At 39.4% G+C, this 72,089-nt stretch overlaps 1 long non-coding RNA gene across 1 annotated transcript; it reads left to right on the top strand.

The window, feature by feature from the left end:
* The first annotated feature begins 24,743 nt into the window (after nucleotides 1–24,743).
* Nucleotides 24,744–65,816, top strand: LOC130453745 (uncharacterized). Its single transcript, XR_008911282.1, has 3 exons — nucleotides 24,744–24,863; nucleotides 31,302–31,407; nucleotides 58,431–65,816. It is a non-coding gene; the product is annotated as an uncharacterized LOC130453745 (long non-coding RNA).
* Nucleotides 65,817–72,089: the final 6,273 nt, after the last annotated feature.

Genomic DNA, 72,089 nt, shown 5'->3' with positions numbered 1-72,089 from the left:
CAAAAAGATTTAGACTTTAGGGTCTTCTTCTACGTACTTTGATGGGAAGTAAAATAAGATCCAGGAGCTGACATCCTACTTAAAATGTAAATGCTGAAGACCATTTTTTTAACCTCCTGCTTTTCATCTTGTGTTCTTGTCCTAACCATCTCTTTTGGGTTGGTTCCCCGATTTAATTGCTACAAATCAAGAAAAATCTATATGATATGAGGATATCTCCCTATTGATTTATGGCGAGCCTCAAAGGGGGCAATTTTCACCGTCTTCGTTCTGAAGGCTCAGTGCCCTCCCCTGTCCTTTCCACTCCTCTCCTTATGGGGCAAGTGGTGTGTGTATGTGTGTGTGTGTGTGTGTGTGTGTGTGTGTGTGTGTGTGTGTGGTGGTGGGCAGGGGAGAGGAAATGGGACTCTGAATCATGAATGAATGAATGAATGAAAAAGTATTTATTGTTATTATATGTCTAATATTGTGATAAAAATACCTAAAATGCAAGTACTGAAGATCATCCCTTTATTCAAGGATTTTAATATTTAACAGAAAGAGAAAACATAAATAGGGAAGTTGTGGCCAGGGAGGAATTGAGGAATTGTCTGGTTTGGCTGGTTCTAGGGATGGTGAATGGAGCGATATAAGGAAGTAGAGGAAAATTCTTTCTAGGAACAAAGAATTAATTTTATCATGGTTCCAGAATTAGAAAGGGGTAGAGGAGATGTAAGGGAGGAGGAAACACTCCTTGTTCCAACAAGCACTAATTTTCTTCATATCATTTGAGTTTCGAGCTCATTCTTAGCATCTCAGCTCTGAGTGACCTTGGTTAAGTCATTTAACTTCAATTTCTCAACCATTAAAAAACAACAACTGAGTGCTGGATTAGACCACCCCTAAAATTTGTTCTGTAATCTGGAGTGGATTCAAGAGACCCTCGGTGTAGCTGGGGCACAAAGGATGAGAGAGAAGAGTTCCTAACTCCTCCTCTGATGCTCTTTTGTGACTTGCGAGCAGCGGGCTTCATCCTGCACCGGCCGCTCTCTGTCGCTGGTAGGGAGTGGTTTCTTTCTGGTCCTCCTCCATCAAAGCACCCAAGCAACCGTTAGTTTCACTCCAAGATCTTTTGGAATTCCTGGCCTGGGCAGGCCATCCCAGGAGCTGGAGACCAGTCTTCCGGAGGAAGAGGAGGAGGAGACAACCTTCAAGGTCCGAGGCTAAAAGCCTGGCAGTCTTCTTGTTGTCCGGTCTCCCTACCCCATGGGGCAGAGTAAATACTTTCATTCCGTTTAGTATTTCAAAGGGGGAAGGAAGGAGCGGGTCATGAATATTAAATGGGAGAAAAGTCTGAGCACATTATTTGGATACACCGCCTGTCCCATGGCTCCGCACCGGCCTCGCCAGTCTCCCCAGCACCGAACCGTCCCTCTTTAATCCCCGTGTCTCTGTTTCTTTTGAGCCAGAAAACACGAAGGCTCCTGTCGCCCCGATCAAACCGCATCCCTAATTTAAACAGCTGTTAATAAGGGTTAAATCTGCAGGCTGGGATGGGCCTTCACTTGTTACTTGCCAAGGGAGGGAGGGGGGGAATCAATGGAGCAGGAAGCCAGAGGGGCGTCCATTTTGAAAAGCCGTAATGAATCACGTTTCCTTAGTAAAGCTGGCAACCTTCACTCCTGCTCCTGCGGCCTCCCTTTCACATGTCCAAGCCCTCTGTGACACATCAAATTTAATGAGACTGCACAGATCTCCAATAAGGAATGGTCTCGCGGCTGCTGGGCTACTTTATTAAAGAGGATCACAAAGAATGGACTTGATATTTTAAAGAACCCTTAAAGGCTTGGAAAGATTTTCGGGGAAATGGAGGGAGGTGCCTCCACTTCCTTGGTTCATATTATTTCTGACTCGGATTGAGCGTCCGTTTGACGGTGGGGCCCTGGCACTAGCAAATGCTTTTTGGCCTCTTCCAGACCCAAGTGCTTTCATGCTAAGTGATGGAGAGGATTTATTTGGACTGAAATCCTCTCCTTGTCATTGTAGGTTGAACTTACTGGAAAGAAACCTTTAACTCCAAAGCAGTTTTAGAACGGGAAAGAGGAAAATAACTTAAAACTGTCCATAAATTATAGGATTTTAGCCTAAGGATCTTGGGATTGAGAGCCTAACCTCTTTATCTTCCATGAAAGGAAACTGAGTCTCAGCATAAATTGTGTGACGAGGTGGTACTGGTAGTAATTATCAGCCCTGAAAGGGACCTCAGACATCCTTATGTTCCACATAAGGGAACTGGATCTTAAATAAGAGACCCGCCTGAAGTCACTCAGTGAGTTGGTGACAATCAGGGCTAGAACCCAGGTTTTTGGATTCTGTGCCATGTCTGATACATGGAAGACGAATGAACCCGGAAACAGGGTTAGCATGAAAGAACCCAGAACTCCATGAGCTCTACTATCAAAGATAAGAGAACCTCTCCCTCTGGTGAATTCTTCTTAAACTATCTCAGACAGAAGAGAAATCTACCATATTTTTTTAGGCACCGTGGAAGGGGAACCCTTAACTCCCCTCTCTCCAAATTGCTCTTGTTGGGAAATGTTTCCACATATCTAGTTCAAGTGTTTCACTCTGTACTTCTTGTCTCTTCTTATCTTATTCAGGTTTCCATGGAGGTAGAATCATGATAATACCTTTTCCTGTAATTAAATTTTCAATGAAGTTCCTTCTTTTTTTCTGGGTCAAATGATCCCATTTTCTTCAACTTTTCTTTAAAGTTTTATTTTATTACCAACTTTTTTTCCCCCATTTTATTCCTTCAAAAAAAATTCCATTCCTTAAAACAACAACAACAACACCCTTACCTTCTATTTTAGAATTGATACCAAGTATGCATTCCAAGACACAACTAGAAAGGTCTAGAGAATTGGGTGACTTATACAAGGTCACACAGCTAGGAAATATCTGAAGGTCACATTTGAACCCAGGACCTCTGATCTACAGGATTGACTACCTACTGAACCACCCAGCTGCCCCTTCATTATTTCTAGGATGATCTCTCTGTTGCAGTCCCTTAGGTCTACAATTTGGGTTATGGCTGGATTTTTTCCTTACCTGCTATTGACAGGATGGACACCAGAGAAAGGAATCAGGCCAGCTAGAAGGATGCTAGTCAGGGAATTGGGCCACCAGCTTTCCCTTAGCCATTGAGAGCAAATGCCAAGCTACCACCAACAAATATAGGACATAAAGATGGAGCGTAAAGGACAAGAGGGAAAAGGGATTTATCAAGCACCTACTATGTGCAAAGTGTGATAAGTATTTTACAAATTATTCTCCCACTTATTCTTCTTGTCCAGGCTCCTATACAACCTGCTTCCCTGAACAAGAAGGACCAGAAGGAATGGCAGCCAAAGTAGGGATGGGCAAAGAGTGGCACAGATGTTGAGAAAAACCCTCAGGCAGTGGGTAGGGGAGGGGGCAGCAGAATGTAGAGATTCAAAATTGTGACCTTATTAAGAAAGGCCCTGGGGAAAAGCAAAGAAATTACAATCTTAAGTCTTTGGGGTAATATTCTGTTCATTCCCTTTCCAGTGTAAAATCAATATGGCTTCTAACAAAGAAACCCAGAACAGTTCACTGAGTGGACGATTGAATTCTATGGCTGGAGCCAATCCCCCATCTGCTCTCATCCCTGATCTGGCTGTCTGATTCCATCTCTGAGCAGAGAACAGAGTTCCATCTACATGGATAGTTTAGACTATATTTATTTGCCTTTTTTTTCTTCTTTTCATGCCTTATGTCTCTCTCCTATGGCTGTGTAACCCGTCGTGCTCCCCCCGCCCCTCCCACACCTTTTCCCATTAGACTGAGAGTTCTTTGAAGGCTTATCCTTCTTCTGGTCTCTCTGTAATAGTCTTCAGACAGGGCTCCCTTCTTCCTGTCTCTCCCCTCTTTATTCCATGCTTCCTACAGTAAGTAAAATAATGTTCCTACTACACAGGCCTCACCATGTCATTCTCCCTGCTTCAAAATCTCCAGTTGCTCTCTTTGGTGGCTGTGGCCTCCAAACTTTTAACTTGTGCATCCCTAACAGTAAAAGAAATTTGAGTATATATGCTCCCCATATTGAACATTTATTTATATGAATATATTCTAAAATAAATTATAATATAAAATATATTTTATATTATTTTATATTGTATATTATTTTCAATAATTACACTATGTTATAAAACATAAAAAATAGAAATTTAAAAAGGTAAAGATACCTCAAATAATTCTTTATTTATGTTTATAAATTATATGTGTAATTTATAAATAAATGTTTTATTTATTTTAATTTATTTAATTATGGCACAAAGAACTTTTTCATGCTTCCATTAAAATTATTAAGACAATTTTTAATGTAAGCAATGTGATGGGCTACATTTTATTACTTAAAAAAAACTTGGTTTAGCACTTTGGGATATAGTGATTGCAAGGTCTGGTTCTAAGTTCTGTTTATTTTGATACTTGCTTTTAAAGACTGAAATAGCTGAAAAAGGGACTTCACAAAGCTTTGCTGATCTAATTGGAATCATTGCTTGGTTATGTTGTGATCCTTGTTTTTTCAGTTCTGTCCGTATTATGTAGAGCTTTTTGTTGCAGTCTGACTAGGGAGGCAACTGGGCAGCCGAGTGGATAGAGAGTCAGCGGATAGAGGTTCTAGGTTTGACTCTAGTCTCTGTCACTTCATAGTTGTGTGACCCTGGGCAGGTCACTTAATCCCCATTTCCTAGCCCTTACTGTTCTAATACTTAGTATTGATTCTAAAACAGAAAGTAAGCGTTTTTAAAAAAGAAAAAATAAATCTGCCTAGTAACTTTCCATCTTTCCTGACATCAGCCAGTAGTTCTTGTAAAATAAATCAAAAGGTATTATATGTGTTAAATTTTTAACACATGAGTTCAAAGCCCAGGAAAATTATTTGCAAGATTGTTTAAGCAGGTTTGAAAGTTCTGTTTCCAAGGTTTAAAAGTGTGAAAATACTAGAATTGTTACAGTCAATACACATATCATTTTTGGCAACAAAAGTTTTGTTTTTAAATGTCTTGTTTGATCATGATGACTTTGTGCTATCATTAAATCATTTTAAAGCAAAATATATGCTTCAGGTCAAGTTCAGCATTAACAATAGTGGATGTAAGTTCATATTTCAAGGAGTCTTGATTACTTCCATTGAGGGAGGTTTACCTTGTAATATGGAGAACAATGAGGTCATACTAGGAGCAGAAATGCCATTTTTGTCCTTTTCTTGCTTGCTTGTGCTCTTATTATTATAATTACTATTATCATCATCTTCAATCTGCTTTCACAAGGATAGATTTATCCATTTGGCAAGGATTAGTTTGGATGCATGTAAGCTGTAATATCTTATAATATGAAAGGGAACAAATAAGTGAAGGCATGATGGTCATCTCCTCCAAGAATACACACTCTTGCCTCAGAATACTCCTGGTACCTTACATGATACACAATCATCTGACATTCAGATCAAATGAGACCGCCAATGTTAATTTATATATTAAATATTAATGTAGATTAATTTTTTCTAGATAAATACAAATTATGGTATTTTTTTCTTGCATTTCTGTTGATTGTCTTGCCAAGCCCTTAAGGTATGTTTGTCCCCTCTTTGAAGATCATTGAACTAAAGGATAACAGAAAATCCTTAGCCTGGCATTTAAAACCTTCCATAATTCCTAGCTACTCTGTCTAATCTTATTTTCCATTAGTTCCATTCATGTGCCCTTGTTAGTATTCAGTTGAGTCCGATTCTTCATGATCTTCATGGAACATACTGTCCATAGGTTTTCTTGGCAAAGATACAAAAGTGGTTTTCCATTTCCCTTCTCTATCAGATTAAGGCAAAAGAGGATTAAGTGACTTTCCCAGGATCACACAGTTTGTAAGTATCTGAGGTTAGATTTAAACCCAGGTCTTCCTGACTTGAGGCCCTGAATCATGGGTCCAAGATGCTTCTAAAATTGATAAACAACAAGAATTTAATAACTTCTTAGTATGCTCCAGGTAAGGAAGCTAGGTGACACAGAAGCTTTACTTTATGGACTTTCACACTATTTGCCTCAGTTTCCTCTTCTGTCAAATGAGCTAGAGAAGGAAATGGCAAACCATTCCAGCCTCTTTGACAAGAAAACCTCAAATGGGATCACAAAGAATTAAGATACAACTGAAACAACTGAATGACCACGAAATGTGCCAGGTACTATGCTAGACTCTGGATATAATGACTAAGAATGAAGCCAATCCTACCCTCAAAGATTAGACTATTTAAACTGGTCCTGTCATCTCCTGTTTCTTAGTACTACAGTCTTCCATATTGTTCTTTAGGTCTATAATGTACTCTCTCATTATATTTACCTATTGAAATCCTTCTCATTCTTCCAATGTGGCTCAGATACCACCTTTTCCTCACTGAAAAGCTCCCTCATCATTACAGATTATAGTGATCCGTCCTCATTTAATTTTTATGAGTCCTTTGTCTATAATGATCTCTTCTTTGACCTTATTTTCTTCTACCTTGTGTTATATTTGTATCCATGTCTTAACATTCCTATTAGACTATAAACTCCTTGAGGACAGGAACTGAATTGTTTTTCACTTTTGTAGCCCTATTAATATTCTAATCTCTTTAATACACCAGGCAAATGAGCATTTAGTAAGCTGAATTAAAATGAATTCTTTTTTTTTAAGCCCTTATCTTCCATCTTATAATCAAGACTATATAATAGTGCCACAGCAGAAGGTAAGGACTAGACAATGGAGGTTAAATGACTTGCCCAGAGTTATACAACTAGGAAGTGTCTCAGGCCAGATCTGAACCTAGGATCTCCTGCCTCTAGGCCTGACTTTCAATCCACAGAGCCATCCAGATGCTCTGAATTGAATTGAATTCCCTATCTCTTCCTTTGTGCATAAGAACTCTTCTCCTGAGTGGAGATACCCTAATCTAGACTACCATTTCAAGGCAGATCCTAGGCTTGTTCACTTCCTTCCTGGCCTAACTTCTCTAGACTTTTCTGTCTCTGCCCCAGTTGTCATTCCATCCTGGAAAACTTCCATCCTGAGATCCATTTTTTCCAATTGATGTAACTCTAAGCTAGACCAGCATTTCACTAGGGGCCCATTTTCCTGATTGGTGAGTTCCTCTTCTGGACCAGTAATAATAGCTATTGTAACTTTAGGCAAATCATTAAATATCTCTGAGCTCATTTCCTCCTGTGTAAAATGAAAGGATCTCTTTCAGCTTCATATAGATCTTGATTTAGTCTTGTGCTCCTCTATGTATTTTGTTTGTTGATATTTCTATTTCCTTTATGAGAGGAGAGAGAGTGAGGAACCAGCCATGCTCACTTTCCAATTAACTCGACTCATTCTCTGTACTTCACCTCACAAGGCACCTTGTCCCCATAAATTTGTTCTTTCCTTCTCCTCCCTTTGTAAATTATATATGTTGTCTTCCCCATTAGAATGTAAGGTACTTAAGGTCAGGGACTATGTTATTTGCATTTATTTGAATGCCTGGATCAAAGTAAGTATTTAAGTATTTGATAAATACCCTCTGTCTCTGTCTGTCTGTCTCTGTCCCTCTCTTATCACCTCCCTCTTTCTCTCTACTCAGTGAACACTGAGTTATTGCTAACCAACTATTCAGAGAATCTTTTGTGGTGTCATTGGCTAGCTGATGAAGAAGGTGAGATTTCCTTTACCTTCGCATTTCCCATGCAGTCCTTTCTGTTCCTCTACACATTGTAGTTATCCAGGTTCAACTTGCAGGACAACAGACAATGCCTAGAATCAATTCAGAGCATTATTCTCACAAAGGGAATAGAAAAATCAACAAAAACATCACACAGAGGAGCACGAGACTTAATCAAGAACTATACGAAGATGAAAGAGACTCTTTCACTTTATATAGGAGGAAATGAGTTCAGGGATATTTAATAATTTACCTAAGATTACAGAGCCATTCTACTGGATTTCTAATCCAGGTTAGAACTATTCAGTATATGCTTATATTAGGTAATAGGTGATAGAGTTGATACAGTACTGAGCCTAGAGTCAGTAAGACCTGAGGTGTAATCCAGTCTCAGACACTAACTTTGTAACCCTGGATAAGTCACTTACTGTAGCTATCTGCCTCAGTTTCCTCATCTGTAAAACTGGGATTAAAATGGCACCTATCTCTCAAGGCTATTGTGAGGATCAAGTGAGATAATATTTATAAAGTGTTTAGCACAGTGCCTGGCACACAGTAGGTACTTAAATGATTGTTCCTTCTCTTCCTTCTTCCCACCCTTTGCTGTCTCATTCACTAGAATGTATGTTTTTTGAGAACAGAGATTGTTTCATGTGTTTGTATCATAGTATCTAGCCTAGTGCCTGGCACGAAGTAAGTAATTCATAAAATATTTAGTGTTAATTTGATTATTCTATCAAATGAGGGAATTACTACTGGATGCAAGTGCAAGAGATTCTCTTGGCCCTGAGTCCTTAGTTGGAGTCCATCATCTAAGTCAAATAACTCCCTGTGTTATGGTTGGCTTTGAAATGAGCCAGTCTCTTAAAACTGTCCTGATGAAGTTTGCCTCAATGACCTCCTGTGGTGGGAGACCCAAGCATTTGACTATACGTGGTGTGAAGACACTATTCCTTTCAATTGACTCTGATTTATTGCCCCATAACTTTTGCCAAGTGATCCTCTGTCCATGGGTGATGGAGCAGTGACAGTGGGAGGAACTGAATGCTTTTCATTATCCCCTAGAGGTGATGAGGCTCTCTTTCCTGATTGCCTCTCATTTTCAGTCAAAGGATTGTGCAATTGAATTTTTAAGGATCAACAAACAGAGGCACACTCCACAGAACACTCTGACTTGCTGAGAACTTAAGAACAAAAAAACCCCAACTCCAAACACTACATACAATCAACTCTTTTTGTCAATCACTACTATTGGTTCCATAAGAACCATAAGGGCTAGGCAATGGAACTAAGTGACTTGCCCAGGGTCACATAGTGAAGTATCTGAACTCAAGACTTCCTGTCTCTAGGCCTGTCTCCCACTACAGTCTACTTTTAACAGACCAGAATATTAGGAGGAAATAGGAATGCAAACTATTCAAATTATTTATATTTATTTTAATATTCAAATGCAGATCATCAGAATCCAAGAATCTTCCTATATAACCATATTACCTTGTGTCTTTATAACATGAGAGCAGAAAGTCAGTCAAACTTGGCTCTAGGTTCCCAAATGAATGAGCTCAATAAAATCCTTCAGCAATTCAGTTCATAGTCTGGGTGAGGCCTGATTAATATGTCTGAAAAAGATCTGGGTGTTTTAGTAAGCCTACAAGGGTATTATGAGTCTGCAGTTGCATGGGTGAGGTACCCATGCATGCCTACACAATCATAGGATCATGGATGACATTAAGAGAGGTATAGCTTCAAGGGCCTAGAAAGTTGATAGTATCCCTGCACTCTGCCCTGGGTAGCCTACAGATGGAGTATTAAGTTTAGTCCCAGGCATCCCAGTTTAGGAAGGATGTTGAATCCCTGAAAAATATCCAGAGGAGAGTAAACAGAATAACAAGAAGTGTGCGGTCTATGACATTTGGGTATCAGGTGAAGGAATTGGGGGTGTTTAAGCTGGAGGAGACTAGAGAGAAATGATAGCTGTATTCAAATATTTGGAGAGCTATCAAGGGGAAGAAGGCTTAGACTTGTTCTGTTTAGCTCCAGAATTCATAAGTTGGAGCCACAAATGGAAGTTGCCAATTTACATTTGATGTCAGGAGGAAATGTTTGCAAATAAATAGAGATATCATCAGGTAAGAATGAGAGAAAAAAGTATTGATTATCTACTCTGTACCTGGCATTGGGGATACAGATTTAAAAGTGAGATAGTCCTGCTCTCAAGGAGTTTATGTTGGTGGCCATGGAGGAAAGTTTTTGATTAGGGAGGCACAGGAAGACGAGTAGTCAATAGGATGAGAAATTGTCCCACCACTTCTAGAAGCAGTGGTAGAATCATCATCATCATAATTATCATCCTCATCCTCATCTTCTTCTTCTTCACTTCCTCCTTCATTTCCTTCTCATCCTCTTCCTTCTTTTTTCTCTTCAACTGAACTTCATTTCCAAATTTCCTGTCTTAAGCTAGTTCTTTCCTTCAGGATACCTTCTCTGATACACCCCCGCCCCAGGCAAAAGTACTTTCTCCTCTTTTCTTTCATAAACCTTTGCCTTGCATTATACGTATTTGATACACTTTATCTCCCTAATAAGATTATATTCCCCTTGAATGTCATGGTACTTTGGAAAGTGAGCTGGTTCTGAAATTAAAGAACTGGAGAGTTCAGATCCTACCTCTGATACCATTTGCCTTGAACTTGGGCAACTCACTTTTTTTTTTTATCAAATGGCTGATGGGAGAGATTGTATGTTTTATTTCGCTATCACCCAAAGTTTCTAGCTAGATACTGTAAAGATAACTTTAATGTTTTGATTTAAAATCTAAATGATTTGGTTGCCAGAGATGTTTCCCAAATAATAAAATACCCAAGTCAGCTGGGAATTATGGAAGTTTTAATTAATATAGAGAAAAAGAATTAAGAAAAGAGAGAGAGAGAGAGAGAGAGAGAGAGAGAGAGAGAGAGAGAGAGAGAGAGAGATAGATAGAGAGAGAGAGAGAGAGAGAGAGAGAGAGAGAGAGAGAGAGAGAGAGAGAGAGAGAGAGAGAATTAATTTAAACTGCTCTGACTCAGGCTGAGCCAGGCAGTAGTTAAAGGCCTTGGCCAAAGTGGCCTCCCTGAGCCTAAGGGTAAGGGAGTCAGTCTTATCACTCACCATGAGACAGTCTCCAAGCTGGGTTCCAGTCCTCCACTGAACTCAATCTCCTTAACTGAGTTCAGAATAATCCCTTGAATTGACTTTTAGCCTCCTTATAAGAGAATTTTCTCTTATGCCATCTCCCCTAAATTTTTATGTCTACCAATCACAGTAGACACTTTTTCCCAGGACTGCCCATTCTTAGTTCTCACCACTCTTTAGTTCTCACCTTCTCTGGTTAGATTATATCTTCTGAGGCACTCCACACTTCTTTGTTAAGCTTGCCTTTTGTGAGTTACTTGATCTTTTTGTTATTAATTTAACCTTTACAGGCACTTAACACCATTTTGTATTAGATCTAAAAATAGACTTAGCTTAAGGTTCTAGCTTCACTATAAGGTATTAGTTAAGTACCTTCATTGTTAAATCAGGAGTTTACAACTTTATCTTCCCCTAAAGTATGTCTAAGTATGGGTGGAGTAATGTAAAGTTCCCAAGACATTCCTGATTCTTGTTAGACCAAGTATCTCCATTGTTGCAATAAGGAAATAGCTAAATCAAATCTTCTAAAGTAGAGTCTGAGTGGTTTTTAAGATTCAAAATACACATAATGAGTTTAACAGATTAAAAAAAATAAATTAATGAGTAAATAGATGAGCTACCTACAGTCAATTCATGGAGCAGAGCATGATGACCAGGATAGAAACATTATCCGTGTCTGTAGAGAGAGTAAAATTATCAGTAGGCTGGTTCAATTACCATTTGGACCATAAAAATTTCTAACATATTGAAGCAATTAATAGATATGATAATGTTATTGCTCAAACTTATCTGGAGAGGTTGTCTATAATGGCATGATGTAATAGATAATTATGTTCATTTCTTTCTCACCTGATCCTTTCCCCCTTATACATACACATCTTGATTGTTTTGTTTTGATCCATAGAATATGGGCTCAAAAGAAATTCCTTCGGGGACAGCAAGGAAACATATTAGGCAGTGACTGCAGATACAGAGAAAGGACAGCCTATGCCCAGCTGGTGGCTGGCTGGCTCCTGCCTGGACTAAAATGAACATGGCTGCCTTGTCTATCTTGATGGTTTTCACCTGAACTTCACACACATGGGGACATCTTACATATTGCATGGAATGAAGAGATTTCGAATTGGAGCCATAAGAAACTCAACAACTTCCATTGACAGAAGATGGTGATTTCTTGTTTTCAAACTTTCATTGCTTGCTGTGGGATTACATTCCCTCCTTTTGGCACAGAGATCTGAACTGAGACAAGCAAACAGCTCTCTGCAAGTCTCATTGGAAATCACCACCTAGCCCTTAGTTGGGGTGTGGTTGGGAAAATGTTGTGGGACTCTATTGAAAGGACACTGAAAGGAAATGAGACACCTAGTGGTTGGAGTTTGTAACTGCAAAATGTGGGAATGCTGGACTTTAGGGCAGAATGTTCTGGTTGTAAAATGGGCAGTCATCACTTACTGATTGATCAACTCCTGTATGCAGAGCTCTACATTCTTGCTGTAAATTATTGTAAGGGGCAAAAGAAATGAGACAACAATGTGTGTGTGTGTGTGTGTGTGTGTGTGTGTGTGTGTAATGTTAAAACAAAGAAATAGGGTATAAAAAAATATAATAAGAAGGCAACTAGGTGGCCGAGTAGATTGAAAGCCAGGCTTAGAGATGGGAGGTCCTGGGTTCAAATTTGACCTCAGATACTTCCCAGCACTATGACCCTGGGCAAGTCACTTAACCCCTATTGCCCAATTCTTACTGCTCTTCTGCCTTGGAACCAGTATACAGTATTGATTCTAAGAGAGAAGGTGAAGGTTTGGGGAAAAAAAAGGAAGAAAATGCAAGAAATAAACATCAGCATGGGCTATATCACTCTAGGTGAAGAGGAAATTAGCAAAACTCTTGCTGTTGAAGAAATGGTGGGATTCAGGAGTTTCCTCCAACTTCATCAGAGGCATCTTGATGACAGAGCAGAGAATTCTGAATCCAGAAACATGATAACCTGAATTCAAACCCCACCTCAGACATTCACTAGTTGTGTGACTCTGAGTAAACCTCTCAACCTGACTCTTTTCCCATCTATAAAATAATGATAATATCAGTCAACATGCATTTATTAAGTGCTTACTGTCTGTACTACCTAATTGGAGGCCAAAATGAAATATAAGTGCTTGGCAAACTAGGCATTGCTGCATAAATTTGTTTGTATCAGTCTAATCAAATGTTAAATAACTTGAAGGTGAAGAAGGGACCAAAACTAAATTTTTTTATGTCATTGTTTCTCCCAGTGCTTAGCATTCTTCCTGGCACACAGCAAATATTTAATAAATGCTTGCTGAATAAATGAATTTAACATGCCAATTTAGTTCATTCAGTAAAAATGCATATTTCCTAGCATACGGAACAGTGCCTTGCTTTAGGTCCAAGAAGATATAACAGTTGCTGGGTTTTATCTGACCCCAGGACTTGACTCCAGAGATAGCAAAAAAAAAGGGGAGGGGGATTCTGGGGACTTGGGTTCAAATCCCAGCTCTGGAACTTACTATTTGGGTGACCAGGCAAATCAATTAATTTCTGTGCCTCAGTTTCCTCCTCTGTTAAATGAGAGGGTTGGAGTAGATGACCTCTGAGGCCCCTTCCGGCTCTGAATCTCTGGTCTTATGACTTGGGAGAGGGCAGAGAGGGGGAGGAAGAAGGAGTGAGGGAAAGGAAACAGAAAATGCATTAGAAAGGCTGTCCTTTGGAAGAGAGATTTGGCACCAGCGGGCAGAATGAGAAGCAATGGGCAGAATTTGCAGAGTCTGATTTTGGCTTACTAACAATTATCTATTCAAAAGTGGAATGGGCTGGTTCAGGAAGTAGTGGGTGCCCTCCCCACCCCCGACTCAACACTGGACATCTTTAAGTGGAAGCTAGATGACCTGATGTCATAGACATTGTTACAGAGAGAATTCTTGTTCAGGGTCGAAGACCAAGAGGCTATTGGCACAGTCCATAGAGCCCGAGGAGTCAGAAGACACTTTTGAGCTGTGATATCTTGGAGAAGTTGCTTCATCTCTCTTTGCCTCAGTTTTCTCACCTCTCAAATGGGGGTAGGGTGGCCTCTAAGGTCCTTTGCAGCTGTAAAGCTCTGATCCCACCCCCGCTGCGATCCTTCTCCACATCAGGATTTTAGAAGCTAAGCGAATGAACACTTCCCAAGCAATTTAGCCTGATAACGATAAAAATGACAATCCTGTCAAAATGTAGATTTGGTCTTCAAACCAGACCAGCGGAAAGCAGGGAGGAACAGGAATATATTCAGCAGAGAAAGAGAGTTGGGGGCTGCAGAGGAAACTGAGATCCGGAGAAGCGGGAGGAGGGTGAAAAGTCAAACAGAAAAGAATCTGGGGCTCCAGGGTGGAAGGATTTAGGGCAGATGGGAAGCCAGGGACGAGATGAGGGGCAGGGGCACCACATTCAGACTTTTCCATCCAGGAACTCGGGGAATAAACCAGTAAAAATACGGAGCAGCATTGTACGTGGGTCCCCCATTCCCCTCCCCCAAGCCCGCACCGGGCAGTGATGGAATGTAGGTGGAATCTCAGCGCTGGCTGGGGCGGGCGAAGGCTGGGACAAATGAAGACAAAGCAGGAGCAGGGGCTGCGCCAAGCGCCCGCAGAAACTCAAAGAAAGGTTCACCAGGAGGGGGAAATATTAACTACCTTGTTTCCGGGCTCTGTTCACTAAGCAGGCACCCTGAAACATCCGGGTTTCTTTTCCAGGGTCTTTAATCTTTCCCTATGTTAAATAGCCCTTTCTTTTCATTTGCTGGGCTCTAAGTTTCTACTCAAAGAAGAAGGGGGGGAGAAAATCAATAAAGCCGGAAGCAGCAAGTTGGCAATTGGTGCATTCAAATATATCCAGGTTTGAAAAGGCCTTTCATTCGACCCATTGTTGGGAGTGATTTCCCACTCCACCAGGCCTGTGGCTTTAGGAAACAAGGTCTTCTGTCCCCTCTGGCCCCTGGGCAGTGAGGGAAAGTGCATTTGGGAAGGTGTTTTGCTGAGGGAGTTGAAGGGTGCCTCCCCCCAATAGCTATTTAAATTGGCGAAAGTATGCCTGTGTGATGAGAAAGGGTTGGAGGGGGAAGAGAGAGACAGACAGACAGACAGACAGACAGACAGACAGACAGACAGAGACAGAGACAAAGACAGAGACACAGAGAGAGAATGAGAGGGGGCAAGAAATAGAGAGGAGAGGGGCTGAGAGAAACAGAAAGAGGAAAGAAGAGAAAAATAAAAGGGAGGGCAAGAAGGAAAAGAAAGAAGAAATAGAAAAAGGAAATAAAGAGAGTGGAGAAAAATATGTAGGAGGGAGAGACAGGGAGCAAGAGAAAGAGATGAATAGAGGGAAGTAGGGAGAGGGAAGAGAGAGGAGAAAGGGAGGAAGAGAGTAAGGGAGAGACTGTGATAGAGACAGAGAAGAGAAGAAATAAAAGAGAGAGGGAGGGAAGAAACAAAGGGAAAAAGGAGAGAAAGAAACAGAAAGAGAGAAAAGGACAGAGAAAAATAAAAGGGAGAGCAAGAAGTAAAAAGGAAAGGAGAAAGAAAAAGAAAAAGAAAAGAGAAAAAAGAAGTAAAGAGATGGGAGAAAAATGGGCAGGGGGGGCAGAGAGAGAGATACAGAAACAGAGACTGAGACAGAGACAGAGAGGCCAAACTTGAGATGCCAAATGAAGGATGAACAGAGGGGAGAAAGAGGGAGGAGAATGAATATAAATGCAGTTTTCAAAATCACCCACCACTTTGCATTAGAATTTATTGAGCTCTGAAAAATCAGCCTAGCCAAGACATGGACTTAACCTTCAGAAGGAGGCAGGTTGGAAGCTTCCAGCATTTAAAACATTGGGGGTTGGGGGTTGAAAAAGCCCTTCTTTATGCAGTGAGATTCCCCTGGGGGTGTGAGCTTCATACACAAGGCAACAAGAAGTCAATAGTTGAAATGTATGTCAATAAGAACAGATGAAAGCACCAGCCTCTGATTTAAATGAAAATGGGATACAGCCATGAACTATTGTTTGTGCCAGATCGGACTTACTTTTAATTCAGTTATTATCTTGAACCCAACCCAACTGGATCTACCTCAGAAAGGCTTGAAATTCAACTCCTAGTCTATTTTCAAGAGAGAAAATTCTAAACCCTTTCCTGTCCTGCAGTATTTTAAAAGGCAGAGCTTGGGTTCTCTATTTCTAGGAAAATAAGCATGTATAAATGCAGATAGAGACATAAGAGTACATAAACATTTATGCAGTGTGTATTATGTGCCCATATATGTAAATTTACAATACACTCCTGTGTTTATGGGCACACATGAACACATACATATTTTGCAACTCTCCCAACCCAACCCTCAGCATCCCTCACCCTCGAGGGACATTGGTGCCGCATTCTTTCCAGTAGCTCTCCACTTCAGCATGTATAAAAGGTTCAAAATGGACCATGCGAGGAAGAAACCCCTGCCTTTCTAACCATGTTTTTGCACATTGTGCATCTGAAGCTGTCTATTCTGGTGAACCGTTTCAGAGAAAGAGAGAGGCCATTTCTATTTGAAACGCCAGCTGTGGAGGTCTGGAAGGCATACAGCTGCAGACAGCTGGAGGGCTGGTACTGTAACAGAATCATTTGAGAAGTGAACTCTGGCAAATCGCCGGGAGGCCCAATCGGGGATGGCCTGTCAGTGGAGAACAGTTTGCTTCTGTGTTTGCTCCTCCGACTCCCTTCACCTTTCCCGGTCGCCAGAGAACCAAATTATCCACAGCTCCTCCTGGACATTCCCCCACCCCCCTTTTTTATAGAGTTCTCTTTGGATTCATAGAACTTTATCCTCCAGTGAACCCTTTGCCTTCTCCCTTGAAGACTCTCAGCATCACTCAAGAAAATTCATTGCTTCCACCAAGCATTAAACGCTGGTATATACATTTTAACTTGGGGAGAGGTGAGGCTTTCCCTCAGAAGACAAGGGAAGACTTAATTTAGGGAGCATACAGATTCAGAATTGGAATGTGTGCCCAGCGAGATATTAGAACCCTTTCCATTGCACCATGCTTCTGCTCCCACTAGACAGACTATCTCTTTCAGGTTTTATTTCAAATGTTTTAGCCTTTGGTGCTTTTAAGTCAATTGAAAAGGAAGGGAGGAAGGAAAGAAGGAAGAAAGGAAGGAAGGAAGGAAAGAAGGAAGGAAGGAAAGAAGAAAAACAGCTAAAAAAGAAAGAAAATCTGAATAATAAACTCATAGTCAGAGCATGGACTCGTGTTTTTTTTGTTCAGAAAATATAGCCTACAAACATAAAGCATGTTAGAGGACCTACTTTGCTCCCCATTTTTCTAGGATGGGGAAGGGCCAGCTCTCACTTGAGCTCCTGGGAACATTACTGAGGGATTTAACATCTTGGGAATGTGGCCAGACAATTTGGGGAAGGTTATTTTGTTCGGCCCAGATGTCTGATTCGTTCCCCATTATCCTTAACCCCCATAAAAACAGGAACTACAGAAAGTAAAAGTCTATTCCTAACACATGGCCTATCCCTAGAGATGGGGGACAGCCCATGTGCTGTCATCAAGCCTTACCCTTGGAGTCACTCATTTTGTTTCAAAACCTACTTTAAGCTTTGCCAATTCTACAGGAAAACTATCTTTTGCCCTTAATTTATTGATGACAAGACCACAGTACAAAGAAAGGTTTGTATCATCTAGTGGATGAAATCCTAATCAACTGATAAATATTTATTAAGCACCTACTATGTGCAAGGCAAGGGTTATTAGACGTCTTTGAGGCCAAGGAGTTACTCCAAGCCATCTTATTCAGTCTTGAACCAAGATTGCCTTAAAGGCTTAAAGAGGGAAAAAAATGGAATTAAAATGGCAAAGGAACTAGTTTCATTTCTGAAAGGGAACATGGTCCAGGGAAAAGGGCATTGAATTTGGAGCCAAAAAGATCTGCTTTGGAAACCTATCTGCTACTTATTAGCTGTGAGACCTTGGGCAAGGCATTTCACTTCATAATTCCTCATCTGTAAAATGAAGGAACTGAACTAGAGGACCTCTAAGTTCCCTTCCAGTTTTGAATCAATGGTTTTATGATTCCTTCTTGTCTGATCTTCATTTGAAACCCCCTCTCCCCCCATTAATTTATTTGGTTATTTTCATTCTGTATAATAGACATAATGCCTCATGGTTTTTTAGTGCATTGTGTCAAATTGTTTTTATTTTACTTTTTAAACTTTACCTTCTGTCTTAGCATTAGTCCTAAGATAGAGGAATGGCAAGGGCTACCCAATTAGGAATAAGTGACTTGCCCAGAATCACATAGCTAGGAAGTGTTTGAGCTCATATTTGAACCCAGATCTTCTTGACTCTAGGCTTAGAGCTCTCTTCACTGGGCTACCTAGCTGTTGCTCAAATTGCTTTCATTAGGACAACATAACATTAACAGTTATAGAAAGTCTGAGCTTCAGATTTCCATTTTCCTGGTGTGTGCCTCAGTCTCTCTCTTTTTCTGGGTATGTTTCCTTTGTATCCAGAATGAGAGGGGTACTGGAGCCAGTTCCCATCTGCAAATAAAAGTTAAGTCTTTGATGTGAATACTTGTGCCTACAAATTGGTCTTGACTCATTGTTTTGCTGAAAGTTCAGTCTCTAGACTTAAGACAGTGATGGAGAAAATGATAATATCGAAGATTAAACTTGAGTGTGTCGTGTGTACATTTTTTTCCTGATCTAGATTCATAATCTGGTTGTAGTAGAGTAAAATATAAGACTTCTCTCTATTGAATCTGACCAATAACTTCCTTGAAAGTTGCTTTGTCCATGTGTCAGAGAAATGATTTGAATCCAGTTCTTCTTTATACTTTATACAAGCAGGCTTCTGCTCATACTACTCCAATCTGCCTCCTATCCCTAAATGCAGAATTGTGGTTCCATTCAAGGCAAAATTGTTCAGGGTGGTGGTGGTGAAGGGAAAGATGGGGGAGCCATTATTTATTTATTTAAAGTGTGGGCAGAGAGACCACCATTTAAGTTTGCATTTTCCCACTGAAGTCTTCTGAGGCCTTTGCCCAAGGCATTTAGATTTGGCTTGCTAGTAAAAAATAATGTAATTTGGCAATTGCTGCAGCTTTGTGTGTGTCCGACGTTGTATGTTTAAGTGGAACCTCATGGAAGTTCTGGAAATTCAGGTCACAAAAGTAGTTTTATAACTGCCTCCCATTGTAAATGCCAGCTGAGACTCTGACCATGTAAGGAATGGGCTAGTAGAAAGATCACGGGATTCAGTCAAAGGACCTGGGCTCAGATCTTGGCTTTCTCCTACTTAATATTTCTGTGACTCAGAATAAGTTGAGTCCCTTCCTTGACCTGCCCTCCATGTTCTCATCTATATAATAAAAGGGTTGGAATGGATGATCTGGCAGAATTGTTCCACTAGGAGAATCTAAGCTTAAAAACAGAATCTACTTCTTTATAGATGTAATAGAAAAATTATTCTCCTGGAATAATGTATATATAGTTTAAATTTAGTCAGACTTTAAAGGATAAGAAACTAGGTGGCTCAGTGGATAGAGTGCCAGGCCTGGAGTCAGGAAAATTTGAGTTCAAATCTGACCTCAGACATTTATCAGCTCTCATTCTATATGCCCCAAAGGGATGTGTCATTATTATAATCACCCTTGACACAGATATCCATATATTCAAGTTACTGGTCTGTTTTAGAACTAGTCAGATATGGTCCCTTCCCTTTGGGATTACCAAGATGACCAATGGTATGGTCAAACAGCAGATGGACCATACACTGTGTCATAGAGACTAGGTGGCTCAGTGGACAGAGTGCCAGGCCTGGAGTTAGTTCAAATATGACTTTAGACAGTTACTAGGTGGGGGGCCCTGGGCAAGTCACTTAACCCTGTTTGCTCCAGTTTTATCATCTGTAAAATGAGCTGGTGAAGGAAATGGCAAACCACTCCAGTATCTCTGCCAAGAAAACCCCAAATGGTATCACAAAGAGTCAGAGACAACTAAACAACAACAAAGAAAATTAATAATTTATAAAGAAGAGAGAGGTCATTCTAGACATAGGAAAGTCTTAAATAGAGATACTGAGGCAGGAGAGCACAAGGATGTGTTCATGGTTCAGAACTATTCAGTCAGGCTAGAGTATGGAGTTTGTGGCAGAAAATAATAAGGTGCAGCTAGGTGATGCAGTGGATAAAAAGCCAATTCTGGGGTCAAGAAGACCTGAGTTTAAGTGTGAATATTTACCAGCTCTGTGACTCTGGGTAAATCACTTGACCTCTGTTTGCCTCAATTTCCCTCATCTGTAAAATGAGGATAATAGCAACTACCTCCCAGAGTTTTTGTGAGGATGAAATGAGGTAATAATTGTAAAGCACTTAGCATGATTCCTAGCACCTAGTAAGCATTATATAAATGTTAGCTATTATTAGCTTGACTGGGAAGATAGAATGGTAACAGATTGTGGAAGCTTTGAATGTCAGACAAAAGATTTTGTACCATTGGAGATATCTGAGTAAATCTAGAGATCCTGTTTTATCTTATGATGATGACAGAGAAGGAAATGGATCAACATCAAGTATATTGAAATAATAGAAACTTCTCAGATATCCTTGTCAGAGGGGGAAGCTCTGAAGGAGGAAGGAGGCCAGGAAAGGTCATTCCCAGAGGCATCACCCCACTCCTCAGTCCTCCCTACTGCTTCTTCATATTCCTGAATGAACTCCAAGTCAGTAGTTTCTGTTAATTGCATTTTCTTAATGCATTTTCTTAATGCATTTTCCCAATTGCCAGAAAAAAAATAATGGATCAAATTAAAGACACAAACGAATTCTCCTCCTGAATTTCACTTTGCTTTGCTTGTATCTCTGTTGTTGTATTTATATCATTCTCCTCCCACCCTTTCAGTTGAGGATTCTTCCTCATTCTTCACCTGGAAAATTGGGACCATCTGCGAAGAGCTCTCTCTTTTCTCCTACTTCTCCTCTCCTATCCCTCTGACATCATCTGTTTGTCATTAAAAGCTCTTCATAATCTGACTCTTCCCTATCTTTCCAGTGTTCTTCCAAATAACTTTCCTCCATGCACTCTACTGTTCAATCTTACTGATCTTCTAGCTGTTCCTCACACACCACACTCCATCTCCCAACTCTCCCCTCTTCCCTTTTGCCCTGGCTGTCTTCCATCCCTAGAATGCTCTCCTTCCTCATTTAGGACACTTAGATTTCCTTTAAGACCTAGCTCAGGGATAAACTTCTACAGGAGACCTTTCCTCGCCTCCCTCTTCCATCAGAGTTGCCTCCTCAGAGATTTTGTATCTTGTCTTCTTGTTGCTGTTGTTGTTATTGTTATTTGGGTATTTCAGTCATGTTCAATTCATTTGGCCTCTCTATTCTACCAGTCCCAATTACAATACAAGCCAAACTTAATAGTAATAGGGGAGTTCAAGAATGATAATTTCTTTTCAAACCAACTGACATTTGACCAATAATTTGCTATATCTAGTTGGACAAATCCTTAGAAATAAGTTTCTACATCTCTAAAATGACCACATGATGAGATGATCTCTTAGGTCCCCTTTCTCTAGTAGAATGTATGGTTCTTGACGGCAGGCATTGTTTTTATCATTGTGTCCCCAGTGCCTAGCATAGTCACTGATGCATGAGGTGTTTATAGCCTAGGTGACCACTTCTAACTTGAGATCCATGATCTTATGATCTCTTTGAGAATCAGTTTCCTCATCTATAAATTGACAAAATGATGGGGTTGGCCTAGATGATCTTACAAGTTCCTTTTATTCTCCAATTTCATGTCAAGAAAGATGAGGCTGTTACCCCATTGACAACTAGACACATTCACACTTGTTCTATTAGTTGGGGCCATCTGTCATACATTGGACCTACCTTGGTTGTACCAATTGTTGTTCTTGGTTGTTCTGAATCTCAGTGACCCAGTTTCTCTGAATGTGCAAATGTACTTTTTTTTTTAACATTATAGGTACAAGTTGTATGCTTGAACTACCTTATTTCTGAATCCTCATTCCTATTCCAGTCAACCCTACTTTTCCTCAAGTCCATGCCTACTCAGATTGCTCACCTCCTAGCCCTTTCCCCTATATCCTATGGAATCTGTGCTTTCTTCACAATAAACAAATGCTCAAAATTTTCTATCTATTTCTTTCTTTTCCCCACCTACTTTTCCAACCAATGCTCCATGCCTCAATCTCCTTTCCTTCCTGACCTACAAATCTTCATCCTCTTATTATCCCTAGCACTCACTTTCTCTTCTCTCTGTTCTTACTCCAGAGCCTCTTAATATCAATGAAGAAAATAACAAAACTAACCTGACTTCATGCACTAAATTTATGTTTTCAAACTTCAGTTAGGTCCCTGATACTACTAAATTGATCACATGATGGGGCTGGACTATCTAGATGATCTTTGGGCTCACTTCTGTTCTCTGACTACATGAAATTCTTTTGCTATATTCTTATGGAAGCCTAATCTCATTCCCTAAAGGGTCCATTCCAAAACTCCTCTTCTCAAGCTTCTCTTCCCTCACCATCCCTCAATCTCCTAATATGGAAATTTATAGCGAATGACTGACTCTCCTTCTTCACTAAGACTGAGATCATCTGCTATGACATTCTCTACCTGCCCCTTCTATTGCTCAAAACATCTCAGCATAATACATCTTTTTCTCCTTCCCCTAGATCACAGGATAAGAGATGCCCCTTTTCCATATCAAAGCTTACTTTTTAAAAAATCTGTATCACTGATCCCATTCCCTTCTACCTCCTCTAGCAGCCATTCCTCTCATACATCTTCAAGCTCTCCTTCTACACTGATTTTTTTTGTCTCATTTGTCCACAAACATGCTCAGGTATCAACAGTATTTCCCCTTCTATCCCATTCAATCACAGATGTAGTGTGAAGGCCGCTCAATAATGACACCTTACTAAATCCAATATTTTTATTTCAATCTTTGACTTCTTTGCCAAAAGAAGACTCTGGCTTTTGGCACAGTCAACCCTCCCTCTTACTGGAAACTCATTGAATCATAGAATTTGACAGCTGGAAGGGATCTCAATGGTAATCTAACCAAACCTTAATTTGAAAGAAATAACTCTGCTATAAAGTACCTGATGAACAGCCATCTAGTTTTTGTTGGATAAGAGAACTCACTATCTCTTAAAAAAAGCATATATATGTGTATATGTGTACATGTATATGTAATAATAAAATACATATGATTGGTCATATATATATATAATAAATTATAATAAATATGCTTATCCAAGAGAAACAAATTCTCACATTAGCTATGTCCCAAAATCCATGTTTCATTCTTTTTTTTCCCTTTCGCCTTCCCACCTCTGTCCCTCCCCCTCCCCCAAAGACAGGTTATATAGATTGTACATATATATCACAGATATACATACCATAAAATGCATATTTCCCTTTTTGCCATATTGTGAAACAAGAGATATATTACTTATACTAGAGAAAAATTCATAGAGGAAATAAAGTGAAAAATAGTATGCTTCAATCTGCATTCAGACTGTCTGTTCCTTTTACCCACTACCTCCTGAGGCAGCTCATTCCACTTTTAGGACAGCTTTAATTGTTAGGAAGCTTTTCCAGATAACAAACTGAAAATTGCTTTTTGTCCTCCCATATTTTTGTCTACTGTTCCTGGTTTTGCCCTCTGGAACCAAACTAAACAAGTTTAACTCTCTTTCACATGACAGCCCTCCTAATACCTCTTCACTTATTTCTTAAAGCTCTCTTCCTTGGTAATCACATTCATTCTCAGGGCCCCAACTACTACTTCTCTTCAACTCTATGTTAAATCAAGTTGAAGAGTTGACCATCAACCAGGGAATGGCTGAACAAGTTGTGGTATATTATTGTAATGGAATACTATTGTGCCATAAGATGACAAACAAGCTGATCATACCAAAAAAACAAAACAAAACTAGACTTACATGAACTGATGTAAAGCGAAGTGAGCAGAACCAGAACAACAGACACAGTTACAGCAATGTTGCTTAATGAACAGCTGTGAATGACCTCATTATTCTCAGTAGTACTGTGATCCAAGACAATCCCAGATACTCATGATAAGAAATGCCATCCATCTCCAGAGAAGGAATTGATGGAGCTAAGCATATTCTATTCCACTTCTTTTTTAATTTTTGTTTCAGATTTCTTCCTCAAAATGACTAATATGGTAAAATCTATATGAGATTGCTTACCATCTCGGGGGGAGGGGATGGGTGGGAGGGAAGGAAGAAGGGAAGCAGAGAATTTAGAATTCAAAATTTAAAAAGAATAAATGTTAAAATTATTTTTATGTGTAAATGAAAAAAAAATAGGTCTTAATCAATGACACATGTTAAACCCAGTGGAATTGTGCATCAGATACGGGAGGGGCTTGCGGAGAGGAGAGGGAAAGAACATGAGTCTTGTAACCATGGGAAAATATTCTAAATCATCTAATTAAATAAAATTTTCAAAAAAAATAAATGAAAAAAATAAAACATAATTTAAAAATAATTTCCAAATCTATGTTTCCAGTCCTGAGCTCTTTTTTGAGCTCCAAACTTGCATCTCTTACTATCTACAGGTTATTGTCACTTGAATATCCAACCAATACCTTAAGTTCAATGAGTCAAAAAACAGTTTATTATCTTTTGTATAAATCTATTCATACTTTTGAGTTTATTATTTTTGTTTATGATACAATGATTCAGCTGATCTACCATATTTATAACCTTGGTATTATTGTTTACTCTTCTTTTAGCTTTCATTTCCATGTGCTGATCATTTCTCTAAAATAGCAATCACATTGTGGCATAGTTGAGAGGGTCCTGGATTTGGAGTCATGAAGATTTAGGTTTGAATCTATCTTCGGTTCCTAAGTAAGTCATTTAACATTTTTAAGTATCGGTTTTCTCACATGTAAAATGAGGGAATCAGACTTGATGGTCCCTTTTAACTCTAAATCTATGATCCTGGGACCCTTTCTCTTCACTGTTATGTCCACTCATAATGACCCACTTGGACTCTTTTACCCATTGGACTAACCTTCTAAAAGCATTCATGTCTTCTTAATTTCCTCTCTGTTTTTTAATCTTACCAGAATAATAATTCTTTTATGTAGTTCTCATCATGTCACTTGTTTGACAATTACTTTTCAGTGATTCCTCCTTACCTTCAAGGAGCTTATATCAATATAGATAATATATATAGATGTAAGAAGCTACATATTCAAGGTTATTTTGAAGAGAAAATAGTTGCAGATGAAAAGATGGATGAATGAATGAAAAACTGTTTATTGGGCATTTACTATGTACTAGTTATTGTAATAAGTACTGGGGATACTAAGATTGAATAAAATAATTCCTGACCTCAGAGAGCTTACACTTTAACAGAAGAAGAAAATATATATGAAGAAAACATTATACTGTTATTGTTTCCCAGGGAAAGGATATGCAAGACAAGTAGGAATATAGGGCCAGCTAGGTGGCAAGTGGATAGAGCACTGGGGTTGGAATGAGGAGGACTCATCTTCCTGAGTTCAAATCTGACCTCAGACACTCCTTAGTTGTGTGATCTTGGGCAAGTCATAACTGTTTGCCTCAGTTTCCTCATCTGTAAAAAAACGGAAATGACAACCACTCCAGGATCTTTGCCAAGAAAATCCAAAATGGAGTCACGAAGAATCAGATGTGACTGGAAAATAACTGAACAACAACAAGAATATAGGACAAGAGCACTTACTTGTCCTCAATTAATTCAAGTCACTAGCCTTAGATAAGTAACATCCTTGGTACTCGAAAAGATAGACTGATGAAATTGCTGAGCCCATGGGAATGTTATTTGACAGATCATGGAGAACTGGAGAGATACCACAGGATTTCTGTCCAAGTCTTCTGACAGACTGAGGATATTCATCCTCCCCTAGCATTTTTAGAGCCAATCAGAAGTCACATCTCCTTATGCAGACTTGGTACTGCACAGTCAAAAGGCAGATTTTCAGAAAGATAATGTTATTTGTAGGATGTGGTATGTAAGATGGTTTTAATATGACATAGTAGATACATTAGGAGGCTTTTGTATTCCAGACTTGTGTTATATGGACCTTCATTGGGGTAGTGGCAAGAAAGGGGTAAAATATATGAATTGTTTTGAATTAACATGTCTCAGTGACAATATGCTTTAGTCATAATTTAGATATGCTTTTAGTCATTGATAAAAAATTATTTTAAAAGAATAAACAAAAAAGTCATCATAATTATATTCTCTCTTCCAAGGAATCCCAAGCAATATTATACGGAAATTCAAAGAAGCAAAAAAGGGTAGCTGAGAGCAAAGGGTTAATATTTTCTTCTTAGTTTAAATTATATTTATTCTTTGGTTAAAAATATATTTAATACAGAGCACAGACTATATGATTTATCACCTGTTTGGAAGTCCTTTTCATCACTGTATATTTTACCAGTAAATATTTAATCCTTGGCATCAAATGCCACCCTGTTTATTAACTTTCAAGTTCATATTTTATAGTAAAATAAATTCTAGAACATTGCCCAAAGAGATGGATACTTCATCTACACAGTCCAGGTGGGCTATGAAATTATGCCAAAGGGGACCTAAAATAGTAGGTCTGGGTCTGCCTGTCTGAACTAAGATGCAAAATGACTTTCCTCTTTAGCTGGGTCTACACAATACCGTCACTGGCAAGGGAATAATAAGCTTCAGATACAGACAGCTCTCCTCTACCCATAGACATAACGACAATTGAGTGGATTGAGTGGAGAAGATGGAATATTATGTGGGTGTTCCCATTTATACTGAATCCTGAGGGGCTGGTCATCCTGCTTCCCTCTAAGATACATTATACCCAAAGCAAACAGATTCAGAAAAGCCCAACCTAACTCCAGCTACTTCTGGAAAATCATACACAAGCAAGCCAAAGCAGTTTCCAGGCTTGCCGTTGGCTAGGTAGAAGGTAGGCTAGTTGAGCAAGGGATACTTCAGAGATAAGGGATTTCATTATTTGGGGAATTTTTTCCTGTCTATGATCAAAGGTAATCTTTGAGAGTTATGATGGTCAATACATTCATCCCACATCACCTAAATTGGCAATAAGCTTCTCTTGAATTTAGGCAGGCTAGTCCTTAGATGACAGATGTATTTACAATTCATTGCCAAGCTGATTATCAAAACTTTTCCAGGTTTCTAGGCTTCACCACAGTTTATGGTCCACTTGGATAGCCTTCTAGAACATAAGGCCATCTTCATACCACAATAAGCGATTTGACAAAGATTTTGGCAGAGAGAACAAAACTAGTTTAATTGATTTGCTTAACCTAATGGTCCAGGATGGACAAATAGGAAAAAAAAATATAATAGGTGACTCCATTACATTATTAAGATGTCCTATGGCCAACTGATTTGACTATTCTCTGTATATTATTACAGTTGTGTTTTGGCCTAAATTAGCTTTACAGTTATCCTATACACAAACATATAGAGTGATCAATTATTTTAAAAAATATAAATGATCAGCAACTACTCAAATGTTCAAAAATACTGTTTAGATTTGTGAATAGATGATTATTATCAGCCTTCTCCTTAGGACTTTTCCCTTTTTTCTCCTAAAAGCTCAGCATACCGAATTCAGAGTCATAAGACTGTGTTCAAATTCTGATGTTGTCTTTTATAATTTATGTGAATTTGGACAAGTTAGTCTTTGGTTTTTATTTTTTTTTTCGCCTGGAAAATGAAGGTGTTGGATTGAATACCTATTAAGATTCCTGCCAAGCCAATAGTAAAGTTTCTGCTTGAATCTGTTATGATCTTTGCTGTTCAATTGCTTCCATCATATTCAACTCTTCATGTCCCAATTTGAGGACCCAATTTCTTAGCAAAGATACTGGAATGCCATTTCCGTCTCCAGCTCATTTTACAGTTGAGGAACTAAGGCAAACAGGATTAAGTGACTTGCCCAGGGTCACAGAGCTCATAAGTGTCTGAGGCTGGATTTGCACTCCAGCAACATTAGCTGCCCCTGTCAGGATTACTCACCATGATAATCCAATAGCTCTGTAATCTCATCAGCTATTTCTTCCAACAGGAACTATATGCTAAAACCTGTTTAAGCCTTTTCATCCTGTGTAACTATTAGTCAAATTCTCCTCTTAATTCTCTGTAGAGGGTTCTTCCAATATGCTGAGGGTGTGATAGAGGCTGGCACTGTAGCTCTCACCACTCCTACATCGATCAAAGTAGTGGGAAAAGATTCTTGGATTCACACATCTCACATTAAACATCACTATGCCCATGATAAAACACCGAAAGACAACTTAATGGGAGTCCAAGAATCCATTCAAACACAGATGCCCCAAGAACAACCCTTGATAAGTAAACATAGAGCCCATGAATGCAACAAAATCATGTAAGAAGAAATAGAGACAATGAATAGAGACAGTGAAACTGAAATAGAATAATGTCCAAGACGGATAGTATAAATTTGGGTTAGTTAGATCAGGGAGGATTAGCGTAGCCTGTGAAACACAGGAGAAGTGGTTCCTTGTGGAATCTGGGAGTTTATTTGGGTGGATTTAGAATCCCTTAGAATTATTAAACCAATATATGAATTTCAATCTCAAGCCTATACTAAAATATCATTAACCTCTACAATCAACCACATAGGAATAGAATAATCACCTTACAATCACACATTATGAAAGTTACCTACTTTCATTACATAAAGAAAAAAATCTCACTTGCACACATGTGGATGGCACGAACATCCTATATAAAGTCTCACTCACAAGCATCAAACTATTCACTCTTACATGCACACATGTTAATCTTACACACACGCATGATCCTGTAGCAAGGTGAGATGACAGACAAGTATGTATCCTGTAAAGGAGAAGGCACCCCAGACCTGTGACAAACTTCAAGCGACACCAAAGGATGGAAGACACACAGACAAATGGAAAAGAACTTTGAATCAAAGACATTATGGGAAATGAACTTCAGGAAAATTGGTCATGTAAGATTAATCTCCAATCATATTAACTTCACATATAGGAAAGTATATTCACATATACATTGGAATAAATATGCCTCCACTACAACATATTTAGAACACGAACAAATTTCATATTGACATTAGGGGCTGTGCTGTAAATAAGGACAGCCCATAAATTGTATATTTGTAAATAGATCTCTAGTACCAGAAGATATATATGTATATATGAATATAAATAACATGTGAAATGTGTAAATGTGTAAAACTAGCAGATATATATATATATATATATAGCATAATAATGGTCACATCAACGAATATAGATAAAAAGGAAAGAGTTAAAATACTTACCGTGAATAGACAGAGACAGAGTAGTTTAGGGCAGAAAAGGGAATATTGTAACTAGAGAGGTAATATAGGGACAGAATGAATCAGATTTCATTTAGATATAAATTTATATATATATATATACATATATATGTACCTATAAATGTTATGAATTGCTACATTGGAATTAGCATTATATAAGGCATAGAATAGTTCAATTTTACTTCAGATTTAAATTTTATATTGATTGCAATAGGAATGATTTTTGAATTAAGAAATTGTTATATTGTAAAAATTTTGCTGGTACATAATCCTAACCCTTTTCCCACAACTCAATCTTAGCATAAGATAGGAATTTAGATTAGCAAATAGAAAGATTAGGATAAAATTTATTATTTTGGGAGGGGGGAGGTTAGATGGGAACAATAAGTAGCACAGATAGATTAGAATAGACATAGAAGATAAGTAACTGGCATGGGCCAAGGTGGCACCACACGAGCAACAGGAAATGGAGGATTTGTGATAGAGGCTGGCACTAAAGAAAAAGTGCCAGACTGAAGAGTATATGAAATTGATCACTTCAATGGGGGGAGGGGCCCCAGGAGTGAATTTCCGGAGGAGAGAAGACTTTGGTGAGGAGAGCAGTGAGGGTTTCTCCATCTTGAGACATCGAAGAGAGAAGGTGGATAAAGATTTTCTCCTGAGGGTTACCCATTTTTCCTGCTGGTGACTAGAAATCCTTCCCCCCAACACTTCCCAATTAAAGAGACTTTCTGAAGAGAAACCTGAGCATTCTTTACCTCAGCTCCTGTTGCCCAGGGGTGAGTCCACCTGACTTTCTCAGGGGGGCTCAGGCTGTTAAGGCCTGAGTTCCCCCCAAACTCGAGGAGGGAGGAAAAGGGTTTAGATAGAGACAGGGACCCCCTTTTCCCACTTTACTTTTCCCATTGTTTCCTACCCATTATTCCTTTTGTATTATCTGATTGAGTTAACATTAAAGTTAACTGTTCCCCAAGCTGAGTGTGAGTGAACGGATCAAGGGGAGACCTTTAGGTCTCGAGTAGTGGGGGGGGACAAGAGGGACAAGAGCAAATTGGGGAGAGCAGCTTAAGCTAAAGAGAGAAGGCAGAAGGGAGAAAATCTTCAAACCCCCTGTCCTCTCTCTGAACCAAATTGTTACATATGCTGTCTCCGCTGAACCCCGCTTTGTGGGAAATGGGGGGTTCTCCTTTCCTTCCCCCTCTTCATACCTTGGGGTACAAGCCTCTCCTCTAGGGTACATCCCTTTCTTCTTTTTAATTTTCTTTTAAAACAAGGACCTTCCTCTCTTAACATTTTATAAAGCATTGGGACACATGGGCAATTTATTGATTAATTCTTGCTCTCACTGCATGATTCTCTTTTTGTGGTCCTACTTCCCTCCTTTATGTCATTTCTTCATCATAATTTCTCTCCAGTCTGCACTCAGCACCTCCTTCATCATGGAACTCACTCTAGTCCTGGAATTCACACATTGGAAAGACCCTCCACCTCTAAACTTCTCGCTCTGATTGAATGACTCCTTTCAAAACTTCCAATAAAAGAGGGCACCCAAATCAGTCCCATTCCTCTCCAGGTTGTGCTCCAGGCCTGTCACTCCTCTCTCTTTTTTGTTATCTTCCCTCATTAGAATATAAGCTTCTTGAGGGTAGCAACTGATTCATTCCACTTGTAGTCCTAGTACTTAGCATTGTGTGTACCACATAGTAAATGCAGGTATTTATTGATTAACATGAATGTCTGTTGACCAATTGACTGACTGGCTCATTATACAATATGCTGACTTTACTTGGCCACATTGTACCAGTTCTTTATAGCTGTATCATGATTAGGGGGACTTGAATACAGACTTCCTTGTGGTCCTCTCTCTACTAACTCATCAATCAAACCACTGGTTCTCCTTTCTTTTCCTTTTTCATTTGCTCTTATTTCTTTTCATTTTGAGAAAACCCAAAACATTTATGGTCCTGGAGAAAGGAAAGATTTTCAAGAAACCAAAGAGACTGGGGTGCCTCAGACCTCATTGGAATGAAGGGAAAAGAGCATGACAGGTAAGCAAAAACACCTGGGCTGGTCTTGTCCTAGCATGTGGTACTTAGCAGATTTATAAAAAATCAAAAATCTCAAGGGAGAAGGGAAGTGCATATGTGTGCATTTATAATGTCTGCTATATGAACTTGAGGTTCTAGCTAACAGAAGTAATTAGTCTTGACCATACAACACATGTGCATGTGGGTGGGTGAGAACGTGCCCAAATTACTTCAAATTGGCAGTGTGTATATGTACATACATGCAAACATATGTACACATGCACCAATAGGTACTGTATATTACTCATGTCCATTTATCTCTGTTGGTTAGAGCCTGATGTTAATAGAGCCAGCCCCTAGCTGCTGCCCACTGACCCATGACTCCTTGGGCCCAGGAAAGACAGCATACTTGCTGGAGAGAGTTATGACTATTATTTGGCATCCCAGGATATTTAACACAAAAACAGCAAGAGGTAGAAGGGGACTTCCAGTCTTTCTGCTTCATATTTTCCCAGAGTCTGGCCTCTTGAGGGAGGGGGAGGCATCCATATTCATGGACATGGTCTCCAACCTGTATTCTCTAGTTTGCTTTCCCCATCCCCATGTCTTATGATAGAAGCTCCCTATTTCCTTATATCTCAAGTGATTTTGAGTCTTTGAATTTTCCACTCTTATGTTACACTGCTGTATGAAGCACCAGAGTTCCTTCTATCCTTCACCAAAGCCTGACTCTGATGCCTCATTAAAGACCTGCACTTGACTCTAAGTTTGCAAAAGCTATTCCAGTTGATCATGAGTTTTGATGGCAAGTCCTATCAAGCTGGATAGTCTTTAAATGTGGATCAAGTGACCAACTATGTGTCTGTTTTCCCAGGATCCAACTAAGTTTAGAATGAGCAAATCATTAAAAATATTTTTATTAAAGCTTACTGTTTGCTAGAAGTTAGCCCAATACTTGCTAAAAATAGCAAAGAGAACCCCTGCCTTCAAGAAACTTCTTTCTAATGTGAGAGACAAGATCTAAAGAGGTGTAGGGGCCAGGAAGAAGCAGTCTGTACCTAAAGTTATAGAGATGACAAGTCAGGCTAGAGGGAAGTAGATTGACATACAACTCCAAGAGCAATGACAGTTGTTTTGACTACAGTCTCAGAACTGTGGGATAGGAGCTGGGGTCGGCAAGGCAGATGGTAAGCTACATGGATAGGTAGAGACCCAGGCCTGAGAAAACCCGGTTTTAAATCTGACCTCAGACACACCCTAGCTGTGGGATCCCAGGCAAGTCACTTAATCCCAATTTCCTAGCCCTTGCCCCTCTTTTCTTAAAATTCACACCAAGACAAAAGGCTAAGGTTAAAGAAGATGCTGGGGATAAGGAGTGAAAATTGAGAGAGGCTTGTTGTTGGGCTGGTTAATAGGTGATGAGTATTTGTCCAGAGTAATTTTGGAAATCACCTGCTAAGTTCTAGAGGGGTTGCAATTTGTATCAATAAGGATTGATGTCATCCAAATGACAGATTCTTATATTTTGGAGTATTATTGGGTCATAGGTTTGGAGCTAGAAGGGACTAGAGGGGTCTTCTAGTACTATCACTTCATTTTACGGATACCTCCAAAATTAAATCACTTTCCCAAAGGTGATAAGGAGAAGAGCTGAGGTTTTAACCAAAATCCTGTGCCACCAAGAATAGTGTAGAAGACACAATCATAAATGGATTCTTGCTTCTGGAAACCCAACTCAAAACACATAGCTCTTGACTGTGGGCCCAAAGGAATATCTTTACAGATAAAGGCTAGCAGCCCACCTCTTCATGCTTAGTCTTTGTTTAATGCAATATGGGCTGAAATTGGGTTAGCTGGGCAACAGTGGACTTCAAGACTTCGAATAAATTGAGAACTTGGATTTGTTGAAAAATGTAGAAAGTAAGAAGAAAGTGAAGCATCCTTCAACTTGTCAGTAAGCAGAAACAGGCTGGAGCATAGCTCAATGATGTAATTGGAGTCAAACAGCAGATGGTGTGATAAAATCCTTGATCTGGACGAATAAGGGTTTAATCTGCAAACACTGACAACAGGCAAGGAAGCTGTCAAAAATCAATGAGAAGGAAAACCAAACTGGACCATCTTTGCTCACTTTTGTTCTCTCTGGTGCCTGGATCCTTTCATTGGATAGGACAAGCTGCTTGAAGCAGGTCAACCATAGTCTCATCTGATCTTTGACTGTCAGATAGCTTCTCAGGGCTTTGGCTATAGCTTTCCTTTTTCCAAGTGGAAAAGAGCAAAAAGTACAGTTGATCCTAGAGATCATAGGAAGCAGACCCTATTACCTTAGGGGAAAGTTTGGCTTGGTTTAGACCAAATCTCCACTGGAATGTCAGAACTTCCAAAGATTCTGTGTCAGAGTAAATAAGGAAGAGGATAGTGACAGTTTACATAAGTTCCAGAACCAATGAATGAAGAACAGACTTAGTAACTCATGAACATAGGATCTAAATCTTTCTTGTTGTAAATTATGTCTGTAAGTGTACATAAAAACAGATGGATGGAAGCAGCAGGATGAGGTGGCCCAATTATAAGGACAATGAGCAGGCCATTTCATCCTCTCTCCTCTCTTTATTGCCATAGTCAATTGCAAGGACTGGGAAATACTGGTGCCTGCTTATGGGACTATTTTAATAAGCTATGGGTCAACTGAATCTTTGGTTTTTATGGAATATGTCTAAGAAATGATATTAGAGAAGAGGGTGCACTTTTCCAGTGAATTTGTCTCTTTTCCCAATCAATGCAGACAACTGATTTTTGTGGCCCTCATTAGTCCTCATTTAGTGTAAAGAGCTATTAAAAGGTCTAGTTTTGTCCAGAAGTAACCTAAGCGGGGAAGGTAGGTGTGCAGCCACTGTATTCCATGCTCAGCAGATTCTATATTACCAAATGAAGGCACAAGACCTGGTTAAGAAAAACACAGGGCCATTCAGGACCTGGCCTGTCACTCCAAACTGAAGCTCTCACAGGATGCAGATTGGGATTCAATCATGGGGGCACTTCTTAATAATGTAATATTCTTTCTGGCTCATTCCCCTACCCAGAGATGCTATTATTTAATTTCCAATTTATTTTTGATTTGCCTCTCCATGTAGCCTTACTGACTATTATTTTTATTGCATTATGATCTGAAAAGGTTGAATTTATTATTTCTGCTTTTCTGCATTTGTTTGCCATGTTTTTAAGCCTAGTACATGGCCAATCTTTGTGAATGTGCCATGTGCTGCTGAAAAGAAGGTGTATTCCTTTTTGTCCCTATTTATTTTTCTCCATATATCTATTAACTCTAATTTTTCTAAGATTTCATTCATATCTCTTACCTCTTTCTTAGTTATTTTTTATTTGATTTATCTAAATTTGATAGTAGTAAGTTCAGGTCTCCCACTAGTATAGTTTTATTATTTATTTCCTCCTTCAACTCCACTAGTTTCTCCTTTAGAAATTTGTATGCTATAATATTTGGTGCATACATGTTGATTACTGATATTTCCTCATTGTCTATACTGCCTTTTATCAAGATCCCCTCCCTTAATAAGCTTCCCTTTCTGCCCCCTCCCTTTTTGTTCCCTTCTTATTTTTTTAGGGTCTGTTAAGTTCCCTCCCTCTTCTCTTTTCCTCCCTTTTTGTACTCCCTGCCCCCTTATGCCTCTTAGTTTTCCCTTCTTACTTTCCCTGTAGAGTAAGATAGAATTCAATATCCCAATGGATCTAGGTGCTCTTCCTTCTCAGAATTGGTTTCACTGAGAGTAAGGTTTAAGTATTATCTATTAGCACTCTCTTCCTCTCCTTCTTATAAGAGTATTCTTCCCTTCTCCTTCCCATGTGTATCTTTGTGTGATAAAGATTATCCTATTTATTTTATTTCTTCAAGTATCTCTTGGTGCCATTTTCAATCCCCCCTCCCTTTTTCTGTTTTTGCATATCATCTTATAGCACTTATTACCCCATCTCTTCCTGTGAATAATTCCTCTAATTAATAAAATAGTGAATATAATTTTTGAGAGTTACAAATAACATTTCCCTCATATACTAATATAAATAATTTGATCTTATTGAAGTCCTTAAAGAAGAACATTTGAATAAAAAATTTCCCTCTTTCCCCTCTCTTTCTTATTTACCTTTTCAAGTTTCTCTTGATCTTTGTATTTGGATATCATGCTTTCCACTTAGTTCTGCCTTTTCTTTACAAATACTTGGAAATCTTCTATTTTGTTGAATGCCCATACTTTCCCCGGAAGTATATAGTCAGTTTTGGTGGATAGGTGATCCTTGGTTGAAAATCCAATTCTCTTGCCTTTCTGAATATCATATTCCAAGCCTTGCGGTCCTCTTGTGTGGAAGCTATCGATCTTGTATAATCCTGATTGGTGCTCCTTGATATCTGAATTGTTTCTTTTGGGCTTCTTGTAAAAATTTCTCCTTAGCTTGGAAGCTCTTGAATTTGGCAATTGCATTCCTGGGAGTTGTCTTTTGAGAATTTAATGTAGAAGGTGTTCTATGAACTCTTTCCATGTCTATTTTGCCCCCTTGTTCAAGAACATCAGGGCAGTTTTCTTGGATAATTTCTTGTAGTATGATGTCAAGATTTCTGTTTATTTCTGGGTTTTAGGTAGACCAATGATTCTCAAATTGTCTCTCCTTCCTCTGTTTTCCTGATCTGTCACCCTGTCGGTGAGATATTTTATGTTTTCTTCTATTTTGTCAGTCTTTTGACTTTACTTCACTAATTCTTGCTGTTTTGCAAGATCATTGGCTTATAGTTGCCTAATTCTGGTCTTTAAGAACTGGTTTTCCTTTTCAGTTTGGTCTATCCTGCTTTTCATGGTTTCCAGTTGTTTCTCCAATTAGGAGTTCTTGTCCTTTAAACTGTTATTTTCGTTTTGAACTATTTCCCACTTTACTTGCCAGAAGGCTTCCATCTTTTTCATAAGCTCCAATTTAAGTTCTTCAAGAGCTTGTGGACAATTTCCATTTTTTGGAAGGGTTTGTTCCCTTTATTTGTATTTCCTCTTCTATTTCATCTGTAGCTTGGGTTTTTCCTCAGTAAAAGTTATCTAGGGTCAACCCCTTCTTCTTATTTTTCTTGGTGTTGGGAAGTTGTTGTTCCTGGGCACTGTTTGCAATTACTGTGGTGGTTTTTCCTTTCCATTCCAGTTAGAAATCTGAGTGAGATGGGCAGGTTCTCTGTGTATGGAGCTAAGGAGAAAGGATTTTGGCTGAGGCCAGCTCTCGAGTCTCTGCAGTTTCTGCTGTTTTCTGCCCCTCTAAGTGGTATCTCCCTGCTGGTGCACACGGTCTGCGCTCTTCAGCCTGCTGGGGCCTCAGGTCTAGCTACTCTCAGGGGTAGGTCCTTGGTGGTCTCAGTCAGCTGCCAAAGATCCAGAGGTGCCTCTCCCTCACTCCAGAGGTGCCCCTTACTCACTCACTGATTCTAGTGCATGCTGGCTCTGACTCTGGCTCTTTAGGTGGGGTAGGGGAGGGAGGATCAGTTCGCTTTTTGATGGAAGATTTTTCATCCCCTTATGGTGTGGAAATGCCCAAATCCCACATACCTTTAATGCTTCACCCTACTGTAGAATCCCTTCATTCATATGAATTTGGGTTTTTTGACTTTTTAAGGTAGTCTGTATTGGTAGGTGGTGAGGAGAGGAGGAGTCCTGTGTCTAGACTGCCGCCATGTTTACCCAGAAGTCCTACTCTTTGGGAATATCAGAACCTGCCTCATTTTAGTTCTTACCTAGAGATATTCAATTCCTCTCCTTCATCCAAAAGGGCTTTGAACATAGTCTTTAATTTGGACAATGATGGACAGAGAAAGCACGACTATCTAAATGTCTTTGGTGAGGGAATAACCATATAGTCCACCTCCAGAAAAGTGTCATTTCTTACCTTCCTTTTCATCCCAGAATTGTGTAGTCTCAGTCAATCAATTAAGCAACAAAAATTAATTATGTGCCAGGCACTGTGGTAGGTGCTAGAGAGATATGCAAAGAATAGTGAAATAATTCTTGCCGTCATGGAACTTATCAGGGCATGAGGGGAGAGCTGGGGAAGATAGTATATCTTTCCCATACATACATAGTGGTAGTCTCTCGGTGATCAAGAATGACTATTGTCTTTGTGCAGTTTCATCTATGGTGTACCCTCATGTGGCTTTGGAGTCCAAAGGTTGAGGCGCAAATTTTCTGGCACATGGGGCATGAGACTCCAGTTGTTATGGGAGGTGAGGTTGTGGCCTGGTGTCAGCGTTCATGTGCAGCGGCAAGACGTTGGCGTCTTTCATCTTCAAAGGTGGTGGCGGCATGGTTAATATGGGTTCGCCAGCTGCTTCTGTCAGAGGCATCGAGTTCTAGTTGCTTTGGTGTAATGCCAGCCCACTTCAAGTTTGACTTTAGCTGATCCTTGAATCTTTTCTTTGGTTGACCTTGTTTCCTGAGTCCAGCTGACAGTTCACTATAGAATACCTGTCTTGGTATTCGCTGTGGGTCCATGCGGATGACATGTCCAGACCATCGTAGCTGGGTTTTGAGGACCATGACTTCGATGCTGGTGGAGTTGGCTCTGTTGAGGACTTCCTGATTGGTGATTCGGTTCTGCCATCGGATCCTCATGATTGACCAGAGGGAGCGTTGGTGGAATTGTTCTAGCTGCTTTATGTGCTTCCAGTACAGTGTCCATGTTTCACAACCGTACAGGAGCGAGCTGAGGACCACTGCGTTGTACACTTTGAGCTTCGTCGCAGTGCTTACACCTCTGTGTTGGAGGTCTTTGCAGCGTAGCCGCCCAAGTGCCTGGCTGGCCTTTTGGATCCTGGCATTAATCTCGTAGTCTAGGAACCCATCATTGGCGATGGTGCTGCCCAGGTACTTGAAAGTGTTGACATTAGAAAGCTGCGTGCCTTCGATTGTAATGCACAGCTGGTTCTTTGGCCTCCCTGGTGCAGGTTGGAACAGCACCTCTGTTTTGCTGAGGCTGATAGTCAGGCCAAACAGTTTTGTTGCGGTGGAGAACTTGTCCACAATGGTTTGGAGATGATTTTCTTGGTGGGCCATGAGAGCACAGTCATCTGCAAAGAGAGCTTCCAGGATGAGTCTCTCTGTTGTCTTTGTTTTTGCAGTCAGGCGGCGAAGGTCAAACAGTGAGCCATCCAGTCAGTATTTGATGTAGACGCCCAGGTCTAGATCCATCACAGCATGTCATAATACTTGGGTGAAAAATAGGTTGAATAGACTTCCTCAGCTGCATTGGATGGCCATGTTGTCTTTTGTGCTCCAACACGCCCTAAGCATTCCACAGTGCTTTGCTGTGTTGCCCTCTCAGCCGTTGAAACTTCTTATTGGTTTCTTCCGTCTGTTCAGCCGAAGCAGTCTTTACATGCTGGGTGAGCAAAACCCTGGTTCACCATGGGTTGATGACCTGATGGCTACCCTCACAAGGTTTGGCCGGCCTGTCGAAGCCGTTGCCCGGGGTGTGGCCGCTGCCACATGCTAGCAGCTACTGGGAGCCACAAGTGAGAGCTGGGTGTCAGGTGGGGGTCAGAGGCTGGAGAGCTGCCCTAGGAGGGCACAACAAGCCCTCCATACCAGAGATACTACCCCTCCCTGAGCACCCCATACACATACTACCCCTCCCTGAGCACCCCATACACCCTAAGTGGTAAGGGCTAGGCAATGAGGGTCAAGTGACTTGCCCAGGGTCACATAGCTGGGAAGTGTCTGAGGCCAGATTTGAACCTAGGACCTCCCGTCTCTAGGCCTAGCTCTCAATCCACTGAGCTACCCAGCTGCCCCCATTCCCATACATACATACATACATACATATATATGAAAAAAATATATATATATACCTTATATATTTATGTATCCCAGATAGGGAAATTTATTCTACTTATGCAGGTAGGCACCTTCACTGTAACTTAAAGTCCTAAAAGAGTTGCCTAGAATACTGTTAAATTTTATTCATTTATGTCTATAGATATATACATATAGACAAATGTTGTTCCCTTGTTTTCAGTCATATCCAACTCCTTGTAACCCCATCTTGGCAAAGATACTGGAGTGGTTTGCCATTTCATTTTACAGATGAGGAAACTGAGGCAAAAAGGATTAAACCACTTTCTCAGTCACATAGCTACTAAGTCTCTGAGGAAGATCAGTCTTTCTAACTCTAAGCCCAACATTCTATCTATTGTGTCACCTAGCTGCTCATTTTATTCTGTCTTAATTCATACAAGTCTTCCAATGTTTCTCTGAGACATTGATTTCATCATTTCCTTTAGTGAAATATGTGAATTATGTTTTATTCATTGTAATCATATGTAATTATTTGTTTAATAATTCCCCAGTTGATGGGCACTCTGGTAGTTTTCAAGTGCTTCACCACTCGAAAAAGAGATGCTATAAATAATTTGGTGAATATGTCTTTCTTTTTTTTTTACTTTCTTCAATCTCTTGGGGTTAAGTTCTAGTAGTGCTATCTCTGGGTCACAGTTTAGTGCTTTTAGATCAATTCCAAGTTGCATTGCACAATGGCAAACCAATTCACAAGTCCAACAAGAGTAGTGTGCTTGTTTTCCTATAACCCTTCAAACAATTATCAGTTTCCAACTTTACCATCTTTGCCTATTTGAAGTGTTTCACATAGAAACAGAATTGCTTTCATTTGCATGCCTCTAATTATTGGTCATATGGAGCATTTTTTCAAATGTTTGTTGATAGGTTGCTTGGATTTCTTCTTCTGAAAAATGTCTGTTCCTATCCTTTCACCATATATGTATCAGGGAATGGCTCATATGTTCCTATAAAACTTGCTGAAAAAAAAAGTTCCCCCTAACTTTAACTATTTTTTTGTTTGTACTAAATCTTTTTAATTTTATATAATAAAAATTATCTACTTTATCTTCTGTGATCATCTTTTTTCCCTTGTTAACTCTTCTCCTGTCTGTAGATCTGGAAGGTAATATCTTCTTTTCCTTCTAAATTGCTTATAATACTAACTTTTCTATATAAGGTGCATATATTTAAATTACATATATATAATACCTTAGATAATAATGTTGGGTGTTTCATACCGATTTTCTGTCAGACTTCTTTCCAGTTTTTCCAACAGATTTTGTTGAATACTAGAACTTATCCCTCTAATTAGATATAATCAAATTCCAAGGTACTGGGTTTATTTGTTTCTATATATTTTGGGCCCAATGTGTTCCTCTGGTCATTTTCTCTATTTTTTAAGTAGTACTAACTTGTTTTGATAACTTCTGTAGTATAGTTTGAGATTTGGTGATGGTAGGTTTCCTTCTTTTCCAATTTTTCCCATGACTCCCCTTGAGATTCTTGACCTTTTGTTCTTCCAGATGAATTTTTTAAATTTTTTTTCTAGCTCTGTAAAACAGCACTTTGGAAGTTTAATTTGTGTGGCACCAAATAAGTAGATTAATTTAGGCATTATTGTCATTTATATTATATTGGCACAGCCTACTCTTGAGCAATTAATATTTCTCTAATTATTTTGGTCTGTCTTTATTTTTATAAAGAGTGTTTTACAGTTGTATTTAATTTCTGTCTGTCTCTCTATATAAACTTCCAAGCTATTTTATACATTATAGTTATTTTTAATGTAATTTTTGTTGTAGTTTAAAAATAGTTTACATAATATTAGAATTCATTGTTCCCTGAATGTTTGATAAAATTCGCTTGTAAATTATTTTGGTTCTGGTGGTCCCCCCACCTTAGGACTTCATTTGTGACTTGTTCAATCTTTAATTTCTTCTGTTAAGCTGAGAATTTTATATTTTTTAGCTACTCATCAATTTTATCAATTATATTAGCATATAATTGGGCAAAATTATTTCTGGCAGTTTCACTAAATTCTTCTTAATTTGTTATGAATTCTCTTTGTCCATTTTTATTATAAACAATTTTTAGTTTGATTTCTTTTTTAATCAGACTGCCTAACATTTTATCTATTTACTACTTTTTAAATAGTCCCTAATTTCAGTGGTCAATTTAATGAGTTTTTAAAACTTTCACTTTATAGAATCTCTTCACTGATTTGCAGAATTTTATGTTGGTGTTTAGGTATAGATTTTCAACATGTTACTTTTCTCATTTTTGTTGATTTTTAAAGCTATTACCCTCATTTATTTATTATTTTTTTCTTTCTCCTTTTTGATGATGGAGATGTTTAGAGAGATAAAATTGCCTTAAGGACTGCTTTAGCAGCATTCCACAATCTTTGATCTTCTGGGACATTGTGGTCATTTTCTTTAACAAAATTATATATTGTTTCTATGTTCTGTTCTTTGACTCTAATTTTGTGTCAATTTCAAAGGCCTTTTATTGAATATAATTTTATTACAGTCAATAAAGGATGTATTTAGTATTTTTCTAGGTCTGAAAGGGGCACATTTAGTTCCCACACTGTTATAGTTTTGCTGTCTATTTTCTTTCTTTAAGTGTCTAGATGCTATGTTTTTTATGTTTATTCATGTATAATACATATGCATGTATGGATACATACACATCAAACTATATAGCATCTTAATCTATATGTGAGTGTATAAAATATTTATAACAATACATATATACACATCTGTCTACATGCTTATATATACACACATATTCCTATTACTATATAAATAATTCATCCTCACTTAATCCCTTCCAACTGATCAAATGCATAAACTTTTCAATATTTCCTATGTCCTTAGCTTCCATTTTAAGATATGGATTCTGTACTAGCATTTTTACCAGTAATGCCTGGAAATCCACAACTACATGGCCTGGTAGATTGAGAGCCAGGTCCAGGGATAGGAGGTCCTGGGTTCAAATATACCCTTATTCATTTCCTAGCTATGTGATCCTGGGCAAGTCACTTAACCCCCATTGCCTAGAACTTCTTGCTCTTCTGCCTTAGAATCAATACAGAGTACTGATTCTAAGATGGAGGGTAAGGATTTCTTTTTTTAAAAGGTACATTTTCTCTTATACCTTCTCTTCATCCATAGGATTATACCCAGTTTTATTGGATAGATCCTTGTTAACTGTAAGTCTTTATCTTTTGCTTTGGGGAATATTGTGGTCTAAGTTTTCCTGTTCTTTGGAGTGGTAGCTGCCAAATCTTGTGTGATCTTGTATGGCTCCTTGATACTTGAACTGTTTGTTCCTGGATAGTTGCAGTATTTTTCTTTGAATTGGAACTTCTGAATTTTGATGTGCATGGGAGTTTTAATTTGGCTTTTTTGGGGGGAGGGGACCAGCACATTCCTTTCTGTTTTTATGTTCCTCTTTGGTTCTAATAGCTCTGGACAGTTTTCATTTGATTTCTTGAAATAAGGTGATTCTTTGGCTTTATGAATTTTTAAGTGTATTAATTGAAAAACGGACAATTTAAGCAACTAGTTGTTTTTTCTCTACAATGCTGTTATGCAAACTGACAGATTCTTCTCCTCCTAATCACCTCCCACCTCTACTATGAAACTGATTTACAATTTTGACAGCCAGTCAAAAAAAACATTTATTAATCTATTAATTTTGTGTCTATAATATTTTAAAAAGGCTAAGAACCTTTAGGTTAGTTGATGTCTGAATTTCCCTCCCACTCAATCCTTTTATCTTTAGGAGAGTCTTGGGTCACTTCCATGTTATGCTAAAGCACCAAATTACAAATGAAAATTTTTAACTAACCAAAACAATTCATTAACTGGAACAGCTAATTCTTAGATCACCATAGTCAGGAGGTTTTAAAAAATGCTTTCGGAAGGATTAGTATGGATTTTTGTTTGTTTGTTTTTGTCTCAGAAGCCTACATCTAGTGATGCCCAGAGAGTGATAAAAGTTCTCTCATTAGTGGGATTCTAAGTGATCTAAATTCTAGTAATGCTTGTCACCAATTGAATAACAATATGTCCAAAAGATTGAGGGCTTAGATAGGTTAAAGATCCCCAACTTTTGATGCTGTTAGCACTAACTCAACTGGTGCCTGGAGCTACAGCTAAAAACTGTTCTAACTTTACTACATTCAATAAGAACACTGGCTGAGCTTGAAGCCAGAGAGGCCTTGAATTCCCAGCATTCTATTTATTGGCTTGGACAAGGTGCTTCAGCAAAGGGAGTCTCAATCTCTTCATCTATATAAATAGGGATAGTATTCATCCTGGATAACACAAAGGGTTATATGGAACATTGAAATGAAATAACATAGGCAAAGTGCTTTTAGTTAGTACATTTCTTAAGTACCTACTCTGTGCTAGATGCTATGTTAAGCTTGGGGGCCCCAAAGAAGGATAAAAGGCAACTCCTGTCCTGGAGGATCTCACAATCTAATGAGAGAGATAACATGAAAAGGAAATTATCAATAAAGAGAAAACACTAGAATTCCGAGAGATTGGGAGAGAATAAATTTTACCCAAGACTTAAAGGAAGCCATGAAGTGACAGTGAGGAAGGAGATCATTCTAGTATAGTGGCCAGCCTAGATCTAAGAGATGAAATGCCTTCTTTGAGAAACAGTAAAGAAGTCAGTGACACTGGATTGAAAAATACATGTGGGGAGTTTGAAGGATAGGGAGCAATATCAGGTATAAAGTGACTGAAAAGGTTGGGTTTTGAACACCAAACAGAAGATTTTGTAGTTGATCCCATCAGTAATTGGGAATCACTGGAGTTTCTTGAGAAGGGGAACAATATAGTTAGAATTAGGCTGGATGAAAATCATTTTGGAGGCTGAATGGAGGATGGATTGGAGTGGAGAGAGACTTCAGGCAGAAGACTTTACCAAGCTATTGAAATAGCTCAGATACAAGATGATAAGAGCCTGAACTAGAACTGTGGTGGTGTCAGAGGAGAGAAGGGGACATTTGTGAGAAATGTGCAAAGATGAAATGGATGTTCTTTGGCCACCTATTGGATATGGGATGAAGGATAAGAAGGAATTGAGAATGACACAAAGGTTACTCACATGGTGGGGAGGGGGGTCATAACAACACATAAACAGAGCTTAAAAAATTTTTTTTTCACTACAGAACTACTAATTTGGAAGAGTTTAGCACAGAGAGTGGAGAGCTTCAGGTCCAGGTCTTATCCTTATAAGTTCTTATTCTTATAAGATAAGTGAATTGGACCAATTTTTGATTGCTAGCTTTTTGTGTGCCAATGTCAGACTAAATTCTCCTATAGACCATGTTCTGCCAGATGCCTAATATGTGATTTCTTATTAAGCATGACATACAACACAATTGAGTGAGAAACCCTATTGGCCCAGGGAGGGAGTCAAGAGATTTATAGTGACCTCTCTGCTCATACCCTGTATTTCTGCATGACCTTGGGCAAGTCTCTTAATCTCTATGTGCCCTGCAAAATGGAAGTAACCTTACTATCATTCTCCCTCTCAAGGAATTTGGAAGCATAAACATTTTAAGTGCTTTGAGTTCCTTTTAGAAAATAATGTGAATTACATTTTGCATTTATTTTTTCTATTATAGCCTTCCACTCCATGCACATGCCCTCTGCCCCAGCAAAGAGATCTTTTCATCATTCCACAAACATACCATGGCTAGTCTTACCTTTATTCAACTGCTCTCTCAATCTACAATGCCCTCCCCCTCTCTGCTTTCTGAAATTCTACCCATCCTTGAAGGCCAAGCTCTAGTCTCATATCTATAAGGTTTCCCCTTTAATCCCTATGGCCTTCAGTGATCACAGGAATGTATGAATGCACACATATATTTTCTGCACATATATATTATATGTATCCATGGTGTTTCCTCCCAATAGGGGGAGACTGCCCCACAATCTCATATCCTCATGGGGGAGACAACAGATATATAAATCAGTGTAATCAAGATAAATATAGGAGAGAAGGTAGCCTTAGAGAGGAAGGCACTAGAAACTGGGGGAACTGGGAAAGGCCTGCAGGAAATGCCACTTATGCTGAATTTTAAAGAAAGACTGTTAAAAAAGGTTGACATTAAGATGTACTGAGGATACTTAAAACTCCCAATAGAACTACCTGATGCTGCAGCAGAGGCTTGGAATAGATGATTTTGGGGGTATACTAATTTTTCTCTAGGCTATGATCCATTTTAAGGGGTGTTGGAGAAAAGGGACAGTGTGCTGACTGATGACAGAGGGCAGAGAGACTGAAATGTCAGTAACACAAACATGACTCTCTGGATCCGTCTTTCTCCAAGTGTGGAAATGTCAAAAGTGGGCTCTGCCATGAGGAACTGAGTAGGTGCTGCTGACACAGATGGAGTCAGCAAGAAGCTTTGGCAGCAAACTCCGAGAACTAGCATCAGCCATCTTTACATTTGTGATGGCTTGAATAGCTGCTGTGGAACTAGCTAAGGGAGTAGTTTCACCCCTATTTTACAATTTCCAGTCGTGAATCTGACTCTCTGGGGAGCTGGTGTGAGCTGAAATTAGGCTTTACTCAACACATTTGTCTCTTTTCTTTTTGGGGAGGTAGCATTAGGCTTGTGTTAGGTTGTGACCTTACTCTCTTTGAGTAAGGGCTTCATATCTAATAGTAAGGAAATCGAGAATTTCTGTAATTTCTGATCCAGTCTGTTTAGCAGCTGAAAAGAAGGAAAACAAATTTCTGAGAGACAGTCTGATGCGATTGTGGTTGGCCAAGATCCTCTGTCTTATGTCTTTTCTCGGTGGCATTGTGAAGGTCAGAAGGTCCCTTCATAGTCTCTTGGTTAAAAGGAGGGGGATTTGATTGATTTTTTTTCAACAACAACCTCAGGAAAGCAAGGGATGGGCCTATTAATCATTGGTAACTTGGAACTAGGGCCACCAGTTCCACTTTTCATTAATTTTTGTTTAAAAAAAAATCTAAAATCAACTATTTTCCCCTGTCACTTTAAGGTACATGAAAGCTGTGGCCATCTAATTAACCAGAATTTTTTACACACTGTGGATATTAGAAGTAATGAAAAAAATGACTAGATTAATGTCACTTTGGACATGTTTACTCTATTAGTGAGAATAAAAGGAAAGTGGGGAAAAAAAAGCAAGTGAAGCTTTAAAATGCTTATTCTCATAGGAACTGACATCAGTGATCCATGGTTGGGGGTAGGAATGGGTAGAGGAGGCGAAAGGATCAATTTCAGTCTTTAGGGAAATAGCATCAGCATTAATCCACTTGGAAATGAGTTATCTTCTCTTCTGCCTCCTTCATCTTAATTGAGTGTTTTGTACATAGATTTAGAGCTAAAAGGGACCTCGGAGGCCATGTAGTCCACACTTCTCATCTTGCAGATGCGATAACTGAGGCCCATGAAGATTGGGCAACTTGCCCAAGATCATAGAGGTAGTAAATGTTAGAAATGAAATTTGAATTCAGGATATCTAACTCTGGAGTCAGGGAACTTCCCACCATATCATACTACCTCCTTAATAACTATTAGTAAGCAATAGTAATAAATCTATTTTAATATAATAATTAGGTGGTATATTAGGAAGTACTTTTATTGAACCTAGACTTTTTGGACACTTGGATTTAAATCCTAGTTCTGAAATTTGTTAGTTGTGAAACTGTGGACAAGTCAATTTAAATGCAGGGTCTCATTTCCTTACCTGTAAAATGGGCATAATAAGACTGGTACTACCCACTTTCCAAGCTGGGAGAAATAACTTTATAAATTTTACAATGAAATATAAATAAGAACCATTATTACAGCTGTAAGTCATTTTATCTCATCTTATCATCATTGCAAACTCAAGATCCTAGCTTCCATTTAAAAATAATGCTTGGTTTTTATGTTACAGTAATTTTTCATCATAGAATTGAACCTTTTATTGTAACAAAAATAATTAAACAAAAACAATCAACATAGTAATTTTACTTGACCACGTCAGCAATACTCTTCCTGAGTTGTCCCTTACCTCTGTGGTTGGAGATGATGGGTATAGCTTATATGTTCTTAAGACTCACAATTGACTTTTTAGACTTTTACCTTCCATATTAAAATTAATACTGTGTATTGGTTCCAAGGCAGAAGAGCAGTAAGGGCTAGGCAATGGGGGTTAAGTGATTTGGGTTACAGTTAGGGTTAGGGTTAGGCATCAGATATTCATATAAATCTACCTAAAATTCCTTTTTTTTAATCACTTTTTTTTTTTTGCTACTCCAAAGAAGTACAGCTATAAATATTTGGGCGAATATTGGACTTTTGTGCCCAGTAGTAGAATCTCAATTTTCATTTAAAGATATAATAATGTAAACATTAAAATATCAGCGAGATTAAAAAACTTGCTCAATGATTACTTCTCCTAGTTTGGAGTAGAGTGTGAAGTCAAATTCATTTCTCTTAATGATTTCTCTTTCTACTACGTCATATCACCTATTTTTCGAGGATGTTATGGAACAACATACTCAGAAACAATAATAATAATATGATCCTTATGTAGACATAAATCATTTAGTGTTTAAGGCTTGCAAAATACTCTCCATACATTGTCCTACTGGACACTTAGGAAGAGTTTGAATTTGGTTTTCTATGTATTTCCTTCAACTGTTGATTTTGCCAAATGTCAGCATTATTCTGAGACAGTTTAAAATGACAAATTATTTCAGCTGGAAGGAAACTTAAGAGACCTTTATATCGCATTCCTCATTTTTAGATTAGGGGACTAGAGCTCTTAAAATCTATAAAAGGTTATATGCATATATCACCCCCATAGTGGCAAAACCAAGACTGGGATCCAAGTCTCCTGTTTCCTAACTTGATGCCCTTTCTATACTGCTTTTCCTTCCTAGCTCTCTGAGACTGGGTCTCTAATGTTAAAGTTGCTGAATGAAGAAATCATTCAATTATTAGTAAATTTCTCATTCCCTAGTCCAGAAAATTCACCAAAGGCTCTATTTTACATACATGGTAGTATGATTCTTCCTGAATAATTCTACCCTCTTTTTTAGGCCAGGCTGCTCACTCAAGACCTAATCACAACAATTTTTATTTCTGGACTTCCACCATTTTTGCTACTGAGGCATTAGAATTTGGATACATGGGGGAAACCTCTGACATGACTTGAGTTAGATTAGTTTTTGAGTTAGTCAGCCTTCTCTTCTTCGGTTCTACCATAGTAGACTTAGAAGTGATCTACCCTTTTCAGGGTTCACTCAGGCAGATGTTCACTGTCAGGAGGAAGTAACCCTATTGGGTATTCTTCTCATCCTGCTGTTCCTGCTAACTGCATCCATCAGCATGGCACATATCTTGCTCCTCCTACTCAAACATTTTTTCTATTTCTCTCCAACCCTGTATTTAAAAATGTTTCCTTTGCATTCCAGCTCAACCTCAATTTTTTTTTATTTGATAAAGGTTGTTTTTTGTGGTAAGATTTTTTTATGTGTTATTTTGCCTTTATCTGCCATAGTAACAAGTTAAGATGAATCTTAACATAGTGGCCCCACACAATCTTGTTCTTCTTGAATTTCTACCCTTGACACAAGGGTTAAAGTATTTTTTACACCCACAGTTCTCATCATGTGGCAATCCATCCCCCTCTTGACTTGCACTGCTTGGATCCAAGCTCCTAATCATTTTCTTGCTGTCCTCAGTTTTATTTTTACTTTGGTATAGCTGGAAATGACATCCTCTCACTTAGTAATGTTTTCTCTGAACATCTCATCAGCCACTTTATTCTTCTCCCTGCCAAATGGAGAATAAACTCAAATTGTTTTGACACTGCTGCTTTTGGATAGCCTTACAGAATCTGAGGTGACTTACTTCAGTTTTCAACAATGTCCTTTCTCAGTGCTTTTATCAACAAAAGATCTCTTCCCCATTCACTCATTTTACTCCACCTGACAGGTGGCCCCACTGGAGTTCTCTCTTCTGTGACTTTTTGTCCCCATGCTTAACATTCCCCACAGTAGACTCAATCTCTTTTGCTTGCTGGTGAGAGCCGGCTTTCCATAAATATCTCTCTTAAGTTCACCTGAAAAGGGTTAGGTAATTTTCCATCTTTTCCATACTTTCCTACAGTTCAACAGCTTGGAAATGGAGGTCTTTGGATGCCACGGGGCTGAGTCCTGGGGACCACCATTGTTTTCCTTTCAAACTCCCTGATATTGAAAAATGGGTAAATCAGCTTGCTAGGAAGGATCCAAACCAAATCCACTACTTGATTTGAGCCTCTGGCTAAAATGGCTTGATGTGGCCCATCAAATAATCGGTTTTTCTCATCTGGTGATGACCGATTCAGAGAGTCTGATTGCTTTAACTAGTTTTATTCTTACCTTTGTCTTCATTGCCTGTCCCCCTGGCACTCTATGAATGATCTGACTAAAGGTCAGATTCAATTCCATCAATCTTTGTTAAGCATTTACTCTATGCAAAACTTTAAGCATTTGCTATATATATTTTTTTGGAAAATACTGAGTTTATTCTGAACGTAGACACTAAACAAATAAATACAATTTGAATTTCCATATATATTATGTATATAGGGAGACTGCACATGTGGAGAGAGCTTCTGTTTGTATCTCCCCATGAAGAAGAGGCTAGGGAGCCTGTTTCTGGGATAGTAGAGGTGACACAAAATGGAATTGCCTTGGAGAGACACTGGAACTGGGATAGACATTCAATAGCTGTTTTTGGTCTGCTATTCACATAGCTAGGAAAAGCATCTGTGATTGGTTTCCTAGCTAGAGAAGGTGTGTGTGTGTGTGTGTGTGTGTGTGTGTGTGTGTGTGTGTGTGTTTGTGTGTGTATGTGTGTGTGTGTATATGTCTGTGTGTTGGTGGGGGTAGTGGCAGCCTTAAAAAATTAGCCACTCAGAAGTCAATTTCTTTGGATGTTCTCTTTTGGTTTTGGTTTTTTACTCAGAATCCAGATGGGCATTGGTCTTTTTGCATTGACAGTTGTTGGAGTTTTTTTTTTTTAACTGGGATTTGGTGCAGAAGATTAATCTGGAGCCTCCAAACTTGGCAGTTTCAGAAGGTCAGGATGTTAAGCCTCTTGGAGTGTTGGAGTCTGAGCTCATTTGGGGTTTTGCAGTCAGCCCTTCACCAATGCCCCAAGAAGCAAGGAGTGACTTTCTGGAGTGAAATTCAGGGCCCAGTCAAGGGGCAAAATTCATCTGGCAGTCATACCAAATCTGGACCTGAGCTTTTGGGGAACAATATGCTATAAAGACTGTGCTAATTATGAGTCCACACTTCCCAAAGACTCAGGTGGTTTAGGGGAATGTTTCCTAGGGTGTGGGGAAAATATTTATACTTTTATTATTGCTATATCTTTGATGTAAGCACCCCTTTCTAAAAACTAAATCCTGTCAAGTATTTAAATAGAACTGGGGTGATACTTAGACCCTGGTGGCAAATTGTGAGGGGAGAATGACTATTGGAAGCTTGAGATGATGGCCCTAGAGAAGAGATTAGAGAAGAGACATGACTCAGGGGCAACTAGGTGGCTCAGTGGATTAAGAGTCAGGCAAAGTCCTTGATTCAAATTTGACCTCAGACACTTCCTAGCTGTGTGACCCTGGACAAGTCACTTAACCCCCATTATCTAGCCCTTTTACCACTCTTCTGCCTTGGAACCAATACACAGTATTTATTTTAAGATGGAAGGTAAGGGTTTTTTAGAAAAAAAATAAAATAGACTCAAGAACATTGCTCTGCTGTTGCTTCTGCCTCTGTTTGTGTATTTTCCATCTTTTAGGTGAAAGATATGGGAGATGGATATGACTTTGTAAGCAATTAAGGGTCAAGAATATGATCCACTGGTAGTCCAGAAGTGGAATTTGCTAGAATCCAGACAGCAAGAAGCCACGTCCCAAGTAACTTGTTTGACCTAGACCAGCAGTAGCAAAAATGAGGAGTCCCTCATCCATTGCTGCATATGGAAGTGAATTTGGTGAGCCAGTGCTTTGTAGAAATTTTGTTAAGTGTGAGCGTATTCTTCTAAGGGACCAAGGCAGTATAGGGGAGTATGCCTCTAGGTATTGAGGGAAGCACTGGAAACTTCTGTTCTTATATCTTCACAGTAAAAAGTATCTTTTTGTAAAAGCTAATATATAGTAGCTGGTCAAGAGGAGCTGGGATATTAATCTCTGAAAGCTAGTGGAAGTGGAGCGGGCAGACCATACTGGAATAGGGATAGAACCAATAATCCTAGAAAAAGCTACTTCTACTGCCCCTCAGAGATACTCCTAAAACTCTGAGAGCAATATATAGCTAGCCTTGCTCTGGGAATCTGAGCTATTAATATATATATGTGTTGGAAGAGTTTGGTTAAAAATTGCTGTATCTGCATATTCTATAATTTTTTAAAGTATTCCTTGATTGATGGGAACATCCTCTAAGCTTCCAGTTCTTTTCTATAACAAAAAAAGAACTTCTATAAATATCTTTGAACATATGGATAACTTCCTCTTTCTTCGATCTCTTTGGGATATAAGTATAGTAGCTCTATTATTGGTTCAAAGGCAATGCGTGGTTTAGTGATTTCTTGGGCATGTTCCAGATCTTTTTCTAGAATGGCTAAGCCAATTCATAGGCCTATCAACAATGTATCAGGATGCCTATTTTCTTAAGGCTCTTCTGACAATTGTTATTTTTCTTCATTAATTTTTACCAATATAATAAACATGAAATGGAAATTTTCTCTAATTATTACTGATTTGGAGCTTTTGTGGTTCTTAATGGTTTGGATTTGTTCCTAATTAAATGCTAATATCCTTTGACCACTTATTTATTGGAGAATGACTCTTATTCTTTTAAATTTGAATCAGTTTCTTCTTGATATCCTAAGTTCTTGCTATATGCAAAACTTCATTAAGTATCTACTACAAAGTAAAATCCTATGCTAGATGCTCTGGCTACAAAACAAATGAAATAGTTTCTGATATCAAGGAGATTACATTCTGCTGCTTCTTTTCTGAAGCTAAAATTATAGTCATAGAATTTTCTGAGTTGAAAAAGACCTTAGGATTGGCCTTGTCCAAACCTTAGGCAAAGCATGAATATATTTATAATATATTTATAATATTATTAAAATATGTGTGTATCTATAACTATACATTTGTTTGGAAGTAGAAGGTTATAGTTCCCTGATTTTTTTTTGGCTTCATTTTTGAAATAGATAGTGGGCATGTTACTAGATCTAAAGTCAGCAACACCAGAGTTCTCCCAAGGAATTTGTTTTCTATTGAGGGATATAACATATAAGTGCACAGTTAAGTAAATATAACATTCTTTGAAGAAGGAGAGAATAAAAGCCATTAGCAGATTAGAATAGATTTCCTGGAGAAGGTGGTATTTCAGTTGAGAGTAGAAAGAAAGTGGGGATTCTAAGAGAAGGAAGTGAGGAGGAAATGTATTCCAGGCATAGATCCAACTAGAAAGCACTCTTTACAAAAATAAGGAACTACTAAAGTAGGGAAATATTTACTGCTCATGGGCACACCAAGCTAATATAATAAACATAATAATTCTTCATAATTTACTTATTCAGTGCCATACCAATTAAACTACCAAAGAATTATTTTATAGATCTAGAAAAAAATGACAATAAAATTCATTTGGAGGAACAAATGGTTGAGAAGCTCAAGGAAAATACTGAAGAAAGTGGGAGAGAAGAGACTTACCAATTCCTTACAAGAGATAAAAGGTTGGATTTGGGGAAGAACAACCAGGAATGTAGTAGATGGTATTTGGAAAACATGAGAAGATGACATGTCATATCATCAGTTTAGATCTTGTAATCTTCTTTTCCTTCCTCTTCATCCTCATTTCGATGTCTGTCCAACATGCCCTTCCCAGGTTAATGCTGCTAATTTAAGCCTTGACTGACACCACCTCACTTAGCCTCCTCTTTCCCTCAGATCTGAGAGGGGAGTACCAAATCCCTCCTAGTGCCTTCCTTTACAAAGAGCAGGAACAAGATGCCACCTGGTGTCCCATCCATCTCCCCTCTCTGTCTCCTGCTGCTTTCTTGCCTACTTTTGTATGTTGTCTCTCCCAACTAGTTTATAAGCTCATGGACAGCAGGGGTTATCTTATTTTTTATTAATTATATCCCTAGGGCTTAGCTCAGTGCCTGACACATAGTGGGCACTTAATAAACATTTTTTTGGATTACACTGGATGATCTCCCTTCTTTCTCTTTCTCACCTGGAGCATGCTTAGGACCTCTTTCCAGACAATGAGCCATCCTGACGGAAGGATGAGGGCTAACTCACATAATCCACTATATCTGGACAGTTCCAGGCTGTGCTTTATATCCCATCTAACCATCCACTAGGAAAGCAAGGACTAACTTGACATCTTGTCATCTGCCCAGCTGCTAACTATCCCTTCTTCTTCCCTTAGTTTTCTACCTCTTTTTTAAAAAAAATCAAAGCAATACAGGAACTGCTCCTATAGATGTTATGATTTTCTGCACAATGATTCTTCTCTCAGACTCTAGGATTCTTCAAACCCAAACTCCTTTCCCTGGCTACCACTTTCCAATATGTATGATATCTACCTATTAGAATATAGTATAGTAGTAGTCTCTCGGTAACTGAGGATGACTATTGTCTTTGTGTGTTTTTGTGCACAAAGATACTTGTGCATGAAGGAGATTTAAGTGGAAAAGTCGATGCACAGAGACAGTCCCACTCTCTCAGCGTTGGAAGCCTGGGTCCAGTGGCACGAAAAGTCATTACACCTGGAGACTTCCTCAGCTGCATTGGATGGCCGTGTTGTCTTTTGTGCTCCAACATGCCCTAAGCACTCCACAGTGCTTTGTTGCGTCGCCATCTCAGCCGTTGAACCTTCTTGGTTCTTCCTTCTGGTTTCTTCCATCTATTCTGCCGAAGCAGTCTTCACATGCTGGGTGAGCAAAGCCTTGGTTCACCAGGGGTCGACGACCTGATGGCTACCCTCACAAGGTTTAGCTGGCCTGTCGAAGCCATTGCCCTATATTAGAATATAGACTACCAATAATAGGGAATGTCTCACTTTCGTGTTCATATTCTAGGGAAAGTATTTGATCTACTTAGCAAAGTGCCCGTCACATACAATGGGAGATATGGGCTGGAGTTGTGATTTCATCAACATGGGGGACATTTATTGCAAAAATTTTCATTACCAATGAAGACTAAGCAACTCATAGTTTTAAACCTGCTTGGGGGAGTAATAAGAGGTTTAGTACCTTGTCTAGGGTCCTTTAGCCAGTAGGCTAACATGAAGTTAACATTATATTGTTAGGGGCAGCCAGGGGGACCAGTGAGTAGAATCCCAGACCTGGAAACAGGAATATTCATTTTCTTGAATTCAAATCTAGCCACAAACACTTACTAGCTGTGTGACCCTGGACAAGTCACTTACCCCTATTTGCCTCAGTTCCTTATTTGTCAAATAAGATGGAGAGGGAAATGGCAGATCACTCCAGTATCTTTGCCAAGAAAACACCAAACACCAGGGTCAGGAAGAGTCAGATAGAACCAACATGATTGAGCAACAACAGAGAGAACCTTAGAGAATCCTGTATCTTTCACAATTGTATGTCAGGGTCATGAATGGGAGGAGCATAATGCCAACTGCTGGTAGAAATGAAATGAGATGATCTCTCATTTAAAAATAGAAAGGAAAGGCAACCCAAACTGCAAGTGGGAATTACTCCCACAATTGCTCTATTATGTCCCAATCCATTCCCATGAACTGGACAGTTGAAAAAATTAGTTGTCACTGTTGTAAGAAAATACTCAGGTTCTTAGTCATTCTCAATACAAGGTAGACTGAGGTCTTTTTCTCATGTTCTATCCCCTCAGCCCTATTCCAGGCATCAAATTGCTTGCATCTTGATCTTTTCTGGCTTTTCATTATAGCTAGAAAACCTACTTTTTGCCTTATTCATCATTACAGAATTTGAGAGTTAGAAGAAACTTCCGTGCTGATCTGATCTAACCCATCCAATGATTCCATGTCTAACAATATTCCCTCTTGCCTCTGAACTGGAGTAGTTTTTCTCAGGAGGCAGTGAGTTCCCCATCACTGGGGATATTTAAGCAAAACTGGAAGATAATTTTTCAGGGATTTTGAGGAGGATATTCCTGTTCAGGTATGGATTGGATGAGATGGCAACTGGCAACCCTTTCAGCTCTGAGAAGATGTGAACTTGCATTCCTGCAACTGAAATGCTCTCTTTGGTTTCTAAAGTCCGACAAACTCATACCTTTAAGAACCAGGAGGATACTTGGTTAACACAATCTAATTTGCCATCAAAAGGAAGCCATACAGAGGATATGTCATTGAACCTCTAGGAAGGAAGGAAACAAACATTTATTAAGTGCCAATTGTGTTCCAGGCACTGGGCTAAGCTAGCAAACATATAGTACTTAAGGGTTTGTGAAATAATTTACAAATATCTCATTTGACCCTCCTAATTACCCTGGTGGATAGATGCTTTTGCTATCCCTATTTTATAATTGAAGAAACTGAGAACAGCAGAGATTTGCCCATGTCAGTGTATGAGGCTGGATTCAAATTCAAGGCTCCTAAACTCCAGGCCCAGTGCTCCATCCACTGTCCTGCTTCCAAGCTCTACTATCTTCTTTCCTTATGTTTGCTGAACAGGATACCTACAGCTTCCCATCACTGATTTTTCTTTATTTTATGCTTTGTCCCATTTTCCATGTCTGCCTACCTTGCTTAGAATCATAGGATGTCAATAATAATACTAGCTGATATTTCTATAGTACCCACCACGTGCCAGATACTATGTGCTCAGAGCTTTAAAATATCATCTCATTTGATTCTCACAACAACCCTGAGAGGCAAGTACTCTTATCCCCATTTTATAAGATGAGGGAATAGAAGCAAATAGAAATTTAGGTGACATACTAGGGCCATAGAGCTAGTGTATCTGTGGCCCTATTTGAGCTCTGGTCTTCCTACCTCTAGGACCCTGTTCTTTGTCCGCTGTCCCACCTACTCAGAGCAAGGAGGGGCCTTGAAGGGTAGCTAGAGAACTCCTTAATTTTTTTAAACTTTTATCTTCCATCTTAGAATCTATACTGTGTATTGTTTCTCATGCAAAAGAATGGTAAGGACTAGGCAGTGAGGGTTAAGTGACCTGCCTGGGGTCACAGGATAATTCTGGGGCCAGATTTAAAATCAGGACCTCCCATCTCAAGGCTTGGGTGTCACCACCTAGTTGCCCCCTTAATTTTTACACATAAGAAAACTAGAGCCCAGGAAGGCCAATGGTTTTCCCAAGACTGCTCAGGAGCAGAGTGAGGCAACAGTTCATGTCTCCCTAATCCAGTTCCACTCTGCCATAATATATCTCTTGTGTGGTTTTGGCCAGATTTGTCCCTTAATATTTATTTCTGTCCTGTACTAAATGGGTTCCCTCTGCAATCCCTTTGGTCCCCATAAGAGGTAAGTGAGGGTAGTGGAAAGAGCACTAGTTTGGGAGTGAAGAGACTTCTATTCAAATCCTGCTGTGCTCCTTACTTAATTAAGTCTGTGTGACCTTGGACCATTCAGTTCAGTGCCTTAGCTTTAAGAGTTTTCATCTATAAAATAAAGAGGTTAAATTTGATGACCTCCAAGGTCCATCATTCCAGCTTGGATTCCATCTTCTATCTCCTCTTTCTTAAATCATAGAAGTTTCACAGGTTCTGGCTACATCTGCTTCCAGTCTCTAGGCCATTGGAGTTGTCCAATAACTGTCTTCTCTCTCCTCTTCAACTCACTACAGATCATGCTTGCTTCCCCATCACATGGATATCGAAAGAGTTTCTTTTCATGTATTTTCATGTGTGTTTCACAGAACAGGTTAGAAGGTCCTCAGGAGCAAGAATCAATGCTTCTCTAAAATAATCATAGATACTATAGGCCTTTATGATTTATCATAAGCTTTACATCCATTAACTCTTTTGGTTTTAACAACTCTGAGAAATGAGGTGCTGGGTAAGATATGATGAAGGTATAGGCCCTCACCTTGAATCCCATCTCTCCTTACTACCTCTGAGATTTTGAGGAAATGTTTAAGTTCTTTGGAGCTTTTTTTCTTTGTAAATTTGGGAGTAGAGGGAAAGCGAGATGGCATGGTAGATAGTGAATAAAGCATCAGAAATAGAGTCAGGAATCCTCTTTTTCCTGAGTTCAAATTTAGTTTCAGACACTCACAAATTCAGACTAATTCAGACACTCATCCTAGGCAAGGCAATTCACCCTCTTTGCCTTAGTTTCCTCATCTGTAAAAATGTTTAGGGAAGGAAATGGCCCACCACTCCAGTATCTTTGCCAAAAAAATTCCAAATGGTTTCACAGAGAGTCAGATGCAATTGAATGACAATAAGTGTTGGTGAGTGAGGGTTGTAGATTAGATGGACTCCAAGGATTTTTCTAGAACTAGAAGGATGATCCTAACTAAGGAAACTGAGAAGCTAAGTAACTTCCCTAGGGGTCAAGGAACAAGCTAGTCAGAGTCAGGATTCAAATCTGCCTTTGTTGGTGTCTTGTGCATATCCACAAACCCAGCTTTTCCTGACTCCAAGTCCAGCCCACTCTGCACTAGACTGAGAGATACTTAAAAAAAAAAAAAAAGCTGACATTTGTATAGTGCTTTAAAGTTTGCAAAATGCTTAATATTTGTTATCTCCATTTGTTCCCATCCTCCTTCTTTAGAATGCTCCCCCCCCCCCCAGGCAGTACTTTGAGAACAATGGGGACTTAATAAATATTGTGGACAGACTGAAATAATTCTGATCACTAGAGTTATGTTTCAGAAAGCTCCTCCAGAGTAATTTGATACCTTAACATGCCTGACTCTGAAAAAGGAAAAGACTTTTTGGGGAGGGATTTTACCGTATCTTTGCTCCACTCCCCACCCCCCTTCTGTGGTACTGTAGAAATATGGGACTTTGGGAGAGCTTTTAAATCTTGAAAAAGTTTTATGACTTTGAAGCAGTCTTTCTACATCAGCGACCTCAGAAATGGGGCTGGGCGGACATGATTTCCTTGTTATAAAGAATTCATTTTTAATATTGACAGATTCTGTCTTGGCTCACATCCAACCTTTGAAAGTGCGGTTCAGAAAACTTGCCGGGCTGCACATAACCCACATTCCTCAGGTAATGTAATTCTGGACCCAAATAGATTCCAGAAGTCTGATCTCCCAAGATGGGGCCCTCATCCTGGGCTGTCTCTAAGCTCTCAGGCTCTGGCCCACCCCTTTCCTCTCCCTCCCACTTTCTCCATCCCTCCAGGCGGAAAGGGTTAAGCAGTCAATTATAGAGCTTACTGAGTCTAGGGAACAGCTTCCTGAGACCCAGGTTGCAGAGATCTGAACCAGTTGACGCACCCTGTGATTGGAGAATTTGTTTCATGTTCTGGATAAAGTCCGAGAATTTACCCTCCAAAATTCCTTGGATTTAGTAACATGTCAATGCATTGTGTTAATGCAAGTTTTTTTTTTTTAAAGGTTAAAAGCCGCCTTCCTTTTTAAGTATGAGTAATCCATCCAAATCCTCCTGAAGGGAACAAAAGGGGTGCCGGTAATTTTCTCTTTCACAAAATGCAGAGACTTCCTCTCTGCGCTCTCAAAGTACTATTCTATGAACTGAAGGGAAATTACACTCCTCACCATTGAAAAAGAGATTATGCAAAATGGGAAGGTAAAGCCAGCAGCCATAATATCAATACAAATACCGGCTTAATGTGCTGCTTACAAGGGGACAAGCTTGCCCATTCCAGATGTGCATACTTGCATCTGTATGTTTATTAATTCTTTCAAAAATTATTTCTATTATCTATGATGTCGGAAGAACTAAAGCTTCCTTAGGAAGATCAAAGTAAAACAAAATATGACTTCAGGTATGTTTGAGGTAATAGAAGGAGTTCAGATTTGTGGCACAGTTTAGATTCTCCCCAGTGTACATGGGGGAACACTTACTTTGTACCACCCTGTGAGGTAGCCAGTGAAAGTTTTATTTCCTCTATTTTTCTGAAAAGAAGATTCAAATGCCTCGAGGTTAAGTAATTTGTCTAAGGTCACAACTATGAAGTACTAACTAAGACTGAAATCCAAAGTCTTCTAACTTATGTCCAGGGAATTTTTCAATATTGCAGCATTGGTGAACCTTTTAGAGACTGCATGCCCAAACTGCACCTTCAAGCTACCTGGGTCCCCCACCCCTGCCACAATACCCCACAGAGTGGAGGGAAGAAGTGCTCACATTGGTCTGCTGAACAGAGGAGTGGAACATGCAAAAAATGTCCTCAGCTACTTCTGTGGCATATGTGCTACATCTTTGCCAACAGAACCCTATGATGTCAATCTTGTTGGTTTCTTCCATTGATTATCCTTGATTATGAGAAGCCTCCATTTAAAGACCTGTCCAAGGATTGTCTTTCTGATATTTAGATAAGTTGGTAAATAGAGCATTGGGACTGGAGCCAGGAAGATGCAAGTTCAAATTCCACTGGAAACATTTCCTTGCTGTGTGATCTTGGGTAAGTTATTTAACACTGTTAGTTTCATTTTCTTGTATAAAAATGAGTACAAGGGGCAGCTGGGTGGCTCAATGGACTGAGAGCCAGTCCTAGAGATGGGAGGTCCTCGCTTCAAATCTGGCCTCAGACATTTCCTAGCCAGGTGACCCTGAGCAAGTTACTCAACCCCCTATGCCTAGCCCTTACTGCTCTTCTGCCTTGGAACAAATACATAGTATTGATTTAAAGACAGAAGGTAAGGGTTAAAAAAAAGGAGTACAATATTTCAATAGTAGTACTTGTATTTTATTTTATGAATTTAAAAGCATTATTATGGGAAGGGGGTTTATTGGCTTTATCAGAAAACCAAAGGAATCTGTGAAACCAGCAAAGTGAAGAATCATTCTGCTAGGTCTTTTGACATTTCTTAAATACGAACAGAACACTTAAGAGGTTCATCTTTTATCTCTGACTCTTATCACCCTGATTGGTCCTTCCTTTTTTGGACATTTCTTCACTGATGCCCCTTATGCTACTCTATCCACCTAAGTTATGATTGGAAATATGTTGCGCTTTACTTGTACCCACCATATATCCATTATCCATTGACATAGTTGGAACTTTAATGCCTCAGAGACCACAGCCTTCAAAGATCCCTAGCCATCTAATATCAGTGATAGGCCATTCATGTGGGTAAAGAAAAGTCTTTATTCTAGAGGTCCAGTTGAGATCAGTTATAGGATTCTGCAGTTTTCCAAATACAATCCAACCAGCTCTTCTTCTCCTATTGATTTCTAGGTCCAATTTATTGTCCATCTTCAATGCTTGTCCCAGATGTATGGATTGTTACTCCAATCTGTTTTCAATAATCGTGGATCCCATTGGGAAGGCCATGTAATTTTCTAGAACTTAGTGTAATCAGCACAAAGTCATTTACAAATAGGAACTGGAGAGAATTCCTTTTCTATTTTCCTTGTGTGCAAGATGTCCTATAAAGCAGAGGTAAACACCTTGGGGAAGCATACATATCCATATTTTATGCCTAATAATCAGTGAACAAAGTTATCTCTGCATTTTCATTGATCAAGGAATATTGTGTGACATTAACATGTGCATGTGAAGCTTCTTATAGGAGAAGAGCTTTTAAAATCACATTTTCCTCTACCAATTCAAACACTTTCTTTGGAATAAGTAAATAGTTAACAAACAAAACGTAATCTTACACATTACCATTGCTCTTTCCCTGCCTTCCACTCCTACCCCAGGTATTCTTTGATCTATTGGCACTGGTCTTCTTGGTATTTTTCTCAAACTAGTAATGCCATGTTTTGGTGATGGCCATTTCCCCTAGGAGTCCCCCTTGCCTGGAATGCTCTCCCTCTTCTGTCTCCTGGCTTCCCTAGCTCTCTTCAAGTCCCACCTTAAATCTGTCCTCTACAGGAGGCCTTTCTTAATTCCTTTTAATTCTAGTGGCTTTCCTCTGTTGCTAATTTCCTATTTATCCAGTTTATAGCTTGTTCATATACAGTTTATGCTCTCTCCCCTAGTAGATTGTGAAATGAGAGCCTTTCTGTGTGTTTAGTACATAATAGTCACTTAATAAATGCTTGCCAACTGACATTTGTATGACAGTAAGGATAGTCTACTCTAAAGAATAATTTACAAATGTAATGGGCATACACCTCATTCTCACATAGAATCAGAAAGTAGGACTTAAAGGACTTGTGGGACTTAGACATAGTTCCATATATATATACATATATATATATATATATATTTTTAAATCCTCATTTTCTCTCTTAGAGTCAGTACTCAGTATCAGTTCCAAAGCAGAAGAGTGATAAAGGCTAAGCAATTGGGATTGAATGACTTGTTCAGGGTCACACAACTAGGAAACATTTGAGGCCACATTTGAATCCAGGACCTCCCATCTTTAGACCTGATGCTCTATCCACTGAGCTGTCCCCCCTTTCAATATACTTTTCAAAGAGACCTAGGGAGAAAAGGGTTCTAGAAAGATAGTTAAGAAAGTGACAAACGTAGATTCTTGAATGGCAATTGGGATTTTCAGAACTGGAGATAGAAGATAACTTCCCAACATGGCTTTGCTTTCTAGCTTGCTTCACTTTCTTGAAGGCCTTTCTCTTCATATATCTTTTTTTTTTTAAGTATCTAGAACCACTTCCCATAATTCCCCTACCTAGCTATCTTTGTAACACTCAGGAGTCATATCTCACGCTTATCTGTCTACATCCCCTCTCAAAATCCTTTATCTACATGTTTCTTCAAATTGTGTCTGGAATCAACACTGAAAGTACTTTAGGGTACACGCATAGCATTGAGATCAGCATTCTACCCACATATCAGAAATTACATTTCCTTCTGCATACTTGAAAACATACACATTGTCCCAAGCTTGGGTAGAAGCTGAGTTATATTCATATCTTCTTAGTGGAACACTAAGAGGACACAGGAGTGAACAAAATCTACGTGGTTCCAAAGTTGAAAAGAACTCTGGTCACAGCATGATGTGGTAGAGCAAATATCGAAGTAGGAGTCCTTTGGGTGCTGGTTCTGTCACAATCCTGACCCAGTTATTATCAAATCATAGCCTCTCTAGGAGTCTCCGCATGTTCATCTGTAAAACATGCTTCTTTGTACTAAAAGATCTTCAAGGGCCCATTCAACATTATGATTCCAATATTAATGAATCTCCCAAGCAAAAGCTTAGCCATTATCCTATTGTAAACATGAATTTTATAGGAGATCAACCCCTGAGCTACAGGAAACAGTCATATGGCATAAGGGTATACTAAAACCAGTTTGAACTAACTTCCAAGAACCAATTGTTAAATTTTCAGTGTGAGCATTTACACCATGGAAACTGGCAAAACATATAAATCAGGGCTTTATTATTTTGTTGATTGTCTAAGTTTAAAGAAGTGATGGAAAATGTTAATAAAGGAATTAAATTTTAAAGTGTATTATATGTATTTTTTCTTTTGGAGATCCAGTTGCTAAACATTTACCACCACACTGTTGGATATAAGTAATTAGAGATCCCTAGGACCAAACATTAAGAATTTCCAAATTGGGGTCAGCTAAGTGGCTCAGTGGATTGAGAGCCAAGCCTAGAGAAGGGAAGTTGAGGGTTCAAATTTGACTTCAGACACTTCTTTAGTTGTGTAACCCATTGCCTAAGCCTTACCACTCTTCTGCCTTGGAACCAATTCAATCAATATTGATTCTAAGATGAAAGGTAAGGATTTTTTTAAAATTCTGAATTATTTGAAACTATGCATTTGTGTGTGTGTGTGTGTGTGTGTGTGTGTGTGTGTGTGTGTGTGTGTGTGTGTGCAAGAGCAACATAACTATAGAAGCCCAGAATCTCCAATCTGGAAAAAACTTTGGAGGTTCAATGCATGCCCCTAAATGAGGACCATCTGGAACATCTAACCTATATATGAACAAGAGTTTCCTCTACACTATCTCAGACAAGTGGGCATCTAGCTTCTGCTAGAAGATTTCTAGAAGAGAGAAACTCACTAACTCCAGAGACAGCCCATTTTATTTTCACAAATCACTAGATGTCAGGCTATTTTGCCTTGTATTGAGCTGAAATCGACTGCTCTATAACTCCAAGCTAGGGCTACTAGTTTTATCCTGGGACAAAGCCAAACACAGCTAATGCATCTTCTTTGAAAATGCTTTTCAAATTCATGAAAATGCTGGTATGGTTCCTCTAAGTCTTTTCTTCATGATAAGCATTCTCAGTTCCTTTAATAATTCTTTCATGGTGCACTCTTCAGTCCTCTCATCATCCCCTGCATGTGTTCAATGTCGGAAATGCATTTGAAATACCCTTCCTAAAATGAGGTGTCTAGATCTGAATAGAAAACTTTAGTCTACCAAGGCCAGAGCACAACAATGCTAACATCTCCTTTATCAGGGATCTCAATGCAGTTTAAAGTTATAACTGTTTTTGTTTTTGTTTTTTTGCCATAACACTATTGATTAAATTAAGTTTGCAGTCCACTGAAATCCCTAGATCTTTTCTTCCCCTCATGTTATAGGGCATTTAGTGATAAGCTGGAGCCTGATCAATATTTTGAGGACACTCTCATTTTTGCATTTATGAGCATGGAGTTGGTGATATATAAGCTGAAGAAGACTTTTGGAAGATGTGATAGCTCTCCCAAAATATCTGGAGGATTGTCATATGAAAGAGAGAGTAGATTTGTTCTACTTGTCCCTGGGACATCAGAAATAAAATAAATGGGGGCGGGAGGGTGAGGGGGGAGATTTCAAAGAGGTTCATTTCAGCACAATATGAGGGGAAAACAAGACAACAACAAAAATCCGAGTAAGCTACTTAAACTTTTGGACCAATGGCTGCCCAGAACTATCTAACTGCCCAGTTCCCTATCACAAGAAGTCTCTATCTGGAGACCAGATTTGGTGATCCATGGGGAATATCATAGAGAGGATTAGTAGAGAGTTTGGTGAGAGACCTCTGAAGTTTCTTCCCAATCCTGGAATTCTATGACTGAATATGGAGGAAGAGCAAAACTTAATTGGGGATTTATTTTAGCCCCTTAGCTCTAATATGAATGCCTTCTCTTGGCTTGGTCCAGAGGCTCAGGTGCGCTTGGCTTCAGTAAGAGTTCTAAAATACTCCCTCTCTTTGATATGTGCATACATTCTAATTAATCTTCATTAAGCTGGGCCTTTAAACAGATGCTTATATTAGGGGCCTTTCCTGTTCAGGTCTGGTCCAGCTAAGTTCTCAGCTCATTCTACAAGACCCAAGGGTCTTATCATGCTGAAGGCTGTTCAACATTTGACTAGGAAATCATCATAAAATCTTCCAACTCAATGCTCCTTCACTGATTTGGCAGCTGTTACCAGTTGAAATGGTAATTGAAGCTGGTCATGAGTCTGGCACTGACAGGCCTTTCCAAAGAGGTGATTGGCTCAGAGCAGATTGAGGGGGAGGGACATTATGAAGCGAACCTTGGTGAGCCTCTCAGGTCCTTCACAGATTTTCTCTGGTCCAGTGGCCCTTCTTCACATGCACATTCCTAGAGTGAGACTTTCTCTTTTTGCCAGCAAATAATGGAAATGCTCTCTTCTCTGTAGGAAGATGATGTTACTGACCCATCCTCAGAAGGGCAAACCCTCTGAATTATTCCGCCCCAAAAAACCAGAGAATCCAAGTTGGAAGGAATCTTAGATGAACCCTTGCCGTGGTGCTGAATCTTTTAATAATATAAGTGCACAAGGCTCTAGCCTCTGAATATTTTCAAGGATGAGGAACTCTATTTCATGAAACAGACTGTCCTGAGTACGAGGGAAAAGAGACATTGCCCATTTCAGTAGCAGGGATGGGTTTCCACTGGGCCAGCCACACTTGCTCATTCAGCTTCCCTCATGACCAAAAGCATATACTTCTAGGCCATGTGGCCAGGGCTCAGGCCAGGGCTCAGCGGGGGAAATAGTCGGGCTGGGCAGACACCATGATGGTGAGTCAGAGCCAGCCCCTGCCCCTACTGAGCCCTGGCAGGGGGAAAGCTTTTCGGAGAGCCAAGCTTGAATAGCTCCATGTGGAGATCAACTTCATACGAATGACTTCATGCTTGGGCTTGACAGGATTGTCCAATAAACTGCATTTGCCCTCTGCAGCCAATGGTGCACTGGGGGAGCCAGGGAGCTACTTACTTAGGTTTTAGAAATTTCACTTACCTGGGAAATCAGAGAGGGCCGATATCATCACATACTGCCATGGGGACTTTTGAGATTCTATATTCCTAATCTGGACCCCGGATAAGGAGACCTTCCTTGATCTTCTATCATTGGGCGACAGTTTGTCATCTTAAGGTACTATCTGGCTGTGACTTCTTTTGCTTCTAGATGAAGGCATGGAACTCCCAAATTCTGTAAACTTGGAAAAGGAATCTTAAACTGAATTTCTAGTCTTAGTCTATGTTCAAATTCTTTAAATGGATTTCTACTAAGCAAAGGATACCTGCAGTGCATATCCTCATTTTGATGGATGTCATAGTTTTGTTTGTCTGAGGTTCCTTTTTGTTTGATAAATTATATGAGAACAGGGTTTGTGTGTATTTTTAACTCTGTACCCTAAACACTAGGGAATTCAGCTAATATTCATTGATTGATATATATCCTAAGATGTAAAAGACACAGAAACAACCAAATGAAAATGGTTTCTACATATGGTGCAAGTTTTTACATCCTACACATGCCAGAGAGGTAGGCCTATTTTGGGAGATGCAAAGTAAATATAAGATGACCCAAGTTTGGACAACTAGGTGGCTTGAGTGGATTGAGAGCCAGAACTAGAGACAGGAGGTCCTGGGTTCAAATCTGGCCTCGGACCCTTCCTAGCTGTGTGACCCTAGGCAAGTCACTTGACCCTGTTGCCTACCCCTTACAGCTTTTTTGTCTTGGAACCAATGGATGTATTGATTCTAAGTTGGGAGGTAAGGGCTTAAAAAATAGGATCCATATGTCAGAGTATGTTTTTTATGGAAGTGCCTTTATTATAATCCTCTTATTAAAAATGATAGGAGCAATATCATAGCCTGTGGTCGTTCGTCCTTTGTTTTTGAAGGAGATAAATGATGTGAGGATAAGTGATGTCTTGACTTGCATGCGAGTTGGATTTTAGTGAGTTGCATAAAGAAGTCCAGCGGCAAGCCAAAAGTCAAGTTGACTATCAATAGCCCATGATGCAATAGGAGGTGTCCTCGATGTCTTTGATGTCTGACCAAGCTGTAGACACTCCACTCAGTTTGCTTTCATAATGTTTTGCCTTCATGGCAGTTGGAACAAACTGTTCTCCTCTCCTATTCCTTCAGGAAAAGCCTTCCCACGTGTGGGGCAGACATTCCCTTAGGTTGTCCACGGCTCCCCTCAAGCTGGTTTAGCCCCGCTGCTGAGGTGGTTTTTACCGCAGTGGAGCTGCTGCGCGTGTTACACCTTCTTGGAGCCACTGGTGATGGCTGGGTGACAGGTGAGCCCCAACAGCACACTAAGGTCTTCCTTTATGCAGGCGAAGCTCCTGAAAAGGTTCTGAAACGGTGCTTGAGATCCAGTTATCTCAGCGATCTAAACACTGTCCTAGACACAAAAAGCCGGGCACGAGGAATCATTGGCTGCCCTCTCAGGGGACTGACTGGCAAAACTGCATGACCAGCTCTCCAGGCACTCAGCTGAATCCAGGCTGCATGGTCACGGAAGAGCCCTGCCTGCTCTGGATGGCCTCCTTCAGGTATGACTAAGGTTACTTCTTTTTTTTTTAAACCTTACCTTCCATCTTAGAATCAACATTGTGTATTGGCTCCAAGGCAGAAGAGCAGGAAGGGCTAGGCCATGGGGGTGAAGGGACTTGTCCAGGGTCACACAGCTGGGAAGTGTCTGAGACCAGACTTAAACCCAGGACTTCCCATCTCTGGGCCTGGCTCTCCATCCACTGAGCCACCCAGCTGCCCCCCACCAAGATTACTTTTGAGAGTTAACTAGCAAACATCCAAACCGAACTTGATGTATAAGACCCACCTAAATCAGGCCACACCGTCTGTGCCACTCATTCTGACGCTCATCCTCGGCCTTGTACCATTTCTTAACTATTTTAAGCGTGTGAACACAAGGTCCAGACAGGAAGGAAAATGTTTTTTATTGCTCTGGTATTCTTGTGCCTACAGTACTTTCACAGGGTGAGCACTCACTCAAGCCTCAGTCATCATCGTCATCATCATCATCACCCATGATTCACATTTCTCTAAGGGTTTTAAGGTTTATAATGCATTTTCCTTTGAGAGGGAGGTTATGTAAATAATATAATAATATAACTGAAGTTAATTGAATTATTAGGGCCATACAACTTTGAGTGAGATGCGTGAGCCCGAGCTCACATTCAGGTCTTCTTTCTTTACGAGCAGGGTTCTATCCAATCAATAAAGGAACACTTATTAAGCACCTAATGTGTGCAAGATACTTCTGAGGACACTAATACATATGAAACAGGAAAATTCCCTGCCCTCAAACAGCTTGCATTCTCTTGGGTGAACTAACAAAATAACACCTCCTCATAGGCTGTGGTTGTGGTTCAGGCATTTTTCAGTCACATCTGACTCTTTGTGACCCTATTTGGGGCTTTCCTGGCAGAGATACTAGAGTGGCTTGCCATTCCCTTCTCCAGCTCATTTTACAGAAGAGGAACTGAGGCAAACAGGGATGAGTGACTTGCCCAGGGTCACACTGCTAATAAGTGTCTAAAGACATATTTGAACTCAGGAAGATCTTTCTGATTCCAAGCCCAGTACTCTATCTACTGTACCACCTTGTATACTATATACTCATATAGGTACGTACAAAATTCATGTAAAATAATATAGAGTAATAAAAAATAAAATATTAGCTAGTTTGGGAGGGGGAAGTCGGTAGCCTCTGGAAGGGGTTGGGAATGGCCTCGTGCAAGAGGTGGGATTGGAGCTGAGCTGAAGGAACTAGAAAGAAGTCGGGGTGAGGAGGGAGTGGGTTCCAGGCACAGAGGAGCTGCGGGGCCAGGAGATGGAATGGCATGTGTGAGAAACAGCACCAAGGCCAGCTTGGCTGGTGTGCAGAGCGCCTGAAGGCCAATAATGCATTAATAAGCTTGGAAAGATAGATTGGAGCCAAGTTGTGCAGGACTTGTAAAGAAATTATCTCCAGATCCCCGATCCTCAGACAGAGCTCAGTTTCCTCCTCCCTCCACAGATGATGATTATCGCTATAACAATAGCTCTCATGTCTCTGCATCTGCCCTGTTTCATGGATGAAGTTTAAGGGTCTCACCCAAAGTCACCCAGCTGGTGTAGTCAATGGTAGGACTCAAACCCAGGCTTCTGAGCCCTCTGTCAGTGCTCCGCCCCTTGGGGGCTGAATCAACTTGGTGCAGCTGTGGGAAGGCAAGATTTGCCATTGGTTCTGGTGCCATAGTCCCTACCTCGAGCCCAGTTCCCTGCCTCCTGGTTGGGGGGAACAGTGTTCTCACAGCAATGATTACTGATGCTCAGTCACTCAGTTGTGTCCGACTCCTTGTGACCCTGCAGACCATAGTATCCATGGGGTTTTCTTGGAATGGTTTGCCATGTCCTTCTCTAGTGTACTAAGGCAAACAGAAGTTAAGCGACTTCCTCAGGGTCAAAGGACCAGTTTGAACTCAGGTCTTTCCAGACTTCAGGTCCCGTGCTCTAACCACTGAACCATCCAGCTGCCTCCTAATCATTAGAGAACTCTAAAATTTCAGAGTTGGAAAAATCCTTAGATATTATGTAATTCCTTCCATTCATTCTTTCCTCTCCATTTCTACTCCTGCTCCCTCTATTCTAGTCCAAACTCTTGCTCTAGTGATGGTATTAGTGAATGTCAGTCCCATTTATCTGCATCTTTTCTTCCCTGTGATCAGGGGCTCTCTGACAATTCCTTCTGCCCTGTTGAACCTTCTGGCTTTCTACATAAAGGTCATACTACTGGTGCTGCCCATTTTTCTAGGTCTATGGTTTCTCTCTCTTTTCTTAAATTAATTTTCTAAAAATTAAAAACTTAATGCTCCACAAATACTTAAATATTAAAAACAAGAGGCCTATTTAAGACATTAATTTTTGTTATTCAGTTTAATCCATTATTCATTTGCTCACTATTTTACCTGTTTGTCTGACTGTCTAACTATTCATCCATCCATCTATCCATTCAAGTTGTTTTTCTGGCTTAGGGTGAAGTTTTGACTCTATTTTTTTTTTGTCCCTGAAGACACTCTCATTTACAAGGTCTCTACAACTGTTTCCTACCTGCCTCTGCCCGTCCCCCATCCCATACCCTCTATCCCTGAAGTATTCCTGAAGACAGGAAGGATATTCATCAATTCTGTCCCACATTTGGATCTTATCTTGGCACCTTGTAGCCTCTTTCTGCAGGTGCCTGAGATTGGGCGCCTGCTGCTATGGCGGAATTGTGGGAGAGGTCTAGGGCCTCCTTTCCAAGCCTGAGTCAACATATAGGATGATACTGAGAATAGAGGCTAAGCTCTAGAAGTCAGAGGGCTTGGGCTCAAATCCTGTCTTCATCAATTACTATATATATATGACTTTAGCCCTTCCTTGGCCTCAGTTTCCTTACTCTAAAATAAAGGCTTTGGACTAAATCTTCTAGATTTAGTGCACATTAGTAGGTACTTGATAAATGTCTGTTGAATAGCATTTTATGGTTTACAGTTACAATAGTCCTATGAGGTAGGTATTTGCCCAAAGCCCAAAAGAATGTTGTTTGTAGAATTGATCAGATTAATTTGTAGTCATACTTTGTAATAGAACCATTAGGAGTTGTAAGGTCGTAGATTTAGAGCCAATATATCCAGTTAATCAGTGGCAGAGTCAGAATTTGAACCCAGCTTCCCTTGCTTCTAATTCTAGAGCTTTAAAAAATTACACCATGAATAAATGAATTCTTAAGTAAGTCCTCTCCCCCATTACAAGTGGGCAACAGATCCCCTCTTAGAACAGGCCTCAGAATCTCTTTGGCCTGATACACTCCCTCAACATTCTGGGAAATAAATATATCTCTTGGTTTGGAGGGTGGAGGGGGGTTAATGGAAGGGGGGGAAAGTTGCTTGAAATAGTTTTTCAGAAGGCTCATAAATCAGTTTCTTATAGTTGTTATGCAATCTATGCTACACAAAATCATTAGTATAAGGGAATCCACAGTGAGGTCAGAGTCACAGAGAATGTGATTTCAATGCATTGCCAAGTGTAGACTACACTTCTGGGCAAATAAAAGTCTCCTCCACCTGGAGGGGAAGCATTGCCTCGGAGGGCACTCCATCACCCTTAGGCGAAGGTCAATTGTCTCCTGGACAAAGAAACAGGATGCATCACTGAGGCAATGATCCAAGAGATTCCAAATTCTTGGCCTCATCATGGTAATAGTTCTAATCTGAAAGAACTTTTTATTTTATTAAGTGTAGATGCTGTTCAGTCATTCTTTCACATCAAAGACACTGATGTTGGATAACCCCCACATGGTACAGAGTCCAGGGTCAGACTGGTATAGGACTCAATTAATTGATGAGCCCAAGAAGAGGGAAAAATGAAATTTCTTAAGGGCTAGAACTTCTTTTTCCATCTCCTAGCATGATGTTTCTGCATATAGTAAGCATTCAATAAATGCTTGTTTCATTGGATTGTAAAAAAGAAACATTATAAAGGGGGAGATATCATGTGAAACAATGGTGTATATACCAGGAATATTGTATGTGAAGTTCTGATCAACATATCTCATTACACTACCAAGAAAGCCGGCCTGGTAGAGCCTAGGGATGGTAAACATCAATGGTTGGCACTAGCCCTTTTCTAACTTTAACAAATAATTTTACTTTACTAACCATTCTTATAGTCTGTGACAACTTACAGAGAGCAAGTAAAAGTAGGAAGAATTAGATCTGGGTTGCTGTTTCTTAGATCAGCCCATTCTGCTGCCTGGAGGCAGTTAGAAAGACCTGGAGCTAGAGTCAAGGGTCTGCATGAGCATGTTGCTTTCTGAAAAATCTGCTAAGATTTAAATGAACTGATGCAAAGTGAAGTGAGCAGAACCAGGAGAACACTGAATATGGCAACAACAATGATGACTAACTGCAAATGACTTAGCTATTCTCAATAATACAAAGATTTAAAATAATTCATAAGAGTTTATGATGAAAAATGACATCTACCTGCAGAGAAAGAATTGATGAAGTCTGAATGAAGATTAAAGCATTCTATTTTTTTCCTTTTTTTAAATGGATTTTTTTGTGTTTTCTTTCAAACATGGCTAACATAGAAATATATTTTGCATGATTGCAGATATATAACTTAAGTCAGATTGCTTTCCTTCCTAGTGATGAGGGTGGGAATGAGGAAAAGTGGAGAATTTGGCAATCAAAAATTAAAAAAAGAAATATTTAAAATTGTTCTTATGTGTAATTGGGAAAAATATATAAAAGAAAAGATTGGTAAACTACTCAGCATAAGGAGTTTGATTTGGGAATGTTGTTTGTAGAATTGATCTGATTAATTTATAGTCATACTTTGTAATAGAACCATTGGGAGTTGGAAGATCATAGATTTAGAGCCAATATAGGGTAAGGGTTATTTTGTTCAGCCTTTCAAATTTACAGAGGAACCC

This window comes from Monodelphis domestica, chromosome 4, assembly GCF_027887165.1.
Source record: "Monodelphis domestica isolate mMonDom1 chromosome 4, mMonDom1.pri, whole genome shotgun sequence".
Taxonomy (NCBI): Eukaryota; Metazoa; Chordata; class Mammalia; order Didelphimorphia; family Didelphidae; genus Monodelphis; species Monodelphis domestica.
Note: the sequence above shows the minus strand (reverse complement) of the source record. Positions and strands in the feature narration are given on the sequence as shown.